We start from the raw sequence: 72,089 nt of genomic DNA, 5'->3' as shown, positions 1-72,089 counted from the left end.
ATACGCCAAGATACTCGGGCTATATATGGAGTCCTTTTCCGGTGCAAGAAGGACATGACCTTATCTCCTCTCTGTTGAATGAGAATGACACCTGGTTCCTTTCTAAAAAACTTAACTTTTCTAACAGGCCCTTGGTGCCCTGAGATTCCTTCAGCCAGCAAAAATCCATCCTCTTCCAGATGTCGGAGGCCAGGCTAGTGTAAGATAGAACAGGAAAAACAACAAGGATGTACAGAAATAGAGGAGGACTTTTGGGAGGTGGTACCACAGATAGAGGAGGAAGAAGGGGCCCTGATGAAATGATACGGTATACAGCTGCAGCACCGGCTTCCACAGCAAATTACTGTGCTTTCGAGACTATGACGTTTGCAAGGCGGCAACCACCAACGCTTCTGCTGGGGAGCAACCAAGTTATTTCAATGACACCGTCATCCCCTCGCATCTCACTTCGACAGAATTAGCAGCCGTTTGGGTTGTCATGCAAATTCGTGGTTGGATTGCACGATGGTAGCTTTAAGATCCATGCAGCTGGAAGAATGGAAATATTTAGAATGCTTTGAGAACTGTATGGGTGCGATCTAATGGATGATGTCAAAAGAACAGTCACTCTTGTGCATGAAAGATGCAACCTGAGATCTAGGTCGTCTGCTCGTAGAGTCCCAACTTTGGAGCTTTAGACAAGGTCTATATCAAAACAGAATATGTTGCTACACCTCTCCGATGACTGGTGAGGTGGCGGAACGGCTAGGGGACGTCCGTCATGCTAGAGTAGTCGGATCCGAAATCCTATAAAAAAATGTACAAGTGTCGGAAAAAAATACGGTAATTCTTCAGTGGGAGACCCTCTGATAGTTAAGTCAATAATAATCAGAGAGGAAAAATAGTACAGAAAGAAGATGAGAATGAGTAGAGTCCAAAATCCTCTCTTTTTTTCCTTATCTTTTCCTTCTATAGGAAACTCTATTAGGCAGTTAGAGCCTCTCAGAGCCGGAGTAGTGAATGTTAGCAGGTTGTTACAGGGCCAATTGTCCATGTCCGAAGGAGTAGTGGGCCATTACAACAGACTGTCAACTCATCATCCTCCACGTACTAGGAGCTCTTCGGAGGCGTTCGATCTAGGAGACGACCTGTAAAGAGCTAAGGCAGAAATAGAAATGAAATCGGCAAGCCCGACAATATGGATCTCGTTAGAGTACCGATCTTTTGCTTGTGATCGGCTGGATGCCGATGTCTGAGGTATTGTTCAGATTACACGATGTAGATTATCATGCCATAATACTAGGTGTTTGCCACGTCTTTAGAAATTGGACATGTCAATAGAAGACCAGAAATGTTATAATACTTTGCCCCCCACTTTCTAATGCGAAATGTTTCGCATTGGGAAGTAAGTCTTCTTTTGGGTTCTCGCACTAGTGTCGAGGTAATAAAAATTATGCGATGGCTTGAATTCATGACGACTTGTGAAGGGCTTCTATCGAAGTGACTCTTCTGCTGGCGTCTGCGATGGTGGAGCACTATTGGATCCAACTACTGTTCAGTGTCTGAAACAATACGAACTCTGCTGCGAAACCATCACTTGTCACTCTGACATTTATTACCAGTTGTGGCGAAAAGGTGGCACGCCACTTGATTTCGAAAAAAAGTGGCTGAGACATCCTTTCTGCCATAAATACCAGAGCGGGATTTGAAGCATCGTGACAATTTCGAAGAGTGTGGTTTCTTGTACGTCTTTTCAGTCCATCGGACAATGCCATGAGGTAGCATCTTGAGCACTGGATGAGAGCGAAAAGATCTTGGTCATTCGAAGTCTTCGTATATGTTCAAACGCTTGAGTTTCATTCTTATTTTCTACCATTGCTGCTACTTCCTCTACCTCTGAAGTTCTTGTGGTTGGAGCCTCTTTCCAAAGATTTTTGAGTGCTTTTTGATCAAGTCTTCGGTAAGAAGCCTTCAAGTCAGTTCCTCCCTCTTCCTTTTGGGTCCTTGAGCTCCTTAGGCTTCTTAGGTCTTTATTTGCACCTTCTTCTGATATCTTCTTTTCTTTCTTTGAACTCCATGGCTCGTCATAGGTTTAGGATAGATAGCAATCCAAAGTCCTCTGGTCCTTCTAAAGTAGCTTCTCCATAGGTTTTTGATGAGGCCCCTCATGATCAGAGATGGGCATCCCTGGGACCCGACCGTGAGAGGTCCCCACTCACTGAATCCGACTTGAGAAAGTTTCAGATTCAATACTTCATTCCTTCGGAGTTTAGGTTGATAGTTTCAGGTGAGGATGATAGGGTTTCAAAACCCCCAGAGAGATGTGTCACCTTTTATGAGGAGGCACTTCTTTTCGATTTTCAGTTTCTCTTACATCCTTTCATCTATAACTTGTTAGACTATTACCAAATCCTTTCCACTCAGATAACCCCAAATGGGATTAGATCTTTGATATCCTTCATTTTAATCTACAATGTCGTCAAGGTCTCCCCATGATATTTACTTTCTAAGTATCTTTTTACTTTGAAGAAACACCCATATGATAAGGATAGGTGATACTTCTCTCCCTGACCAAAGTGTAAGATCATCACCAGTCTTCCATCTTCGATATGCAGTTGGAAGCATAGATACTTTTTTGTTTCTTCAAACCAATCTTGGTGTTTCAAGACCACTTGGGGCCAACCTAGATTGGAACTAAATTCTAAGAACGAACTACTCAAGGAGGATTTTGAAGACTATCAGAAATTGGTTGGAATCCAGATCTCTCTGTTCAAGAATCTTCTGACCGAGCAGGATCTTTTTGACATAGACATCAGCCTTGTTGGCCCCAACATAGGTCTCTGCTTTTTATTCATTTTTTTTGTTTTCCTTGTTTGCAAGCTCCCAAACTTTCTTCTGACTTTGTTGTTGCAAAGATGAAGATCACTTTTGGTAACATCACCGCAGTGCCATCAAAAAATTAAGAAGAAGAAAGTGGATGCGCCTATGGAAACTGAGCTCCCAAAGAGGAGGAAGGTCTCCACTTTGGGTCAGCCCCGACGTCGATCGAAGTCTCCCGATGTGGAGGTGGTGGGGATATCGAGAACTAAAGTTTTGGAAGTCTCTGCACTCAAAGTTTCTACGCCCAAGTAGAGGTCATTGTTTCAATGATCGTGGGCCCCAGGATCTCTTCAGAGGTTAACTGTCCTTCCTCCAAAGCCACTGCTTGAAAGGGGAATATTATACTGACAAAGATGATCGATAAAGATGCGGCATTGTTCTTTGACCATCATCTTGCTAAGGAGCTGATAGACCTTCTGATTCTCCCAGTAGATCAAGAGATCATGAAGACATATTCTATGGAGGATGCACTAGATTCTTTTACCATCGGAATCATCGAGGTGAGTCCTTTCACTTTTCCTTCTTCCTCCTCTTCTTTTTAGTGTCTGCCTCTTTCCTGACTTATGCTTCCTGAATAGTTGGTGCATACCCTCACCTCTACAAGAGAGGCTTTAGCTAAAAATGAGAAGGTCAAGACTTCACTTGGAGGGAAGCTTAAGGAGGTGGAGGAAAAGTGGAAGAAGGCCGAAGAGGTGGAATCGGCCATGAGGTTGAAATTTGAGGCTACCACCAAGGAAGCCGAGAGCACCAAGATATGATTGGTGTTCGACCTCGAGAAGTCTTATGAATAGGTGAAGTCCTTGCAAGAGGATGTCAAGAACCAATGGTAGGAGAGGGACAAAGACCTGGGTGACCACCTTCTGTATAAAGTGAAGATGGAGAAGATGCTCTAGCAACTGTGGACAGAATCTTCAAGGAGAGAGTCAAGGAGGTGGAGGATTACAAGGCCTCTGGAGAATTCAGAGCCGAGGTTTCTGAAGCTACCTTCGACTCGTACCACATCGGCTACCAAGAGTGCCACGATCTTGTAAGGGAGCTCTACCCAGAGATCGATATTAGTCATCTTGTTTCAAAGGTGGCCGAGCTGGAGTATAGTGAAGATGAGGGTGGATGAGACTCCTGCATCGGAAGCAATGGTTCCTCTGGAGATGGCCGATCCTTTCAATGTCGTGGCGGCTATCGAGGATGTGATCATGAGTGTTATAACTGATCTCATTCCTGAGCAAGTGCATGAAGAGATTCATACTAATGTCGTCATTAGGTTCACTTCTGAAGTCGCTTCTGAAGTTACTGCGAAGTTGCTTCCGAAGTTATTGCCGAAGTTGATCCTGCTGAGGCTCCTCCCACTCTGACTAAAACTCCCTCTACTTCAGTTAGAATTCTTTCTGTTCTAATCGAGGACCTACAAGCCAATTCATCTGACAACTAGCTATGTTTGAAGGTCAAATCCAAGGCCTCGTCCATTGAATAGTCGTTGTAGTTTGTCTTTCTTTTGTTTTTGTCCTTATCAGTCTATGGACTTTTGTAACAAAAGACTTTATAGTGGAATGAAACATTTTTCTTTAAAAATTTCTTATCCAATGTCTCTTTTTTCTTTCTCGGTCCTCATATCTCCATATTGCCATCATGCATTTTTTATGTGTACAGCAAAAATAGAAGCCTTGCCATTACTGTGGGAACATCATTTACCTTGGAGAGGAGGGAAAGATTCCACCAATTAAGACTGTCGTGACCTAGTTCTGAGCGCTCGTCGAGAACATGGATCTTTTGTTTTGGGCATTTGAGATCGACTTCAATCATTGCACCATGAAGGCAAAGGAGTTCTTCCTGAACATTGATATGGCATTCTTGACGTTAACAAATATTGATGCCGAATAGTTGTGTTCGGAAGTCTGGGGTGCTCCTTCGGACATTTACGTCCAGGTTGTCACAACTTCTCTTAATGTGGCCATCGAAACAATTGAGAATTTGAACAGTCAGGGAAACATCAAAGAACTTATGCCCAAGGCTTCGAAAGGTCCTAAGTTGCCATCCAAACCTACCATAGATTGTCAAAGTCGAGGAAGATCATTGGAGAGATCCAAAGGATATGGGAGACAATCAAACCCGACTTCATGCCCAGACTTTACATCTCCTTGTACTTTCTCCTCTTTTTTACAAGATGTAGTCATAGAAAACTTGTAAAGATAATACTATTTAATAGAATAAAATTCTTCTTCAAATTTATCTTGTCTCTTTCATCTTCAATTTTGAATCTACTGACTCAAAACGAAGTAGCCATCTATAATGTAGATTGTAGGCCGAAGTGATTCATAACATTTAAAATGAAGTAAATATCTTGAAATAAGGACTTCATTGAGTATTCCTCTAAAAATAATACTTACTGATAATACATCCTCAGATTTTCTGAATTCTAAATCTGAGGTATAGGCACTACAACAAAATAAGTTATTAGTGATGAAAAGTTTGCGTCGCTACTAACAGATTTTCATCGCTAATAGATATTACCGACGAAAATTTTATCGCTAATTTTTCATCACCAATAATCTCGTTGTTGATAATATTTTATGATGAAAAAAAAATTCATCGCTAATAAAAGATATTTACGATGAATATTTTTTATCGTTAAAAATAAAAGATGAAAAAATTTAATTATAAAAAAAAATATTTGTGATGAATTATACTGTCGCTAATAAATAAAAAATTAATAGCAACAAAAATATTTTCATCGCTATTAATTCTAAAGTTTTAGCGACTAAAAATTTACGTCATAAAAAATATTTTTTACAACAAAAAAATTTTATCGCTATTAATTTAATAAAAAAAATTTAAAAAATAAAATTAAATAATATTAGCGATGAAAAATTATATCATAAATAATTCAATTTGCGATGAATATTTACTTTGCTAATAATTATTTGCTATGAAAAGTTTTTCATCACTGTTAATTATATATTTATGAAAAAATTAAATTATATTAGTAAAATATTTTTTACGATGAATCTTTCATCATAAAAAATTTCATCACTAATAATTTAGTCATATTTTTTAAAAAAAATTTATGAATATATATTTTTAATTTATATGTATAATATTTTTTATAAATTAAAAAAATTAAAATAAAAAATTTATATAATAAATTGATAAATAAATTTTATTATTTTATTATATTAAATTAAATTTATAAAAAATTTAAAATAAAAAAATACATCAATAAGTCATCAAATATCGGCATTTAGAGAACGAGCTGGAGATGGAGAGCGCTCGATAGAGTTCAGACCAGCCTACTGCTGCCTCATCAGCTATATCATATGCTCTATCTGTGCCATCCACTCCATCATCTAGATCTCGAGCTGTTGATACTCGTCGATGCGTGCAGCTAACTCCTGAGCTCGGTGCTCAGCCTGCTGTCGATCTATGACAGTCTGCTGTCGATCTATAATAGCCTACTGTCGATCTATGATAGCCTGTCTCTGCACCTCCGTCAGTCGAGCCTCACACACAAAATGAATGTCAATCCTAGATGAGCATGAGGATGAGGGAGCAGTGATCCCATACCCTAGATTTCTAATATAATAGGATCTCGTATCGAGCACCTGATCATAGATCTCATCATCTGTTGGTGCGGTCGAGCCCTCAGAGATAGGCTGGGATCTCATGTCTGTCATACGATTCTAAAAATTAAAATTAGTTATTTTAATTTTCTAATAAAAATCAGTCTGTGAATAAAAAAATAATTGAAAAAACTTACAAAAAGCTCCTGGCTCCCTGTCGTCCACTCTCCCGACCGTCGTTGGTGGGTCCGCTAGTAGATATCGATCCTATCAGAAAGCTCGCCACTTTTAGTATCTCTCTGTAATTTAAAAATTAATTAAAAAATTTTAAATAACTAAAAAATTATATGCTAATTAAAAATTAAAAATTATTTATCATGTGCTCCATGTGACGAGCGAACGATCTCAAACCTCTATAATACGGTACGATCTGTCTCATCTGATTCATCGTATTCTACACACATCATCTCTATAAAATTACCAATCAAATTAATAGACAATAAATTTAATTTAAGAATAAATGATTCAGTCATTAAACTCTAAAAAAAAAGTTTAGATATGTAACTTGATATGTCGGATCCTCGTACTGCCAGTATATGACAGTCCAATCATCCATGGTGATGTTATCATAGGACTGCTGTGGTGCTGCCTCCTCCTCATGATCCTGCACCACCCAGTACCAATGCTGATGTATATGATGGCGATAATCCTCAAAATGCAAGGATAGATAAGTGTCGATGGCTCGTCTCACACGATCCTCCTCAAAATCAACGATGTCGATTACACCCTGCCAATAACAAATATTAAAAGAATACTATGCAAATTAAATATTCATAATATAATTTATTTTATCTGTAAGTGGGTGTAAAAAATCTCTCTCTGAGCCGGTAGAATATGACACCAATCGAAGAGCATCATGGGGGCATAACTGCGGCATATGATGTCCAGCTCAGTCTGCCATGGCTCGCACCATCTCCTAATGGGTTTGATGTAGCCGGCTGGTATCTCGATCTGGAGATGCTATCCCGAGTGCTCACATTTCTAATGCTCTAGAGTGAAGTTCTTCGATGGACCTCGCCAGATATAAATAAATATAATATTAAATAATAATAATAATAATTAAATAATATTTTAATGAATATAATTATATCGCATACCATTATTGCAAGATAAGATTGAATGAAGAATATAGATCTACTCATCAATATTTGTATCTTCCTCGATGTGTAGATTCTCTTTCGAATAACAGTAATCGATATATGTGTCGCCAAAATTTTGATCCGGATCACTTTATACAAAACAACACATATTAAAAAATACAGACTGAACAGTAACACAGAAAATATGTTACATCAATTTAATAAAATAAAAATAGATGATCTTATCCATTTCAAATCATTACTAGCAGGTGTGGCCCTATCCCTTTCAGAAAAGTAATAATCTTATTATTATTAGTGAATATTTCATCTCATTTTTATAAAAATTTTGACAGCATCTTCCCATAGTTCTCCAAGTATACGATGTGGATAGGGTGCGTAGAGCATCTCCCCATAGTTCTCCAAGTATACGATGTGGATATGGTGTTTACGCACCCTATCCACCATATACCCGAAAAACAATGGACAGATAACTACTGAATACTATATAATAAAATAAAATATCAACTATTAATAATAATATTATTATTATTTTAAAAAGTTTAAATATGGAATATCCAAGATTCAATCTCGATGAAGATCGACTCTTGAACGAAAATCTACGGCTCAATGCAATTTAACTACCATCTTTGAATATGCATTCGAAGATGAATTTCTAATTTATCAAAAAAAATAACTTCGTATTGAAATTTTTTCATCAAAATTTTTAATAGAATTTTTTTTAAAATAAAAATATTTTTTATATTTATAATTTCAGCAGCATACAAAATAGCACATAAAACAATTAAGTTGTAACAAGTAACAGCAATGTGCATTGTGTTTGTGAAAAAAATAATTAATCAAATAATTAAATAATTTCAGTAGTAACACTAAAAAATAATATGTAACAAATATAATTAATCAAATAATATGCATCCCCTCCATACCGGCCCGACTCGGCCCAACCCGCCTGACCTGGCCCAGCCTGCCCAGTCCCCATCCCCACCAGCCCTGGCCCAGTCCACGCCGGCCCGACCCCATCCCCGCCAGCCTTGGCCCGACTCGAATCCATCCCCGTAGGCCCCGGCCCGATCCGAAACTGACCCGACCCGAACCCGACCTGGCCCAACCCGCCCCCGGCTGGCTCGACCCACCCTGTCGGACCGACCCGACCCGGCCTTATCCCCGGACCCATCCTCGGAGGCCCCGGCCCGACTCGAAACCGACCCGGCCCGGACCTGACCCGCCCCAGTCCGACCCGACCCGACCCCCTAGTCCGACCTGACCCAACCCGGCCCACCGGACTAGCTCAGCCCCATCCCCGCTAGCCCGCCCCGACCTCGTCTCTGCTGGCCTGGCCCCATCCGCACCAGCCCAGCCCCATCCGTACCGGCCTGACCCAGCCAACCCATCCACCTCGGCCTGACCCGACCCACCCGACCCCGTCCCCATCCTCGTCCCCGTGCCCGCCGGCCCCAACCCCATCCACACCGGCCCAACCAGGCCTGACCCGATCCACCAATCCACACCGGCCCGACCGAGCCCCGGCACCATCCACGCCGGCCCAGTGGCCCGACAAAAAATAAAAAAAAACAAAGATGGATTACCGACGGCGGACGCAGGCGCCGCCGGCCCGGCCCGACCTGACCCGGCCCGACCTGACCTGCCCCATCGGACTGGCGCGGCCCCATCCCCAGACCCATCCCCGGAGGCCCCGGCCCGACCCGGAACTGACCCGACTCGGACTCGACCTGATCCGCCCCCAGCCTCGGCCCCGCCGGCCCGCCCCGGCCTCATCTCCGCCGGCCCGACCCCGTCCGTGCTAGCCCGACCTAGCCCAATCGAGCCCACCCGGCCTGACCCCACCCGACCCAGCCCACCCGTCCCCGTCCCTATGCCCACCGGCCCTGGCCCCCCGTCCCTGTGCCCACTGGCCCCGGCCCCTTCCACACCGGTCCGACCAGGCCCGACTCGGCCTTGGCACCATCCACGCCGGCCCGGTGGCCCGACAAAAGAACAAAAAAAAAAAAACAAAGATGGACTCGGCCCCAGCACCTGCATCCACCACCGACCCATCCCTGTCGGCATCTCCCCCATCCCCGACGACCCACTAGTGGCCTAAGAACCCCCCCCCAAAAAAAAATAAAGAAAGCTTACCTTATCGGCGGACGTGATTGCAACGATGATGAAGATCGAGGATGGCGACGGCGGCGAACTCGACGGTCAGGAGAGGGGGCAGAGTAGAGAGGGGGACGCGGGGGGGGAGTGCACGAAAGCACAGTGAGGGGGTGGGAGGCATCGGAAAAGAAAATGGGTTTCAGATGAGACTTGACGGGAAGCGATGTATTAGCGATGAAAATTTTCGTTGCTAATAAAAATTTTCGTTGCTAATAATTTAAATAAAAAAATAATTTACGATGAAAAATTTTTTTCATCGCTAATAATATTATTGACGATATAACTATTTTTTGTCGCTAATAGTTCCCGCCAAAAAAAATTTTTTACTGAAAAAATTATTTTTCCCCCCAAAAATATTATTTGCGATGAAACCATAGGTATCGTCACTAATAAATTTTTAACGACAAAAAGTTTCTATTGCTAATAGTTTTCGCCAAAATATTTTTTGATAAAAAAATTTTTTCAACAAAAAAATTATTTACGACGATAAATTTTTATCGTTAATTACATTATTAGTGACAAAATTTCTTTTTCATCACTAATAATTACTAAAAAAAATTCTCATTTTTTTAAAAAATTTGCATTACTTTTTTTTTTCTTTTTAAAATATTGTGGCAACTTCAAAAGCTTCTAATGGTCGATAGATAGGAGAATATTTAAAAATTTCGAGGAATAATATTAAAGCATACAGCTTGAGATCCCCAAATTTTACGTTATAGATAAGATGGAGATAGATAGAATAAAGCAATTATAAATGTAAAACTCTTTTTCTAGCATCCAGCCTTGCTGTTCAAGAACGTCGGTAGCAGAAGGTAATTTTTAGATGTTGTTGTCCTTTTGGGATAATGATGCTGTCGTCTTTTATAACATAGTTCCACCTTAATCGACCATGCCTACTATTAACTAAAACCTTATCAGGGATAGTGTTGTTTAGCTTGGCTGCTGGTTCTGTTGTTTATGCTTAATGTAGGCATTTTTCTAGGCTTCGAAATCATGAATTAGATAAAGAACTAGATCATCAATTTGGAATTTTTTAGGTTAAAGTTTTGATTAGATCCCTAGAATTTTAAATTGTGTATAATCGGATGCATGTGGGTTGGATCATCTCATCTAGGCCTTAAAGTGACCAGCATGTGCTTGTGGCTTGCAACTTTGAATCCAATTAAGTATTTGTTTAGATAGTTGGGTCTAAAATTCTATGAGATGCATGAGCCAACCACCAAATATACAGAATTATATGCCGAGCTTGATCTATTTACCATTATCTAGAACTGATTTTTGAATTCTATAATATTTTGGATCCAACCATTCAAATAAATCCTAAATTGAAATCAATTAAGTCTTTGTTAAAAAAATAAAGAAATTTTTAATATTTTTTTAATTTTATTTTTTCTTATATTACTACATATTCATCTAAATATTCTACATACTTTTCTTGTGCACATATTATTTTTTTAAAAATTATCTAATATTTATTTTTATAAATATAAAAAATTTACTATAATATATCTAAACATCCTTCAATAGAAAAGTTTTTTAAAATTTTTAAAATTTTAAAAAGTTTTAAAATATTAACGATAAAATTTTTTATCTTTAAAAAAGCCATTAGCGATGGAAATCTTTAATTTCATCGCTAATAGTCTAATTTTTAAAATTTTAATTTTTTTATTTTTCAAATATTGACAATGAAAGGTATACATCGTAAATAAGCAACGATTTTATGATGGTTATTCGATTTAGCATCATAAATACTAGATTATTTATGATAAAAAAATTTTATCATAAATTATGTTATATTTTTAAATTTTTAAAATAATTTTATTAGCGATGAAAAAAATCTTCTTTTATCGTAAATACGCTTAATGATTTACGATGAAAATTTTTTACATCCTTAATACTGTCATTTTTAAAAATTAAATTTTTTTTATTTTTTACATATTAGCGATGAAAAATATTCATCATAAATAAATAGTAATTTTTCGATAAAAAATAAAATTTTCATCATAAATAGTTGATTATTTATGATGTAAATTTTTTATCATAAATATTTTATAATTTTTAATTTTTTTTAATTATTTATGATGAAGAGAGTTTGTCATAAATAATTAATTATTGACAATATAATATTTTTACTAGTCGCAAATAGCTTACCTTTTGAATTTTTAAATTTTTTTATTTTTTACATATTAGCGATAAAAATTTTTATCGTAAATGATCAATTTTTGATGATAAAAAAATTATTTTTTATCATAAATATTTATGTTATCTATGATGTATTTCTATTCATCATAAATAATCTTAAATTTTTAAAATTTTAAATTCTTTTATTTTTTTAAAATATTAACGATGAAAAGTTTCATCGTTAATAAGGCTTATTTGCGATGAAAATATTATTTTCATCATAAATAATTAAATTATTTATGATAAAAATTATGTCACAAATAATCTATAATATTTGATATTTTAAATTTTTTATTTTTCTTCAAATATTAGTGATAAAAATTTTTAGTCGTAAATAAAGGTTATTTGCAATGTAAAAGTATTTTTCATCATAAAAATTTTAATTATTTATGATAAAAATATTTTCATCATTAATATTTAGATATTTAAAATTTAAATAATATTTTATTATTTATGATGAAAAAATTATCAAAAATAAATATTTATTTATGATAAAATTCTATTTTTCATCGCTAATATTCTTTATTGGTGATGAAATAATTAAATCATTGTAAATATTTTTTTTATCGATAAAAATTATATTATATCACAAATAGTTTTATTTACAATGAAAAGATTTTCGTCACAAAAAATATCATCGCAAAAAGATCATTTTCTTGCAGTAAGGCATACCATCAAGCTCTTTGATCCGATAGGACCCAGATCATATTACTTCAGAGATTCAGTAGAAATCTTCTTAGTTTGGGACGAGCTTGCTTCATTCGATAGGTTTAGAGACTTCAGCTCAATGCAGGACAAGATCACCACAATTAAAGGTCTTCAGTTTGAATCTTGACTATAATAATGAGCCATCCTTTGTTGGTAAGAGGCCATTTTAATCCAAACTCACTCTCTGATCTCCTCGAGAAGGTTGAGTTCGAGCAAAGATGATCAAAATTTTCTTTCTCGTTGAAGCTTTCCATTGCGTGCGAAGGAAGATCGATCTCTATTGGGATGACAGCTTCTACACCAAAGATAAGTTTGAAGGGCATCTTTCCAGTTGGTGTTCGAGGTGTAGTTTGGTATGCCCAAAGGATGCTATAGAACTTATCAGCCCATAGTCCCTTAGCTTGATCTAGCCTCTTATCTTTGAAGAATTGTCCGATTTATGACTTTGACTTCTCCATTTGATTAGAGACGTCTAACCGAAATGAACCGATATTCAATATGGAGTTTGGAGCAAAAGTCCTTCAGCTTCACATTGTCAAACTATCGGCCATTATCGGTGATGATCATCCTCCGAAGATCAAATCAACAAATGATGGATTTTTAGACAATGTCTTTAGCCTTCTGTTTAATAATCTATGCCAAAGTTTCATCCTCTACCCGTTTTGTAAAGTAATCAATCATCATGATGAGAAATTTTTTTTGACCTGATGCTATTGGGAATGGACCAAGGATGTCCATACCCCACATTGTGAAAGGCCAAGAAGATGAGATCAAGGTGAGCTGAGATGTTGGTTTCTGTTGGATGTTAGCATTTCTTTGGCATCAGTCATATTTGAGGATAAAGTTCTCTGCATCTTTCTGTATTAAAGGCCAATAGTATCTTCATCGGAGTAGCTTGTGGGCCAACATTCGGCTGCCATTGTGGTTGCCACAAATACCTTTGTGAATCTCTCAAAGTGTATATTTGGCTTCGGATAGCCCCAGACATCTGAGCAATGGCGTTGAGAATAACTTCTTGTAGAGTCAGCCATTAAGAAGGACATACCAAAGGGCTTGGTGCTTAACTCTTCTGACCTCTTTCTTGTTGGCTAGGATGGTGCCGTTGCTTAGGTATCCAATCAATGGATACATCCAGCTCGGCTTATCGTCAATCTAGTTGATGCTTAGAACCTCCTCAATACTTGGGACATCTAGATGCTCATTGTAGATTTTTCATCCTAAATTGATAAAGTTGGAAGCTGCTAGATGTGATAATACATCAGCTCGAACATTCTCCAACCTAGAAATCTTTTGGATGTTCGATTTTTTGAAGCTCTAAGAGAGATCCTTTATCTTTTGAAGGTACCTGGACATCATAGGATTTTTCACCTCATATTCACCTAGTATTTGCTAACGACGAGTTGAGAATCGGAGAAAACCTTGACCTCGTCAACACCAAGCTCTTTTGTGATCTTCAAACCGGTGATGAGCACTTCACATTTAGCCACATTGTTCGTTGTATTGAAATTGGTGGCAATGAGACTTACACCGCTTCCTTGAAAATTTGAAGTCCCATCTATGTACAGTATCCACCAGTTATCTTCTATGCTGATCTCTGATTCATGAATAGTGAAGTTCAGCTGTTCTTCAGGGATCATATATTTAATGATGAAATTCATCAGTACTTGTGTTTTTATTGCCGTACGAGGCTGATACTCGATATCAAACTTTTCAAGTTTAATTGCCCACCTCGTCAAATGACTAGATGTATCCAGCCTTTGAAGTATTGCTCTTAGGGGTTGATCAATGAGTATGATATTTGTATGAGCTTGAAAGTATAGTCGAAGGTGCTTGCTAGAGATGATGATCATGTAAATCATCTTTTTGATCCTTGTATATTTGGTTTTCGCATCCCTTAGGACATTGCTAGTGTAATAGATTGGCTTTTGTACATCAATTTTATCTCTGATGAGAACTGAACTAATTACCTGAGAGGTGATTGATAAATACATAAAGAGTTTTTCACCTTTAATAGATTTTGATAGAAGTGGCATCAGCCCTATGTACTTCTTAAATTTTTCGAAAGTAGATCGACATTCCTCAGACCACTTGAAGTTGTTTGACTGTTTTATTGGTTTGAAGAATAGGAGGTACTTTTTAACCAATTTGAAAATAAATCGGCTTAGTGCTGCCATCCTTCTAGTCAAGTGTTGAATTTTTTTTTATTGGTTAGGTGCCTCATTTTCATGAGTGCTCAGATTTTTTTTTTGGTTAGTTTCAATTTCTTGTTAGGTAACCATAAAGCCAAAAAATTTTTCAGAGCTTATCCTGAAAGCACACTTGCTTAGATTCAGCTTCATTTGGTAGCATCTAAGTTCGTTGAATACTTTATTTAGATCAGCGATATAGTGATCAATCTCGATGCTTTTCATTAGCATGTCGTCCACATAGACCTCTATATTTTGATCAATCTATTCCTTAAAATTAATCTTGTTGACTAAGCATTGACAGGTTGCTCTGTATTCTTCAATCTGAATGGTATCATTTTATAACAGTACAGTCCCCATTCTGTTATAAAGGCTGTTTTTCTTTATCTTCGAGTGCCATCTAAATTTGGTTGTAATTAGAGAATGCATCCATGAAGCTTAGAAACTTGTGATCTAAAGTAGCATCAACCAACTGATCAATCATTGGTAGAGGAAAGCCATCTTTTGGATAGATTTTATTAAGATCAATATAGTCGATATAGATCTTCTACTTGCCATTAGCTTTCTTAATCATGACCACATTGGTGATCCACTCCAGATAATGAACCTTCTGAATGAATCTGGCTTTGAGTAGTTTGTCGACCTCTTCATCAATTGCCTTTTGCCTTTCTAGAGTGAAACTTTTCTTCTTTTGTCGGATGAGCCGATAATGAGAGTCAAAATTTAATTTGTGAGTGATAACATTGGGAGAGATACTTGGCATGTCAGATGCCGACCAGACAAATATGTCAGCATTTGCTCGAAAAAATTTGATTAGACACGCTTTGAGGAGTTTGGATAGCTGACTTTCGATCTTGATAGTTCGGTCAGGATCGCTTCTGAGCATCACTTCGAAAAGTTACTCTATGGGTTCGCCTCGATTTTCATCTTCCTCCTTTCTTAGGTCCGATGCTCTGATCGATAGAGTTTTCTTGGACTTGTTCCCTTGGACTATTGCCATGAAATATTGTCTCGCAAGTACTTGGTCACTTCTCATTTCTTTGATCCTGTTCTTGGTCAAAAATTAGATGAGGAGGTGGTATGTTGAGATGATGGCATCATTATGAGGAGTTTGAACTCCGACTACATCATCACTGGAAAAGGAAATAACATCATTGGAAGATGAGTTTGCTTCCCCGATTCATCAACTCTTTAGGATGGATCTTTCAGCTTCTTCTTCTTCTTCTCTTGCCCCCTGTCGCCGACCAGTCCCGAGATTATGTTGATGACACCAATGATTGGGTTCTTATCGAGATTGTCATTCACATTGGTATTCATCCGATGTGGTTCCTCTACTAGACCTTTTTCTTTACTTTGAACGTACTCCTTGAGATACCCCTGGTAGATCAGATCCTCAATCTCATCCTTCAGTTGACGACACTCCTTGATGTTGTGGCCATGATCTCGGTGGAAGTGATGGTATTTCTTTCGATCCCTCTGGCTTGGCTTCACCCTCATCTTTTCTGGCCAGTGTATGTAGTCCCGACTTTTGATCTCCATTAGGATTTGGGTGCGAGGGGTGGAGAGAGGCATGTAGTCATGGAAGCATCTTTGGGGACTCCTTGTCCTCTTTCACTTGCGAGGGCAATTTTCTCCACCTGCCTTGCAAGCTCTGCGACCATCATTGTGGGGCCTCTTATTCTCGCCATTCTTCCTCCCTTCTTCTTCTTGAAGACGGACTTCACCCTCCTTGGCCCGAGTGTATTTATGTGCTCAGGCTAAGAGGTCAGCGTAATCTTTTGGAAAGTTCTTATTAAGAGAGAAAATGAGATGTTCATCCTTAAATCTTTGTTTCATCATCGATATAGCGACAGACTTGTTGAAATTATAGACTTCAAGTGTGACGGTGTTAAAATGCACCACATAGTCCCTTATCCACTCCCATTCTCTTTGCTCGATAAAGAAGAGGCTGTGGTTGTTCTTTGGCTGTGGTCTTTGGCTGTTGAAGTGCATCACAAATTGCATTCTTAGCTACTCAAAGAAGTTGATCGATTTTTATGGTAGGCTAAAAAATCGTACTCTCACTCTCTTTTTGAAAGTCACTGGGAAGGTGAGATAGAGAAGGATATCAAACGCAACTTGCAACATTATGAGGGCTTTGTAATCCTTCAGATCATCAAGCAAATTGATCAAGCCATCATACAGCTGACCTGCAGCATCTTAAACCGATGTAGAATCGGTTCGCTCAAAATCTCTCGAGAGAATGGTGGCTAGGTGTTGAAGCTGAAATTATCGTTCCGTTGATGACCACCTATGTGAAACTTGAAATCTTTTATTCTAGATCTCAAACCTTCCTTTCGAGGCTTCTCTCACATTGGGAATAGTATCGACGTGGGGAGAGGCTTGAGGTGGGGTCCTCCTTGGAGGGCCTTGGTGATCGATCTCGTCAATTGCCTCTTTCGAAACTTTGAGGGCATCGAGGCGAGTGGCGCAGGGCCAGCTTAACTGATCACAATCGTTGGTGCGAAGTTTGGGCCATATTCAAGCACCGTTGCCCTCGTATGGACCCTTCAGCATGGGTCCAGTGGCTTCGTTGAGATAGAACTATTGGGGGAGCTTGTGTCCTCATTACACCATCCTGTTGTAGTTGTTGTCCTATAGTTGCAAGCACCTGGACTTGCTCTGCTAGTGTGGCGATCGGATATGGATGCATGGCGGTGGGCTATCGGGAAGATTGCTCTCTGGTACTCCATCCAATAGGATTGTTGTTTAGTGATGATTGTCGGTGCGGCACTGTGAGATGGTTTTGCGATCGGATTTTCACCATCTTCTTTCAGAAAAATGGGATCAAGCATGCCGCCCTTCCTCTCGCACCCATCTGTTGCTGCGCCTCTCCGCTGGCTAGTGAGGTGATGGAATGGCTGGGAGACGCTTGCGAAGCTAGAGTAGTCGGATCTGAAATCCTGCAAGAAAGTCCATACGCATTAGAGAAAAAAGTGAAGATTTTTTAATGGAGGACCCTCCGATGATTAAGTCAGTAACAGTCAGAGAGGAAGAATAGTAAAAGAAGAAGATGAGAGTGAGTAGAGTTCAGAATCCTCTCATTTTCTCCTTATCTTTTTCTTTTATAGGAAAGTCTATTTGGCGGTTAGGGTCTGTCATAGCCGGAGTGGTGGATGTCAGTAGCTTGTTACAGGATAAGTTGTCCACATTCGAGAAAGTAGTGGACTGTTACAACAGACTGCACACTCATCATCCTCCGTATACTAGGAGCTCTTTGAAGGCGTCCAATCTAGGGGACTGCCTGTAGTGAAAATGAAAATGAGATTGATCGAAGTCTGACAATGCGGACCTCGTTAGGTTATCGATCTCTTGCGGATGATCAGCTGGATGCCAATGTTTGAGATGTTTATTAGATTACATGATGTAGATTGTTATGCCACAATGCTAGGTGTCTGCTATGTCTTCGAAAATTAGATATCAGCAGAGAATCAGATATGATATAATAGAATATAATATATTATAAATTTTTATTAACTATTATTGATAATTATTTATATATTATATTATAAGAGTATGTTATTTTAGATTTTGTCTAACAAATTCTACGACCTTGATATTTTAATTTCTCTTTTCATGGATATCTACAAAAATACTATTAAGTCAAGTACATAATGCATATTCTTCTCTCTTTCCGTACCTTTATCTCTTACTTACATGATTTTGCCTAGACATCCCAAATTAATCAAATCGATGCTATTTAACAAAAAAAAAATATCTCTTATTCATATTCCCAAATCGTTGGATTCAATCATTGGATTCTTTTTCATTTTAAAAATGAGCAAAAATATCACTACTCTTTCTTTAACCTCCATAATTTATATATATTTCTGGTCTCCAATGTTCTAAAAATTTTAGTAATTTATTCTTATACTACAATATGTCTGATTGCTAGTTATACTATATATAAATATATTATTTTTGAAATCAGAGAATATTCTCTCTTGATTCTGACCGTCAATTTTTATATCATGAATGCCTCTCCTATCTATCTCTAAAAGATATTACCCATATGCTAACTTTTACATCATTTACTATCATCATGTTCTTTCTTTACTTCCTAATATCTCTTTTATAAAATTTTCAGACAAATTTTTACTTTGCCTCTTTCTCTGGTTCAATTTTCAAATATATTGTATATTTGGACCCTGTCACTCGCTTCTCCTTCTTTCTTCTTTAAATTTGTATTGCAGGTGCCTCATTGCTAGTAATAGAAAAATAAATGATAATTTTTATTTACAGTATTACTTACTAAAAATAAAATTATTTCTTAAGAGAAAATTATATTTTTATAAATATATTTTATCTAAATGAATATAAAGGGTGTGAACTTTTTTTTTTTTTTTTTTGTAATGACTATTCTAACTTATATGATCAAAAAAAAAATTATAATTGATCAATATCTAAATGATTTATTTCAAATAATGGCTAAATAATAATCATTACTTAGTATAAATTATTTATTTATGAATATAATGCAGACTTCGATGTATGGATATGATGTCTGCACATGACATGTTCAACTTCAACTTTGTGTTTTATTTTTTCTGGGTCTCACCTCTCGCATCCTTTACTACACATAAAGGGAGAAGGCAAACGGACACAAAGCACTGAAAAAAATATAAACTATAAAGATTATGTCTGTAATTTTATTTGAATTGGAGTAGAATATATTAGGTATATCTCTGCATGCATAGGCACCAAACATATTGCAAAAATCACAATTCTCGATTTGCCTCTTACATGCATGACGACCAGGATCTGTTGCTAGCATACATAGTGTAACAAATAGTATATGGGTTGTTATAGGCACCCTTTTTTCTTTTTTTTTGAGGAATTAGATCTTATCATCTAGAATTTTTATTAAGAGCATGAAATATATGCTTAAGCCCTACCTTAGGGAGAGGGAACCAGAAAACAGGTATAAAATACCGGTATTTAAAACCTTAGATTTGATACCAGGATGAACAAAACAGCGTAGAACTGCTGTGGCAGCTCATGCAGGGAACTGCCAAGCCCCGCTGTACAATGCTGTCACCAGTTCCGAAGAGAGAGACAAATCGCTGCTGTTCGTTATATGGTGGACTATAGCTCAAAAGGTTGATGTAAGAGGTGTGGCTGTGCTGTAATAGCTTTGTAACTGGTCGGTTTTTCCTTGGGCTCTTGCTCTACTTTGCACCAAAAAAAGAGAGGCGAATAGAAGTCTCCACTTGGATAAATCATATACAATTGGGTCTGGCTCATGGTGGGGCTCTGCCTGATTATTGCCACCCTAGTGCGAGATCTCAATCCCAGGCCAGTCACCAAAGGTTTAGTGGGATACCAATTTGGTTTTCAAACGGACAGAGTCTAGTGGGCCACCGTCTAGGGATCCCTTCCCTCATTTTTTGTTGGGGTCGCCCATACTTTCCCATGTTCTCACAATGGCCAAGTTAAATGAGAGGCACGCCTCTCTCTCCTTTTCTCTCTCATTCCTCACATCCAGCCGTCCAAGCTCGATCACAGAGCCCTGTTTGAAAAGGTGGTAGCAGGGATGATCAATTAATGCTCTGATTATGTTGTCATTAATGGTGTTATACTTACTGGAAATAATAAAAATATAGAAGTGCGGTTGGTGTTTATGTTCCGGAACGGACCAGCAGTAGTCTCGTGTTTGGGTTTCAAAGAAGAAAACAAAAATTTTAACGCTACCAAACGGTATTATTATAACCCCAGGACGTCGGAGTTACCGTAGCGTGTCCCAGTCTCACCAGTATTGGTCTCAGGTCTCGAGGCGCAGACCAAGACCTTCTTGTTTTCCGTTGTAACAGAGTTGATGATTTATATGTGCTTTCTTCTGTTTTGGGCTGAGTTTACTTGAGAATTCGCAGTGGTATGGTATTTTCACAACCACTGTTATTAATCAATACAATGAACACTGGGAAAATACTAGGATATTCTCGTACATGAATTTGTTGATTTCTAGAAGAATAAAATATAAATTAACGATTATATGCATGATAATACTGGATAGCTTGATAAATAACCTATAATTCATTGATCTGATGATAATAAAATCGCCTATAATAGCATCATTATTTGAAAATCAAGATATAAAAAAAATTGGTGTTCTATCAAAAAAAAAAAAAAAAAAAAAGAAGGGTGTTGTCAGTTTTACACCGCACTTAATTGTTTAACTAAAAAGAGATTTTTTGTTTTTTTTAATGTGGCTAAATAATAGACTTAATTTCAAACTACTAATTTGTAAGGACAAATAACAGAAGTGGTATATAACGGTCATTAGCGAACGTTTGTCATAAATATAATGGCATACTCAGGTCTCGGTACCGTATAAATATGACGGAACTGTAACGGGAGCCGTTATTTTGAGGCTCGGAGTAGGCCGTGAAAACATTCGCTTCAGGACAAAGCACGGCATGAATTTCGTAGTTTGGTCAGCCGTCCGGTTAGGGAGAGGGTTGTATATTTCGCCCAAAAGATGGATTCCCCGTCCTTCGAGCGAATCCACCGCTGAATCTCCCGCCACACAGATCTCAAAACTGTCCGAAATCCAATCACCTATCCGATGCCCAGTTCTCATAGAGATGATGGATGATCCAACGGTGGCTTCGCGCAAAGGAAATGGAATCCTTTTCATCACGTATTGTAGCTAATCCTTTCTATATATATAATGGGAGGGCTAGCATGGTTTTCTTTTTACCTTCTTGTTTTTTAATTCACAGAGGGTCATGCTTTGCGATTTGAGCGCATTTGAAGTCCAACGGCCTTGGATCAAGCACAAGTCCTTCGAAAGGGGCAAAAGAAAAGAAAATATTTGGTACATTTACAAGCATGGTGGACTCGCACTAGGTCGCGAGGAGGAAGGAGCCTCCATTTCTGGGACGGTTACATCGTGTAACCGGTATCTGCAAGCCCAAATCCAATCCTCTTTCTCCACTTCCCTCCACTCTTCTTCCACACCTCCATCTCTCATCATTCCTCTCCTTTCGATGGAAATGCTGACTCGTGGAAACTATCAGGTAACTTCCTATGTATTCCTGAATCCTTTCTCTCCATATTTAACTCCGTCTGCCATCCTCATTTCCCGGCTTTCGTTTTTGGCAGATCCGATAGCCATTAGAGATCTGGCAAGCGGCACCGCGCAAGTGCTTCCGGCCCCAAAATAAGGTCTCTCTCAGCAATCTGGACTCTATTTTTACAATCTTCACGAATTTTGTCCGAGAAATTACTTCTTCGTCGGATTCCGTACTGTTTGGGAAAAAAAAAAAAATCCAACATTTCGCCGTAGTAGTATTTCAGCCTCTTTTTCTGGGTTGCTTCGAATTAATCTAAAGAGAAAGACGGAGCTATTTTACGGATCCGGCTGGGGCCAACATCTATCTTCTTCGCTTTCCTCTCTCCCTCTCTGTTTTTTTTTTTTTTTTGTTTTCTTTGGGAGCAAGAAGGCTTTTGAACATTTTAATATTTTTTTTTTTGTTAGTGACCTTTTCTCTGCATCTCCTTTTTAGAAAAGCTTTGCATCTATCTCCATGACTCCATCCCCAGTACCCCAGCTTTAAAATTCAAATTTTCTTTTCTGTTGCCTTTTTTTTTTTTTTCTGACTGATGCGTGACCTGAGACTCGAATCGCTTTTTCACAGCATCTTAATTTTTAATTATTCAAACATGAGGAGACTGGTCTGCTGTCGCCGCCGAACCAAAGACTTCAGCCTGGATTTCGAGGAGCAAGAGAGTATGTCATCTCCACCCTTGATCTACTGTTTCTCCTGTGTCGACCCTATCATGACCGTCCATTTATTTTTTCAGAAAAGCCTTTAATTTTTTACGCCGCACGTTACCTCCTCCTTGCGCCTTATTTTCAGTCCGCTATTATTTATTTAAAGGGAAAATCTGAGGATGGTGATGTTGCGTCCATGGATTTGAATTGGAAAGGGCAATTTTCATTTAGAGAGACGGGGGTTGGGGGAGCGCGATGTATTTTTGAATAAGCAAGCACCCGCCACGTTTCAATCGTCGGGGATCGCCTGTCTGCTGTTCCGAGCTGCCCTCCTGCTCTGGGTGGTAGGAGTGAGGGGATCAGAGGAGCACTGAGGTCTCAATAAATGCGGCCGTGAGACACGGGATGATACGGTGTGGACTCACACCCAGCATTTAAATCCGGACTATTTAACAGCACCAAATGCTGGCACGCAAGACTGACACCTGACACGGGTTCAATACCTGGTCTGGTCCATGCGTTGGTTCAGATCCATTACCATAGGCTAAGACATAGATTAATACGTGCATGTGTGTGGGTATGTGTATATTTTTCTGACCCGTGGTTAGACTACTATAATATTTGGCTAGTCGTGAATTAAATAGTTCAGTTACTAGCTTTAGTCACGGAATCCAAATTCATGTTTTAAAGTCTACTTCTAGGTTCTTATCAGAAAAAAAAAAAAAGTCTATTTCTAGGTGGTGGCGTTCTCATTTGATGGAAGAGTCATTTCAAATGTGATTTGTGAATGAGCTCGAGATTCTTATCGTCACCCTACGGGGGTTCACGTGGATGATGCGGTGCGCATTGCAGCTGAAACGGAAAGAGTGGGGACGCGGTGGAATATATCCGTTATGGTTTTGTTTAAATAATAATGCGGATTAGAGTAGGCGGCCTGAAGGCCTTTAAAATCTTTGTATCAAAAAAAAAAAAAAAAAAAAAAAAAAAGGCCTTTAAAATCTTTAAATCTGGTTGGCACCGGATTGTGGTCAAATGGTACGTGAACATGAGTTGCTCCTGGGAAGCTCGCGGCTACACTTGTTGGCAACTAGCGCGCAGTGGCCAACAGATCATGTGATCAATCATGTCGGGCCACGCAAGTCCTCTTCAATCTAGGCTTTAGAGCACAAACATCTCTGTGCTTCATAATGGTCCACATATGAATGAAGACAATGATGGCGTCCTATTTCATTATGCATGGTGGTCCGCAATTTTTATCCCATTTTGCTTATGCATCAATATGATAGTTGCTGCACTGGAATGGCCTATTGGCTGGGTCATTAATATTCTTATCACCGTGGATTCTGATGATTCTTCTTCTTCCTCCTCCTAACTAGGTTTTTGCTATTGGAACCATATCTAATCATCATAGGTATCTTGGGATCATATGCTTTCTTTTATTATATATTTTATATTAGACACTGATCAAAGATCTACACAAAGTGATACAAATCAAATGTAATCAGTCGAGCCTGGAGTCGTATTCATTTCAATGCTGAGTGTGGTTAACCAACTGAATGTCAACAGCTCTAACTTTCAGTCTAGGAACTGGGTAGTGGGTACAGCCATAGAGCACATACGCATAAATTTTCATAAATATACCTAACTTGTCTGGACCTGACCTGACCACTGTTTACCATTCTTAACTATGACCAACACCAATGATGGATGATTATGCTGTTGCAAACTTGCACTACTGGAACTGATTTGGAATCAACAAGAAGCACTAGAATTAATTCTCGCAAAATAATGTACTAAAGAACTGCCTTTCCATGTTAGAGATCTATTCAATTGTTCCAACTCTAAAAATAAAGTAGCAATTCTCTATTCAATTACCTTTGCTTGATTTGATAAAAGATGTGGGTTTTGGTAACTAGTAACTGGACAACAGGGCTTTAGTCTGTTTGTCTGCACCCCTCTGCTCAGCACTTCAACTGGGGTGAGGTCCTGAGCTTGACTTGGAATGTTGGCGCTTCCATTGTTATTCTTGAGAAATTATTATGTAACAGGATTTCTAGAACTTGTCAAATTAGCAATAATTAGCTTTTAGCGATGATTAGCTTATGCCCAGGCTCTCCAAAAGAGCACAATTCCTGTGATTCCATTGCCTGGACTCAGTGGGCCAATTCTTATAGTGTCCTTGCAAAATCAAGAGCTAGGATTCTTGGTTAATGGGCAGCATGTGAGGCCCAACATTGATGTCCTTGGCTGCTTTAATGTTGTCTTAAGAGCTGATACCTAACAATTTTACCTGCAACAATTGAATAAGAAGAAAATGCTGACATGCAGGGGTGATGACATACAGCGGCCTTGAGAGCTGCATCATCAACAGTTGCTCCTATGATAATGAGACTGGAAGCAGCGGCATGAGTGGAGCTGATGGCTGTGCTACCATTGACTCCCTCGATGAGGATGCCTCAAGCTGCTCTTCTAGCAAAGATGCCATAGGCTCCTCCTTCTCCTCCCAATGCCTGATGTCAAGCAAGCAGGAGGAGCAAACTCTTGATGAATGGGACACCTTCCACAGCCTCCATCATCTCGGTGTCAAAGGAAAAGCCCCAGTTACTTACAATATGGATGTCTCAGACGTCAAGGTTATGAAGGAGAGGTTTGCAAAGCTATTGCTTGGTGAAGACGTGTCAGGTGGGGCCAAAGGGATTAGCACTGCTCTTGCATTGTCTAATGCCATAACAAATCTCTCAGGTATTGATAAATCCTTCATATACTACTGTCACATGTTTTATGAATTTGTTCCTCTTGAAGTATAGATTTCTTTGCAGAAAGATTCATAATATATCTGGATGATTTAAAGGTGAGCATTAAGAATGATTCCAAGCGTGAACATTAAGATTAGCAGCAGTATTAGCATTCTACTTGGAACTTTAAATAATAATAAGACTTGTGTTGATTAATACCATTGTTATTAAGTCAGTTATTTTAAGTGTGAATAGCATGAAAAGTTAGGGGCTTTGGACATGCTGCAGATTAGCAGACAATTTGTGGACCGCTGTATTTTAATAATGGTCACTCTGTAAGAAATCTAATGACATTATCTCCATGATATTAGTGTCTGTCCAATTTGTTGTAGTTACAAGATCAAGTCAGTACAACTTCAGAATTCAATAACCGTTTTCTTTGTTCAGCTCACTTATTTTGCTTGTTCATTAGAAACCAAAAGGAAATGTCTTTTTGATTTTATATAACTTGCAGTATACTCAGAAAATTTGGTCCAAGTTGTATATTTTAAATAATATAGTAAAGTTAAAAACTACAATTTTCCATGCAGTAGAAACCTATCTTATTGGCAATAAAGTTAACTTGATGGTGAAGACTTCAACTTTGTCTTCTTTGTATATGATATGCTAGCTACTTTGCTTGCTAATGACTCAACGTAGTTCTGGTTTCACTTAACATCCATCTCATCTTCAGCATCAGTTTTTGGGGAGTTGTGGAAATTGGAACCTTTATCTGAAGAAAGAAAAAGCAGGTGGCATAGGGAAATGGACTGGTTGCTCTCCCCTACCAACTACATGGTTGAGCTGGTTCCTGCAAAGCAAAATGGCACTAATGGGCAGATGTTAGAGGTACGAGATTGGTAAATGAAGTATGACTGAAGCAATTTTTGCATTCAAGATCGAGCACCTTTCATCTTATTTTTTCTATTTTATTGCAGATAATGACCCCCAAAGCCCGTTCGGATGTTCATATGACCCTTCCTGCCCTTCAAAAGCTTGATTCGATGCTAACTGTATGTTATCAATTTTACTGTTTGGAGTACAAATTAATCAAGCAACAATGAAAAATAATTGGATAGTTTTCTTTGTAACTGATGCCTTTGTTATTTTTAACATAATTTTCTTTCAATTCTAATTTGCACTAATTCATATGCTGGCCAATGAAAAATGAATTTCTGCAGGAAGTATTAGATTCAATGGTGGAAACGGAATTTTGGTATGTGGAAGATGGTAGCAGAGCTGAAGGGCGGAGCCGATGTGGTGGTATTAGGCAGAGCAAGAAATGGTGGCTCCCATCTCCTCGGGTCCCTGACAGTGGACTCTCCCCTTCTCAAAGAAGGCGGCTTGGTTTCCAGGGGAAGATTGTTCATCAAGTCCTCAAGGCTGCTAAATCAATCAATGAACAGGTCTTGCACCAAATGTCCATTCCAGATGCTATCAAAGATGCCCTTCCAAAGGCAAGCAACCACCTAGTTTTTCTAACTGTTTCATGCCAGATTCTCATCAATTCTTTCTGGTGTGACAAACCTTAATCTACATGTGAATATGATTAAGTTGTGGTTCATTTTCAGCCTTGTACATGCCTTTAAAATTGTATTTTTGCAGTCAGGGAAAACTAGTTTGGGAGAAGGTGTCTACCAAGCTATAGCTGTAGAATCCATTTCAGTCGAGGAAATCCTGCTCTCTCTCAATTTGACAAGTGAACACAAAGTCCTCGAGACTGTGAACCGATTGGAGGGTGCAGTGTTTGCATGGAAGCAGAGAATGGCTGAAGAAACAAGCAAGAGATCGCCAATGCGGTATGCATGGTACTTTGGGAGAGATTTTGGGTTGGAACTTGAAAAGACGGTAGTATGTTCGGAAAGAGCTGAAGCACTACTGCAAATTCTGAAGATCAGATTTCCAAACCTTCCTCAATCCTTCATTGATGTCACCAAGGTGCGATACAACAAGGTGAGATCATCACTTTTGCATTTTGGTTCTCTAAGGGGGACCTTTCCTATATGATTATCTATCCCAATCATAAAAGGTTATGAATATAATGTTAAGCGGATATTTTTAGCCAAGAGTACATCTACACACTCCGTTTCATTGAGGACCCTGCTCCGCATGTTGCTGCTTAAAGGGATCTAGTTTTGTATGTAAAGCTTGTCAGGCTGCATTTGGATTCTTTTGCCGTGATTAGTTTTATACCAGAATGTGTAAAATCACTTACTACTCCTTTCTGTTGTGTAGGATGTTGGTTATTCCATTGTTGAAGCTTATTCCAGGGTTCTTGTAGGCCTGGCCTTCAGCATGCTGTCCAGAATAGGAGACATCTTGCAGGAGGATGACTTGAAGAAGCCCGCTACTCCCATTGCCACTCTCAAGTTTGATTTCACTTCTGACGTATATCTTGCTGGGATCACTGAAACTCCACCAGGTCATATTAAGCGCTCTCTCATTGAACAAATGAACATGGTAGACGGGCGCTACAGCAAAGATAATGAAAGTAAGGCTATGGAGGAACCTTTCTTGGATGACAGTCGACCGAATTTTTAAGGTGATCACTGCATAGGAAGAGAGTTTTAGGTATTGCAGTGTCCGTAGAATGACACTTTTAGAAAAGTATGTACTGCAGTCAATTTCAATCGATGCTTTCGTTGGAAAATCTCTTCTGTACATTCTATATGATGAGAGCATAAAGGTTTCATGATGTCTAAAAAAACTAGGGAATCCAGAGGTTGAGGGGCATCTCAAGGATTTGAGTTTTCTGTGGCAAACAAAAATAGCATCTCCATGGATCTTGAGCGAACAAAACGAACAAAAAGTTCTCAGAAGTTACTGAATTAGAGTGGTGCTTCCACCCGATAAAAGAGGGAACTTGGGACAGCTGCATGAAAATAATTTCAGTCAGTTGATAGCGTTTTAAGGCAGTTGGCCTGGCCTGCGACAAGCCTCTTTGCATGGATACAGCTGGTCATATTATTTCTTTTCCACTTTGCACATCGCAACCTGATTGAGATGCATAGATTTGTAGCATTATCCAAATCAAAGCCGATGTGTACCACCTTCCTCAGTAAATACTTGCAGATATTATAGGGCTGCAAACGATTGAAATCTGGTGAATTATTTTTTAAGCCAGGCATACGGTGCTTAATTTTTCCATGCGATATAGAGATCACCGGCTTATCTCATTATCGTTGTCTATTTTGATTTGAGCTGGATGGAGACAAGTAGAAATCTGACAAGTTTCTGAAGGGCATTTACTGCCTGTACCGGGAACATTGGCCTTTCCATTCTGACTTGATTAAAAAAAAAAAAATCCTTGGGGTATCGATGGGCTGGGTCGACCCATATCTGGCCCATTCCCAAATTAGGCCTGGTTTAGATGTTAGGACCAAAAGTCCAAATTCCGCCTGGCTAGACGCCGGCTTCAGCCTGACCCATCTCTATCCTTTGATTGGTCTGGGTTGAACCCAAGTCACCCAACAAATCAGGAACGTAACGAAGATTTGCACTATTTTATAAACCTGCGACAATGTGGTAACCCAAGCGGCTGGGGAGGCCCAAGGAGACTCGTAGAGAGCAGTGGCGACGGAGGACAAAAGGCGGCCATTGATCCCTCAAATCCCAAATTTTCTATCAATATTGGAACTGCAGTCAAGGGTTTATTGCTTGGTACTTGAGGAATTATTCGCTCTAATTCATGAGTCTCATAATTTTTTTCTTCAACAAACTCCTTACATAGGAAGGATGATGCTTTCTTATGCAAATCAGTCTTTCTTGACTTACAATCAATGTGAAACTAATGATGTCATCTCTTCTATAAGATAATATAGTCTCCGGTCAAAGAAAAATTTGTGTATAGATGAAAGATATTTTTCTCATTTGTATCACAGCCCCTCAGTAAAGGAGGAGTCTGTGTTTGGATGGGAAATGTCCTCCTCTTTATTTTTATCACAAACTGATGTATGGGCGAGAGAAGCCTCATAGTTACAGGAATAGTTCCCTTTCTGATGCACATCACTGTTATGGTCAAGGACTTATGGCTCAATACGTGAGGTATTGTCCACTCTAGTCTATATGCTTTATGATTTTATCTTTCAGAATGTGCCTTATGTGGAAAGGATGATCCTTTCTTATATAAATTAAAGTTCTTTTTGATTCACCATGAATGTGTGACTAATAATGCCCTCAGTTCTATACGATAACAATATTTTTTTTTTCTCAATTGATTGATTTTAGGCACACCTTATAAATTTTAAAAATAATATTTTAGAAGCTAATGGCCATGAACATCCACCTTGTTTCTTCCACACCCTATTCTTATTATTACTATATCCCTCGCCATTGTAGGAGGGCTATCACGTTCACGAAAAATTATATCCTTTATAGTATGTATTATATGGCTGGTGATCATAGTTGCTCAATCCTATATGATACATCGGGTTGCTCAATCCTATATGATACATCGAGATGAGTGATGATGTTATTACATTCATGAGAAATTATATCCTATATGGTATGTATCACATGGCCAATAATCATAATCACTCGTTCCTATACGATACATCGAGATAAGTGCTTGGTGAATAGAGAATGTAAGAATGGATGGTTGTGATTGATGACGTATTTGGTCATATACAATGTAAAATATAATTTCTTTGCATCCATCCATGGGAGAGTAGAGCATCCAAAGGCGGTATTTGGAACAATTAGGTTTTGTTTGGCTAAGCTTTTAAAGTGCTCGAAAGTACTTTATGAGAATAGAAAGTACTTTGAGGTGATATAATAATGTTTGGTAAAAAATTGAAAAACTATTTTGATTTTGCCAGGAAGTTGAAAATGTCTATTTGGAGAAAGCTCTATTTTGAAAATTTTCTCAAAAATATTTTCTGACTAATATTGGAAAGCTATTTTAATATAAATAATTTTTTTTAATAACAAAAATACCCACTAACGAATGCTATAATTACATCATATTATATCATTATACTATAAATATAATATAATATAATAATAAATTAATATTATAATATATTATAAATATATAATATAATCTATTATAGTATTATTATATTACTAAAATATAATGTGATATAATAATATTTACTAATAATATAATATAATCTGTTATATTATTATTTATTATTAGATTAGATTATAATCCATTATATAATATTACATTATATATTACATCATCATTATAATAATATTATACAATAAAATAATATTTTAAAATATAATAATATTTATGTTATAGACCTATAATATATCTGTTATAATATTATTATATTATAAGAATACTATATAACATAATAATATTTATATTATATTATAAATTATATTATAATTATAATAATATTATATTATATTATATTATTATGTTATATTATATGATAATAATGTTATATAGTATAATAATATTTTAATATATAATATTATATTATATTAGTCTTGATTATATAATATTATGCAATATTTTTTTATTGTCATTTTACCATATTAAAAATATTTTTTTTATTTTAATTATCAAATATATATTAAAGTTTTAAAATATTTTATAAATATGATTATCAAAAGATAAATAAATTTTTATAAAAATTTTATTCCTAAAATCTTCAAAAACTCAATTGTCAGCGACAACAATCCCAAACAGATCTTAATCTTCAATCGCATTCACGTCTCCAGAAAGCCGGACATCCAATCAAGAGAGGAGTTTAAACGCACAACAACATTCAACAGGTATACTAACTTTCATCACGGATGGTTGAAACAGCCATATTTCTGGTTATGATATCAGGTTGCTTGAGTAGTCCGCACCGTCCCCATCCACCGAGAAAGGCTTCACGTGTTCAACACGTATACACGCTTGGTGACGGCCAAATCCATTGCCCCTGGGCCCCACACCGAAGGGGCCTACGGGGTGCCAGCTCGAAATCCACCCCTTCCCGCTGCCGCCCACGTGGAGCTCCTGATCTTAATCAGACGAGATGCGAGCAAACCGCAGCTCGCGGGTCCGCTCGTGTTTTCTGGTGGGATTAGTCGTACTTAAATAAATCTGATCTCGATCTGACGGCCCAGGTTATTCAGTACATTTAATTGGTTTCCAGAAATCAGATAATGCTGATGATTGGGATTTTTAAAAAGATTTTTTATTCTCTCCGACGACGAGCGGTAATCCGGAAGAAATCTCTCCGTGGACGAGTGGTGGATTGGCTCCATGGTACGGTCGAGTTAACCCTCTACTGCCACCCAGAACTCCACCCACTCCGTGGACTCTGAGTCCACGTGGACGTCAACGAAAATATCACGCAAATATCCACCGCTACGTCTGCTGACTTATTTATCATATAATAAAAATAAACTATATCTATTTTTTTATTATTTCCATTCTTATTGAATATTGTTTGTGAATGAACCAATTAATATATAATAATTTTTATTAACCAAACAGAGAAAAATATGAGAGCAAATGACAATTCAACTACAGACATAACTATTACTTTCTACATTTGAACCTCAAAATAGTTAAATAAATTTTTTATAAAAAAATTGATTGCACTATCATGCAAATTATCTAATTATTATTATAATAGAATAATATTAATATTAAAATTAATTCTTTTAAACATATTTATTTTATTTTTTATTGAAGGATTATTTTATTTTATTTTAAAAATATTTTACTATAAAATTTTCAAAAAAATACAATATCCATGCACTAATTTTATATCCTTATATGCTCATTAATTTTGATTTTATGATGATTTTTTTTGATATAAATAAATTTTTATATCACTCTAATGTGTGAACATCTCAAAAAATTAGAACAAAAATTTACGAATAAGTTGATTCTATTGTTTGATTCAGTTTTCAATATATTTCACAATATAAATATTTTTTATTGATATAAATAAAATAGATTAATTGATTATTTATATTCTCTTCGATAAGCTGCATTAACTAAATAAAAAAATAAAATAAATTTTATACATAGTTATTAAAAATATAATATTTATTTTTGATATATCTGTTGCGTTATTATATATATATATAGAGAGAGAGAGAGAGAGAGAATAGTTTACCTTCTTTAAACAATGAGAAGACAGGCTGAGCTCAATGCTCTGGGCCGGCGATCCGGGTCTCAAATCTGGGTCTCTTTCGTGGTGGAGGGAGCAAAACCCCGCTACTTAGCTATAATTAATAGACAAAAAAATATATACTAATCTGCCAGGAGAGAGAAAGGAGGGACAAACGGAGCTGGAGAAGAGAGAAAACGAAGCCCAATTCCCTTCCCCGACCCCGGGTTCCCGTCCTCGTTCATCCCCTCGGCCGAGAAGAACAAATTCGGCGATTCCCCATCTCCGTCCTCTTCCCCTCCTTCCCCTTAAACCGTAGCCCTAAGTCCCTCTCGGGAATCTTTATCCTCCCTTCTTCGAGCTTGGGATATCCTCCATCGCCGCCGGACTCGCGGTCGCCAGATTCGCGGCTCCGATTGATCCGATGGTGGGATAGGAGCAGCACTGACATGGGACCCGAGTCTACCGTCGGGATTCGGCACCTGAATCGGACCAGGGGCGTCGGTGCGGCGGCGATCGGCGGCCGGTTGTTTGGATAGGACTCCTGACGGGGCGATCGGATGGTGGTGAGTGGCTGATCGGGCGGCGGCGGGGCGATGGAGGAGGGCGGGAGTAGCAGGGTGGATGGATCTTGTGCTGGGGAGTCGGCTGGGGCTGCTTCGGCCGATTGCGGCAGCTCGTCGTCGTGGAAGCCGAGTGGAAAGGCTTTCCGTCCATATGTGCCGCCACCGCAGTCGTCTACCGGGGCAACGTCGGTAAAACCCGGCACGCTACGAATCATCGTGAGGAAACCTGTACGTTTTCTGCTCCAATAGCTTTAGCTTTCCCAGCTTTGAAATTTATGGAAAAAAGGAGTCTTTTCAGCGTCCTGCTTCGTGATTTGGTAATGCATTTGTGTTTGATTTTCGGAGTTGAGCTTCTTGTTCTCACAGCTGCAGAAGGAATTTTGCATCGAAAATTGAATTTTTGGCTGTGAAAGGTTTTTCATTGTCTTGAATTGCATAAAAAGAGAAGCTAAGGAAAGGCTTATGCGTGCATTGGCTGCAATATAGTCTTTTCATCTGTGGTTAGGTGTAGGAATGAACAGCCATATCGGTTGAGTGATGCATGTGCCACCACTGATGGTCATGTATTCTTGGATTTTGGTCTGCTAGAGTGGGCTCAAGTGAAGGAGTTGGGTATCAGCCTTGGACTTTTGTCAAGCTCTGTTTGATGTCCTGAAAGTCTAAGAGACTACAATGATAAACTTTCCTACGTAGAGGATTTAACATATTCGAGGCTTAAAGCTTAGTGCAAATGGGAGCTCTGATTACATCACAAGTTCCTCAGGCTGTGGGACAGATCTCTAGCATTACTTCTAGAATATTAAAGAAAGCCAATAAAGCACACGCATGCGCGCACACACAAAAACCCACCCTTCCTATGAACTTCTTCAGATACAATCCTAACCCATAGGGTAGATTACTAATATGCACTGTAAGCATGTTACTCAGAAGCCAGAATTTATTGGTTGGTTGTAGGATCATTCTTCTCCATTCATTTCGGGGGAACTGCAGATCTACTATTAAAACTAGAATTCTATATATTCTTTCTATCATCTCTAATTAAGTGATGTTAAGCCAACAACTTGTACTTTTATTGTATCTATGTTGGGCTTTATCAAACTTTTTGAATTGAGTGCAATGCAATCTACTCTGAATGGAACTTCTGAAAAGTTCCTCGATTCCTTTTTATTAACGTTTCCAATTTCAACCACAAATCTACCTCGGTGATCACAAATCTGCCTCTGTGATCACATCTGTACCACATTTCCCCTTTATATATGAATTTAAATTGTTGCATGACAATCTAAAATGTTCAATATGGATAGGTTGATTGTTTTCTTGTATTATTTGGCTGTCACTACATATATCTTTTTATCACAATAACCTGTCAGGACCTTTCCACTACATCTAGCATGTCTTCTGGAGAAATCTTTATCTTTTCCTTATTCTTCTGCCTGATAGAACTAAATCATAGGAAGGCCTTAAAAGTAGGCATGTTGAGATTTTGTTGCCCAACAACTATTGTTAGCGCTCCATGCCAGTCAATTTTCCATCAGTGATGCATATATTATAATCTATTTTGTGTTTTGGCCTATCATTATACTTGCAAATATCAAAAATTAATTGTCACGATGCATGTTTCGTATTTAGCACCCACTAGCACAAAAAGATCCACTAACTGGAGGAGGATACTTTTAGTAGTGAGAGGTCTTCTTGTTCAACGTCTCCTTGCTCAACCTCCTACTCACATAACTCTCCTAAGGCATGTTAAGCAACCTACTAAGTTTATTGCTCTTCATTGCTCTATAGCGATTTCCCTCGTTACTCTTGGGAAGCATCGAGGCAACTTGTTATACTCATATGAAACTTGAACTCGGTAGATACATTGTTAAATGCACATATATATAAATACATGCATTACGCCCATATATATTGTTGCTGAGTGAACCAATGCATATTCTAGAATAGTTTAGAAGTTTCTTTTTCTGCTTGTAAAGTTCTAAACAAAAGGTAGAAAATAAATCAATGAATAAGCTAAGAAAATGTATAGAATCTTCTACCCTCAATCCTCGTATTTATCATCCATATATGCAAATTTAATTAGGATTGAAACATGCACAATCAGGGGAAGCTATTTTGTTTATATTTTTTTAACTTAAGGTGCCTTAAATCTGAAAAGAAACCTATAGTAAGGAGATTAAAGCAAAACTATTCTCTGTGAACAATATGGGCTGAATCCCTGCACTCTCCTCCCAAAAGCTCACCTTCATCTCATGCAGATTCTTCAATGCTGATAGATGATATCTACTATGGTGTTGAGCATAAGCAAGAACCTTAGTATGGTTAACAAGAAGCCGGTTTGAGTGTCTTGAGAATTTAGATTATTCATTATAATATTATGCATGATATATTATTCTATACACAAATCCTTATGTTTAACCGAGCGATCGATGCTCTCTCTTTTGAGTACAAAGGAGGTACAGCTGGGAAGGGTAAGGGCACACTTTCCTTATTAGCCATTGGAAATGATGTGGGTGAGGAGACTTCTAGCTGATGGCACTGCTGCTGTGGAGACAGGGGTTGAGTTGTAAATTGTGAAGTGGTTCACAAACCAAAACAGAAGAGCATTGTTGCAATGAGACATGTTTCAATGAATGGGAACATGCATCAAGTGTGAGAATTTTGGCATCAATAAAACCAAGAAGGCATGGCCGCAACAAGGGCTCAGCATCATTGACATCAATGTTAATACAAAAGCTGATTTTTTGTTGCCTATCATGACATGATTGATCTACACATCTATTGAGGGAGAGGGGAAAACTGATTTGAAATGTGCAAGAAAAAATGGAGAGAGATTACAAGAAAACAAACTTATGGAAGTTACAAGGTTGGTTGATGATGGAGAATGGCTGTGGCACATCTAGACTAGTTCATTTACAGGTTGGGGGGAAACATTAATTGACCATATAAGGTCAAGAGAAAAAATGATGAATGTGCATGGATTTTGATGAGTTAAAGAGGAAGAGAAGTCTAACGCTAGGAGCCCATTATTCTATAGCAAATTGAACCATTGAAATTTTTGATACATGAACAGCAATACTAGGCAGAATCTCTCACTTATTCTTGGTGGTTACATGGTGAGACCCAGATGCAAACAATTGGATGTGGAACTGCACATTTTGGACTTTAAGGTTGGTTCTTTTTCTTTTGGGTGGGGGTGCCTGGGGGGTAACCTGTACCAAAAGAGAAAGATTATAGTAAGATGGTTAAGTGATTCAGGGTTACGAGGGAGATTTGAACTTTGGGGGATGTCATGACCTCCCCAAGCCTTTACTTGTTTCTGCCCTTGCATACACAACATGTTCCCCACAGCCAGTTATTCAAGATTTTTATATACTGCCTATTAACTCTAATTAATCTTTTAGCTTGATTGTTTTAAAATAAAACAAGGATATTGTTTTAACATATGGCTATAAAAATGTGACAATTTGCTTCTTATTTTTATCTCCATGAGCTCCACATGGAGCGCTAGTTAGTTTACTGCTTGAGACTTATTTGGTAATTTTAAAAGCCATAGGATCAAATAAATAACATGAATCAAGTTTCAAATCTTATGATCCAAGGAACCATATAATTCATAATACAGATCTAGTTCTTATGACATCACCAATGTGCTACCATCTTTTGGTGTTGAGACCATTTGCCCTTCTATTCATCTCTCTCATTGTTGATCACCCATCACCTTGCTATTGCTATCCAGCTTCTGCCCACCGATGAGGAGACTCCTCTTCTCTTCCTTTTCTTTCTTTTAGCCAGCACCCAGGTCACTGCCCACGAGTAAGAAAATTACCCTCCTTTTCTCTCTTATCTCTTCCTTTCGCTCTCTTCCGCTCCCCCAACTGTCCAGTAATGCCACTGAATCAGTGCCCACCAGTGGGAAGACCCCCTCTCCCCCTTGCTTCCTTTCCCTCTTCCTCTTCCTCTTCCTCTTCCTCTTCGTTTTCTTCCTCATTTGATCATATCATATCTGATCAATCTGTCACACCAAACATCTGATTTTTAGCAGACTTGGATTTAGTTGTTATTAAACAATTGTGTGTGTTATGGGATTAGATCAGGTCATATTTTTTAATTAATCGTCCACATTTGGATCAGTTCTGTTTGATCTGAATCCAAGCCATTTGTAGGTGTTGTTGTTACAACAGTCCTGTATATATGATTTATAATTCATTGTTACAGAAAGAGAATACTTAATGCTATAACTTAACTAGAAGTCTGCAGAAGGTTCAACATCAAAAATGTTGATTAAGTCCTTTCCATTATAGCTATGGTAATTAACATGTTTTATCACTTCTCAGGAACAATTGAATGGATTTTATGATCTGTATCTGATCTTATGAACGTTCAGTTTTTTAAACATAGAGCAAGTTACAATTTCAGGAGGTGAAGAATTTGCGCAAAATATATAAGCTTTTATGTGCAAATTGGAGGTTATGTTACTTCTTTTGTTCAGTTAAAAAGCAAAAAATTAGTGACGCATTGACATTACATATAACAGATCGCTTTGCTTGCATGAAAGAACTTGGGCGGTCACCTAACTGGTCCTTTATTATTAAAGCAGTGACAGAGGGAAATTAGGTTGGTTTAAGCAAAGTAGAATCCTTCTAAAAGGCTATCGAGCTTTTGTTAGAATATTGTATCAATAATGGAACAAATTGTGTCATCAAGATACAAGAACATACAAAACAGAGTTTTTAATGATAATCTAACTATATAATGCCATAATAACTGACCAGTCGGTAAGACCTCTTTTCTTTGTTTGAGATTAAGATAATTCTGTAGACCATATATATAATTATTAGCCCTACATTTATGAGCAAGGTTTGCTGTACCGGTCGGTACCATACCATACCAGGCATACCATATTGGTACTGAATTGGTATGCTGTCTCATACTGTACCAATATTGCAATAAGATTGTACCAGTACAGGGTTTGGTACTGAGACGGTGAACCTTGTTTGTGAGTAATTTATCTTTGTTCAATCTTAGAAGATTAAATGTTTTTTAGCATGTAACTGCATCTGTTAATATCTGCTAGCAATTGATTATCCATGTGCCCTGAAAATAAATACTAAAAGAATGCTCATATTTGAATTCATCATTTAGATGTTCTGTCCTTAGCCGCCACTAAGGCTACTTAAAGGTATTCTTAGGTGACCCTACCGATCGTTCCCTCCTGTGCCAACAAAGTTTGTTAAAATTCTCTATCACTTAATAGAACTTTTTTACCCTTGTCTGTAGGGATTCAGCATTACTTTCTGGTGGCATAACATGTCACTTTCTTGTTTTGTTTGGTTATTGCTTTTTAATAATCTCGAAAAATCACTAAATAGCTTTACAATCATTGGTATCTGCATCTCCTTGGACCATTCTTGGAGGTGATGTATAAATTTGTAAAACAGAAGTTAATAAACATGAAAGAATTAAACTAAGCACAAGACGGGCACTGCCACTGAATCATATTCTACAGAATATGAAAAGTTTATTTACTCAACCAAGTTATCTTAGATGGTGGATATCTATTTTCTAAATTCAATTAAGGATATATTTGGCATGCCCTGTAGAAGTTGTGTTTGGTGACCTCACATGTTCTTGAAAATGTAAGCTGTGACAAACGCATGCTCATGTGAGGCCAAGTTTCAGAAAAGCTGTTTATCTGAGTGTGTATGGTTTTCTCATGATGGTGCATCCAGTAGCTTTGCCTAAATTTACACATTCTTGTTGTTAGATCCATCTTTTATAAAGTGAAACTGGAAAAATAGCTGTCAGTTATTTGATGGAGCTCAACAAGGTTATTTTGTTTCAAAGAATCTAGCTTTTCATATTCTCATAGAACATTTTGATTGTTATTTCCTTTCTACATTACTATAGCATACTCTGTTGGATTGAAATTTTTAAAGAATATGGGTTTTACGAACTGACTCACAATTTTACTTGTGCAGCTGGTGGCAAAGCTAACCAAAGACATACTTGAAACTTTCCAAATATGTAACCCAAAATTCAAGTATTCAGAGGCGCTGAACCCCAAGCGATTCCTTACTAATCCATCGACTGGTGTGCTGAATGATGGCCATGATAATGCAAATTCAGACCTTATCTTACATGTAAATTTTGTGTTGGTCAATATGGAGTCAAAACAAAGGTTTGGTTCCAAAACTGAATTAACCTCTTTAACAACAAAGTTCACATATAGAGTGCTTGCTGCTTGTGCTTTCATCTTATTTTCATTTTCTTTTCCAATTGCAAAATTTGTTTCCAGACATGTACTAGAGGATGCTTTTATGATGTCCATAGGCAAGATGATGGTAGAGTGTAAGTTTTGGAGATGGATATAGAGATGTCTAGTGTTTTAAATGGTCTAAGAAGAACAATGGAGTATTTGAATAATTGAAAACAACGAAAGGGAGACAACAAGCTGTTAAAATTGAAGATTTAGCTATGATACATGATGACTTTGGAAGAGAGAATAGAAGACATGTTAAGACTTGGGGAGAATGATGAAGGGTACTGTTACTTGTATTAAAGATGAGATTTTGGAGGATCTTTGGGAAAGATGCCATGATTGAAACCTAGAGAACTACCATGAGAATTGTGTTGAAGCATGACTTTGCCTTATTTAGGAAAAGTCAGTCCTGATTCTTGGGGAACTGTGTTTCATGTGGATTTGGGGGTTGTCTAGTGACAAAATGATGTTAGATTCAAATGCAAAAGATTTTCTATGGCATATCACCCAAGTATTGGACAAATTGAAGCCTTGATGGTGAGTTTCAGAAGTTGCTTATAATGTTGTTTGGCTTGAACTTCTTTGTCTGAATGGTCTGAGGATTCTGTAGGGTATCACATGATTATGCATGTTTTCTGAGAAAAACAGCTGAGGTAGCAAGATGACGTACTTGACATGGTAAAGTGCAGCTAATACTGTCCTTTGATAGCTGTGTTGCTTGTTTCATTAAAATAGCTAACAAGCTCCTTATGAAGTTAGTATTTTTGATCTGTCATATCGCCATGGATTTGTTGATATTTGTTCTAGTAATCGGTATGAAATTTCAACTTTGCTCCTAGTTTTAACAAGTATCAACTTTACTTCTACTTGTATTTCTTGGAAACCAAGAACAAATTCAATGGCAATAGAGAAAAGCAGGGCAGGTGAATTGGTATTAGGATCCATACCAGTTTGGTATCGTACCAAAACAAAGGATGTCCTATAATTGGGTGGTATCTATTTTTTCATCCATTTTTTGCAGTGCATAAAGCATAAGTCCTTTAATATTTTCCTCCTCTAACCCACTTAATATATATCAATCTTTTAGATAAGTGATAGATTGAAATCTATCAAGTTGAATGAAAGACAAGGTTGGGGTGAGGCTAAGTGGTGGAACCTCCATGGTCTAGATGGGTGCCTAGGCCCTTAGGCGGCCGCTCGGTGATAAAATCCTTCCAGCTTTTAGTGTAAGTACCTTAGTCACTCATGCATAAATGATCATGTGCATATATCAAACATATTTTTCAACGTTGAAGCTTAGAGACCAAAGTCTGTAAGAAGAGAGTTGCACAACGTTGCTGCCATTACAGCAGCCAACAAGTTGTAGAATACAGCCAACACCTTACAAGGAGCAAGTGGAGGAGCATAGGAAGCAGTAGCCAGCAGCTTGCTAAGCCACAACCAACAATCATTAAAGAGGAGCCAAGTAGAGCCAAAGTTAGAACAAAAAAGAGAAATTAGGGAGAAAACGAAAAGAATGGCCAGATGAAGGGGTAGTAGTAGAAGAAAATGAGAGAAAAAATTACAGGGAGGAGAAGTAGAAAATGAAGATCAATCTAAGGAAGAAGGACATTGCCATTGCGCCAACAGTTCTATTGGAAGTCACCGATCAGCCCATTAGTAGATATAACATTGGTGCTAGCCTTTACTGCCCCCTTTCATTTCCCATATGGGTCTCAAAATAGGGAAAGGAAGCAGGAAAAGAAAACCTTAAACCAACAGGGTTTAAGCAGGCTTGGCCTAGGCAGGGCTGGTCAATGCTGGTAAACAAGATCTCAATTTCTTAAGTATCTAATTGCACATGATTGTTTATTCATGCATATCTTATCCTGCTTTCAGATTGCAATAGAGTTGTAAGAGGTGCTTTGGTTTGTTATAGGAATCAGGTTTAAGAACTGAGGGCTGATTTTACCTCCTGTACTCTGTTGGTAAATTCTCAGTGGTGTAGACTTTGAAAATTATAAAATAGGAGCAGCCTAGTAAAACATTACTGCCAACGACTGGTCATACGTCAATAAAGCATGTTAAAGCTTCCATAATAGTTTCTATGGCGTACAGTTACTAGAATTTTAGTGCATTTATAACCAATTTCACTCTAAAGGATTAAGGATTTAGCAATGATTTAATCTATTTATTATTATTTTTTAATTTCTAGGTATATTGTCAAAGATATCCTTGGCCATGGGACTTTTGGACAAGTGGCGAAGTGCTTGGTTTCTGAAACCAATAGTTTTGTTGCTGTCAAAATTATCAAAAACGAGCCTGCATATTATCAGCAAGCATTGGTTGAGGTCTCTATGTTGCACATGGTAATTGATGTTTGGTGCTCAGATATGCTCATGCTGAATATGTCTGCAAATTTAGTTTTATGGTGCTGATTGTGTTTTAATTGCTTTGCAGCTGAATCAGAAGTTTGACCCTGATGATAAACATCACATTGTCCGCATCCTTGATTATTTTGTCCATCAGCGCCACTTATGTATTGCATTTGAAATGCTTGGATCAAATCTGTAAGCTAGTTGTCAAATGTTTTGCTTTTATTAAATAATTTTCTTTTTCATTCAATAATGAACTAAGTTGATTAAGTAAAATCTGATTTTTATGCTGGTCTTAAAACTTTTGCTTTGTAGATATGAGCTAATTAAAATGAACAACTATAAAGGGTTGTCATTGAACATTGTCCAAATGTTTTCAAAACAGGTGAGATATCTGGATAGTGCATGACCTTTTCTAATGTGATGCCCATTTGTCTTCTTTTTACCTGATCATGCATATTTTGTCATGTTCCTAGATCCTGCATGCATTAATTGTCATGAAAGATGCTGGAATTATACATTGTGATTTGAAACCAGAAAATATACTGTTATCTACAAGGTGAGATGCTCATTATTGGCACCTTGACTGTTCATCTTGAATTCTTTTCTTTTTTTCCTGTTCATTAAACTTTACTGGGGCATTTTGAATTTCACAGAGTGAAACCACCAGAAATAAAAGTTATTGATTTTGGATCAGCATGTATGGAGGGTCGGACAATCTACTCATACATTCAGGTCTTCATATCCTTTCTCAAGTCCATGTTTGACTTGCATTTGATTGATGTCTGTATACAATATTTCCAAGCATGCAGTTAGTTGACATTATTAAGTTCTTATCATGGAAGTCTGGTCCCTTTGTGTTGCAGAGCCGTTACTACAGGTCTCCAGAAGTTCTTCTTGGCTATCCGTATCCTTTTGGACATCCTAGGATTTTATCTCACAGATCAAAATGTTTTAGGAAGAAAACTGGCATACTTATTCCATTATGTGTTTATTCTTCATGGCAGTATGTTAACTTCCTTTGCTTGTTTACATGCTGATCTCAGATCAGGGGCTTAACCTTATCTGCTACTTTAATTTGTGGTCCAAGTTTTTAGTTTGAGCAGTATGTATTGGCTAATCGTATGCTGATTTCAGAAATGTCTTGTCAGTTTTAACTTCTGTTCATTATTGAATATTATATACTTCATGGAATTTTCATAGTCATTATGATTTTCTTTGTGTTGATGCTTAACCCTTCCATCAGATATACCACTGCTATTGATATGTGGTCTTTTGGGTGTATTGTTGCTGAGTTGTTCTTAGGGTTGCCCTTATTTCCTGGAGCCTCAGAATATGATCTTCTTAAACGAATGATTGAGATACTTGGGTATGTATTGTTCTCTGCACTCGAACCTGAGTTTGCATGTCTGCAAAGCAGTAGCATTTTTCTAGTTTATATGCACGGTTTATTACAAAGCAGTGATAAAGTTGAACACAATAAGGAAATATGTTGTTTTTTTATCATCCAGAGTAAGGATACAATTGTGATGATGAAGGTTCTTGACTCAATTCACTAAAGCGAACATATTTTTTGTAATATTATTTGTGGCTTGTGTTTGGATGAAACATTAAAGGCGAGCCTTGGTGTAATGGTTGGGTTGCCCGATTGTGACTTGGATGTCATGTGTTCGAAACACAGAAACAATATCTTCACATGTGATGGTAGGGCTGTGTGCATATAGCCTCCCCAGACTCCGTGGTGGTGGGAGCCTCATGTACTCAAAATGCACTTTTGTTTAGACAAAACATTAATGATCCCCATGACTTTAAACAGGCTGGCTACTAGTTACACCTGCTCAAGTTAATGGATCATTGTCTGGATTTCTGCCAAGATTGTCACTAAACGATATTAGTGCCTTGAGGACAAATTTGTATTATCACCAAATTGTGCTAATTTTTCTAAATATTCTGGTTAGTGCAAGAATTAGACTCTAATAGTTTTTCATCGTCTTTAATCCTAAGTAAAACTGGTCAGAACAACAATCATATTGGTGACTCTAATATTGATATTTTTGTCATGTGGGTTATGTGGGTCAGCTAGAGGTTAAGACAGTCAGTTATTTGGCATGTGAATTCAACAGGTCTAATGCATGCCAGCATATTTGATCAGTTGGGGCATAGGGGGACAATTTTGGATGCCTTGTTCCTTTTTTCTCTTTGTGAGTGTGTATGTGTGGATGAGATATGAATCAATGTAGTTAAGCATTAGATGGAGGCATTTAGGTTATTTTCTTTTTTTTTTTAAAATTAGTGGAGCTGAAAGTTTGGAAGGTTCGTATATCTTGGTTTAAGTGTCTTTAATATTAAGAATTTAACTCTTGGTTAAGAAATAGTGTTAGTAGGAGAGACCAATACTGATTTTGATTGGGAGTGCTGTTTTTAGTGGATTTCAGAGTGGCTAAAAAACTGAATGTGCTTGATCATGCAAATTCGACTTTTCCATTGTTGCTCTCATTCTTATCTTTCTGCACCAATTTTCAAGCAACTAGACTTCCAACCATTCGCTCCCTCTGGCATTTCTAAAATGTATTCTCTCCCTCTGGCATTTCTTATTATATGAGGTTTTGAAAACCTCTTAATTTGTTTTTTTTTCTATATAGTTCGTGTTCTTCTGCGTCTTACTTTTGTTTGGCAAATTTCATTGGAAATAAGAAACTAGGATTTAGATAATACCTGAACATGAATTTGTATATTGATTGCCTTATTATCAAGACAAATGCAGCCCTCCTACATGTACTGCAGATTATGAACGAACCACTCTTAATGTTGGGCAAACATTTGATTTATGTAAGGGTCATTACTTAAGGGGGGAATATTGTAGTTCATTCAACATGTAGGAATCTCTACATATGCATGCATCTAATTTATTCCATTCTCAATATCCTTTCTTTGGTTTGGTGGATCTAAGATAACATTTTTCTAGTGTTCCTGTCAGCAATAAATGTGAATAAATCTTAGATTCAAGGGTTTTTTGTTTTTCGTTTTAATCTTAAATCTATCTACATGATTATTTGTATGATCCAACTAAACATTTCAACTCAAACATTTTGAGTATTTTATTTTCCAAAAGCAAGCTTAAAGATGATTACATACTTCTTTCCACCTCATGTTTGCTTGTTCAAAACAAAACCTTCCTAGTTTCATCTTGCATGCTTATTTCGATAAAGCCAAGGCATATCATATTGAATCCATACTACACGACATATTGATTATAATTTGACAAGTTTCTTAGCAGTCATCAAGCTTCTTAGGTCATCAATAATTTTCAATTCCTTTTACTTTCTAAATTTGTATTAGAAATCAAGACATCGGTTTTACAGTTTCATATAAATTCCTAATGGTCAATATCTACAGTGCTAACTTGTCATGATTTCAAGATCTGAAGTGTTAGCATGTGTCGGTACATGTTGGCTCCAATAGTAGGCTACTAGCATGGTACCATGTAAACGTTAGGTGTAATTTTTGATTAAAAACACATTTTTTTTCTTTTTTTGTTTTAGGATGGCTTGGCACATGCCATGCTTGCCACTAGCCATCATGCCCTATGCTAGTAGCACATGAATTCTTCCAATAATATATGCCGTTAATATACTTAAATGGAAAGATTACTTGCGTATGTCTTACATTTAGGCATGATATTACCTAATCGTTTTGTCAACCATTTTTCTTATTTTAACCACATTGGGATGAAAATGAAACAAAATGGTTAAATTGTTTTACATGAGCCAAAATGTTTGTGGAAATCAAGATGTTATACCTTGTTTCAAGTGTGAGGAAGGTCAATTGTGCTTAGATTCAAAGTCTTGAAATTGGCTTGCAGGAAGCTACAAGAAGTTCATTAAGGGTTAAGACAGTAATTTAGAAAGGATGGAGAGTGATGATTAGTGAATTAGTAAATATCATGAGCAAGGTCCGTTGAACCTGTATTGGGATTTGTGCTGGTTGGTCAGCAGTACGAATCTGTATGGGTCCGTATCGGATTGGACCGGTATGAACTGACACAGAAGCAAAGAAAGAAATCGGGGATGAGGAAAAGAGAGAGGGGAAGGGGGGTGGAGGGAGAGGATGGTCGGAGGAGACGCTAGCGGTGGCCACAGGCGGGCCGCAGGCGCATTCAAAGGGCCACTAAGGCCTCCGCTTTCTTTGCCAAATCACGGCCAAGAGAGAGATAGAGAGGGGGAAGGGAAAGAAAAGGAGAGGAGAAACTGATGGAGAGGCTGTTGGAGGGACTCTGATTGGTTGCCATGGCCGTCGGATAGTGAAATTGGGCCCGCTTCTCCATGGATGTGAAACAGAGACGATTGTTCCTGTTTCATGGAGTTTTTTCAAAAAATTTCGACCACAGTGAAGTCAGCAATGAGTTTGTTAGCTTTACTATTTATCATCATTTTAAAAAAAATGCGATGAACTGGGGCGGTCATCCCTATTCCACAGCTATGGCTCCTCCCGTGTCTTTTTCGCTGCTCGATGGCCATGGCGGCCACCTGGCACCCTCTGGCAGTCTCTCTGTCGGCTGCACCTCCTTTTGGTACCCTCGTTCTCCTCCTCTCTCACTCTCTTTCGATTAAACATCCTATTGAGCGATACGAAGCCACGGAGGCATCCGCGGCCCTCCGGCGGCCTCGGCAGGCCACCGTCGGCCCTTAGGCGGTATTGTCCCCTTTCTCTCCTTTCTTTCTCTTTTCCTCTCTTTTCCTCTCCCCCGTCCGGTGTTCCGATTCAAAAGGCCAAACCATCCCGGTTTGCAACCAGTATAGCTCAGAATGCCTCGAACCGTCCGGTTCGAGACGATTCGACGAACCATGATCATGAGCGTATGGAATATGGTGGACGTCATGGCATCACACATATGCATCATTTACATCTAGGCGCTTATATTGGATCTAAAGGAAATCAATAAGAATAAGTAGGATGTAGAGGAATATTATATTCTAGGTGTCTAAGAGTTTCTTAACCATGGAAGGTGTCGAGGATCTTCTATTTTTATGGTTGCTTATGAGTGTTATGGAAAAAACTACTAAACTCTATCTTGGTTTTCTGGCCTAATCAAGCAACCCCAATGGCATTTAGCCATTGACAGTTTTAAATTAAATGGCTTATCGTTGATTTTGGAATTATTAAATCTTTTATGAATGATTTAGTAATTCAAAACCAATGTTGGACCACCCAAATTGAAGATTCACACTGTTGGTTTCAAATTCAACAAAAAAAAAATGTTCAGAAACTGAAAATCATGTGTTTGATGGTGCTAATTATTCACTTGATTCTAGGTTAGAGATCTTTGAAATATATGATGTTTGTGTTTTATGCATTTTCGAGGTGTAAATGAAAAACAATGGTGTGGGGATCTTCAGTTTGGACTGTCCATAATTGATTTTGAAAAATCCATAAAGTCTTTCATCAAAGATTTGACATTCAGGCCTGTTTGGCAATATCCTGTGGTTCTGGCAAGATGCAGGGAGAAAAGTGTGGGTGGGGAGGTCGAGGAGGTGCAGAAGGGAGAGGGAGCATGCTGGGAGGCTGCAGGTTCCAATCCCTGTGGGAAGAAAAAAAAAGACCTTGCAAGGTCTCAAGGTCTTTTTTCCCCTTCCCACTGCCATCAGGAACCACGGCCCCCTTGCTTTCCTCCCTGTGTCGCACTCTCTTCCTTTCCTCCCTCTCTCTGGCCTGGCATGGTGGATCCCACCATATCAAGCAGGATGTTCCCAAACAGGCCCCTAGTCTGTAGTCTAACCTGCACGCATGTATATTGTACACGTATGCATGTCATTATCTTATTGACATGCTATGTACATAAATCATTTGAAAAGACATTTTATGGTATGTGACTGATGGCAAGGGACATTTGTGATTTGGGGCCTATCCCCTAAGCAATGAAATTCAGCTGATAGGTAGGCTCTCTATGCAGCCTGTGAATTTGAGTGGCCTACTACTAGAGCACAAGATAATCATTTAGTCTCTCTCTCTCCCCCCCCCCTTCCTCATGCAACACCCTGCGCCCCGCCCCACACCACCTGTTTTCCCCCTTCTACCCCACACACAAATTTTTGGTGTAATCCTGGTATGCAAAACTACTTTATTATCTTCCGAGTTTTGTTCTGGTCATTCTTATGATGCTTGTTAATAGTGTTTCTCATACCATCAAAACTCTACAGCGGACAACCCCCTGATGATCTGCTTAGGGATGCAAAAAACACAAGCAAGTTCTTTAAGCATGTTGGAAGTATTTATAGGTTGGAAGATGATGAGGCCCACAATGGAGTTACTAGTGCTTATCGTGTCTTAACTGAGGAGGAATATGAAGCTGTGAGTATTGGGATTGTTCTAATAAGTATATTTTTCGCTGCATCCCTCTTGTTTGTCTAAGTTGACATTTTGGTTGCTGAACTCTATTCAGAGGGAGTCAAAAAGACCAAAAATTGGGAAACGTTATTTTAATTTTGTAAAGCTTGAAGACATCATTGCAAATTATCCTTACAGAAAGAACTTACCTGAAGAAGAAATCGATAAAGGTTAGTCTGGTACTTTTGGTTGATTCTGAAGATAAACATATCATGGCATAAGATAATTTTTAAATTTCGATCAGTATTTGCTTCACTATGCCTACCTAACATCGTGATCTTGTTACAGAAAATTTGACCCGCTTAGCATTGGTTGATTTCTTAAGAGGCCTTGTTGAGTTTGATCCAGGGAAACGGTGGTCACCATTACAGGTTGCAACAAATAACTATTTGTTATTTTCAGTAGTTTCGAGATTTTTCATCAAAAAGTAGGGTAAAGAGATGGATGTCTACTCTAATTTATTGAGCATTATATTGGTTTGAAAAACTGTTTCTCAGGCTTCACACCATCCATTTGTCACTGGTGAGCCCTTTACATGTCCATATAAGCCTCCAGTGGAGACCCCACGAATTGTAAGTGCACCCTAACAATATTTTTGGTTTCATTGTCTTCCCTTTTGTCCACATTTGATGGATCAGCAATTTGTAAATTCAAAATATATGCTTGAGATTGTTCTAATTATGCTCTACCATCCTGATTGCTGAAAAAGGCTATATTTAGCACACTTGATTCTGTGAATGATAAAGCTTGTGCATGTGCTTTCCATCATATCCACTGCTGTTCCCATTATCCAGTGATGCACTTAAGAAATGTAACTGCTTTACAATTAAAAGATGAGCCTTTGCTGGCTTGTATTATCTCTTGAATACTGCATTAGATAAATTGGATGTCATGACTAACTTTATTGTATTTCAGCCTGTTATTCATACTGTTACAGTGGATCACAACCCAGGAGGGGGTCATTGGCTAGCTGCTGGTCTCTCTCCTCAGGTTGGTCTGCAACCTTTCTATGATTTGTCAAGTTTTATGGAGCACGATATCCTTTAAAATATCTTTCTGCTAGAGTTCATGATCATAATACAGGCATGTCTTTTTGATCTATCTTTATTATTATTATTATTATTATTATTATTATTATTATTTTAAATTTTAATTTCTTTGTTTAGCTGAATTTTTTTTATGGGATTTAAAATTATTTGGCCTTTATAGGTTTCAAATTCAAGCAGATGCCCTCCGCAGTACAGCGCACATTTTCAGAAGGTGCCTTTCTCTTATGGCAGTAGTTATGGTAGCTTGGGAAGCCACAGTAGCTATAATGATAATGTTGGTCTGGGAAGCAGCTATGGAAGCTATGGTGATGTGAACAATATGCACACGTATTATTCACCAATCGGTCCATGCGGTGTCAACATACACACGCAAGTTGGGGGATCATTTCTTGGAGCTAGTCCAGATGTTAGGCGTAGGCCTCAACTGTCTCATGGAAATGGATTCAGTCTAAGTCCTGGAAGTTTGGGACCAATGTCTCTGGGAGCCAGTCCATCACAATATACTCCTCCAAGCTCCCAAATGCAGATTTCAACTGCTTCTTCTGGAAAGTATGGTCCTACTTCTCCTGTGAGAAGTGGAATACATGTTCCTTCATTGGGCAAAGCAGTAGCTGTTAGCCATTACAACAGAAGAAGAAATTGGGGACATCCAACTATGTGTATGCAACCATATGAAAGTGCATCTCAGCATGGACCAGGACACCATGGTGATGGCATCAGTTGTTGTCACCCTGATGCCTACTCTCGAGGACATGGTGGTTCTCCTCGCAGTACACTTTCAACTTCCAATCATTCTAGTTGGAAGCAACAGATGGGTGTTGGGACTGGCTTGTCTTCAAGCCTCTCTTCAACCAACCACCAGTCTTCTGCAGCATCCCATGCACATAATTCCAACACAATCTCCTTACATTCCTTGGAGGTTTCGTTTGATAAGCCTGAACCCAGTTCATCAGTACCGGATCCTGCAGATTGGGACCCAAATTATAGGTGAAATGGAAGCCCCTTAAACTCTCTGATTCTGGCAACTTATACTGTAGCTTGCAATTCTACCGTCTTCTGGTTTTTGTGCTAAGCCTCAAGAATCAGAAATCGAAAATTTCTGCCTTTTTTATCATTTAGAGAAATTTCAGATTATAGTCTATCATTTAGGAAGTACTATTGTGCAGTGCCCGTCATTTTTTTCTTTCCTTTTTTTTTTTTTTCCAATTTGACCTTGAAATGTTGATACGTCTGTGTCTTGCATGGTGAATAGTTCATTGTTGCTTGTCTTGCATGGAAACTTCATTGTCTTTATACTTACAGAACAATCACATTTGTGGTTCTAGAATACTGGTCATTGTGTCTTGATGAGGTTAATTGTCTACGAACTTGTCAATTATTTTCTCCAAAAAATTACTTATGAAGGTAATTTTATTGGCATGCTGAATTTGAATGACCAAAAGTGTAAATAGAAGAGTTTTTCATAGTTTTGAATGAATTTGTCAGTTATTGTATGCCTTGAGGTGTTACAAATTTAGTAACAAGTTTAATAAATGTAGTTATCTTCTTGCCTAATCATTATCTAATTACCTCCAAATGGTGCGTTCCTGATAGTACTCTAAAAAAATTGGATTCTTTTTTTATTTAAATATTGTATCTTTCTAAAATACAATGCTGATTAACAGATTGTTTTCTTGTTGAGATGTGCATCCGTATTTTACCTGCTTTTTTACAATTCAGTTAGGCAGTATTATATTAATTTTGATGTTTGTATCCTTGATCATTTCTCTTTTCAGTGATGAATCCCTTTTGCAAGAGGATAGTTCCGACACCCTAGCCTTTGAATTTAATGGTATTCGCGTTGGTAATTCAATGGATGCCATGAGTATAACTAGTGGGGTTGGCAGATTTGGTCACAGCCGTAATCAGGCTCAGAAGAATTTTATATCAACAAATCATAGGTATGCAGCATCCTTTTCATAAGGATCCGTATTGAGTAATACACGGTTTTCAATTTATATTATGCCTTAATTGCTAACATTCTCTGTAGCTGGTAAAAAAAAAAAATCCTGGTTGGCTGATGGTTGTCCATCATTTTTTCCAATTCACATTGGAACTTGGAAGATTCAAATGCCTTTGTGCATCTTTTCTGTACATATTTTCTGCCACAGCATGCTGAAAGTTAGATTTACTTAATGCTGGAACTGGATGGATATACTCTACATCAGATTATTTGACATCAACTAGCAATACATCCTAATAAAGTAGTGCAGACTATTTTTTTGGCCCAGTGTTTTTATGTCATAAGGCCAGTGCTTGCTGGTATATCACTTAAGCATCTATTAGAATAAACTAGTTTATATGTTGTTTTAGATAATTGTTGACAACTTGACATGGTAAACCTATTTTCTCTGTGCATATGGATGTCGGTAGGTGTAGAGGACTTCAGTTACGAGGTGTTGTTCTATGGCTTGACCACATGCGGAAAAATAAAAAAAGACAACTATCTAAACACCAGTTTGATGCAAGGGGCATGCAATAACAAAAGTTTAATCATATCAAAAGAATTAAATGGGAACTAAATGAAAAAAATAGCTGGAATTATAACTCTTGTAATAATCACATGTTTGATTAATTTGACCATGAACTTGTATTCATAAATTTTATCTTCATATATTTCATGCTAATCTAGTACATGATATCCAATCCTCTGAAAAATGGTATGTTTGTTCACACCCCAAGATCTGAAGTTTTCAAATCTGAAGATGTGATCATCATAGCCAATCAAAACACCTCTAATATCTAACATCCTTGAAAGAAACCGTAAGTTTAAATATAGCAATTATGTAACTGTATTATTATCCAATTTTTTTAAATAAAAATCCTGTGCAAACTTAAACATAGGGTATTACACCCAATAATATAGCTCCAAAAATACAAGCGATTAAACACAAACCCAGACATTGTCAATGCCACATTCATGTTCACTAAGTCCAAAAAGGCAATTTCAAAATATCGACTCTACTTTAATAAGTCAACCAGATCTTTCACTGATCACTTTGAAAAATTGTATAATAAATGAAAAGAGCGACAAAGCTGAGTAAGTAAACTTCTACCATGATCAAAGAAATTTAGGGTCCAAGGGAAAACACGACTTTAAAATGAACACATGACTATATTATCAATATAAAACTTGAGTGGAAATTCACTGAAATCATTTTGCTATGAAATTCCAAAACCAAAGGTTAATAAGAAATATGATGTTCAAACTCAAGTTTAGAACGGAGCCCAGATGATTTACATGAAAGCACAAGTCAAGTACCTGTTCAAAACTCAAATGGCCCAAAAATTTATATTTCAAAAGCTTTTGTATTTCATAAGTCATAGTTTCATATTTTCTTACAAAGTTTCAGTTGTACCTTGAGGCAACATAAAATGCTCATCATTAACTGGTGAGGCTTTGTAAATCCTGACTGAAAAGTGAATCAGTAAACCAGACAAGGCCCCATGAGTCCTTCATGTTATTGCAGATGAGGCCAAACAAAATTCTCAAGGTCTACATGTACTACTTGGCCAAGGGTCCATATAAATCGGCATAGATAATTTGAATAAGGCCACATATGCCACCTAGCTAAAAGTCCGAAAAAATTTTCATTAGTAATTTGAGTGAGCCCGATACCACCTTGCTTGGGGCTACATCTTTCACTTTTGTTATATTCATAATTTATCATTATACATGCATTTCATAATGCTTAGATGTTCTTATGGTTACAAATTAATGTTGGGGTTCAAAAACAGGCTAAAGTTTCATGCTATGACTCATGCAACATTCAAAAATAACAATCTGAAATCTCGTGTAAATTTATAATTGACATATTCAAACCAAAACACAACTCCCACTAGAATAATACCAAATCTCTGGTAAATTGAAATGAAAAGGATTTTGTATTGTCAACAAAATGCATGAGAAAATAATAATTACAAAGAGGATGATATAGAGGTTCACTAGTTCCGCCCATTATGTGGTTCTTTTGTATTAGATTTTTAGAAAATAGTTGTTTGCTTCTGATGTAGTGAATTAAGGAAGAAGTAAAGAATAAATGTTTCTCAACTCAAGTTAATTCATTTTCTGTAAGTAAATTATTATTGTTTGTTGATTGAAGGCACAAGAAAGATAAGGACATAACTTGAAAATTACACAATTTTTGAGAAACTTGGTGGGAATGCCACCACTTGGCCTCGAAGCTAGGATCGGTCCCATCTGGAGGGGATGCCAACCTGCTGAGACTAAAGCTACAGATAGATGGCACGATAACAAGTGCCTCACCTCTCAGATGCAACATCTCAATCATGAGTTTCCCCATCTGAAGCAATCCATAGATTGGATTTAGTAGTTTACTTTCATTGTGTCTTGAGCTTCTCTCACCTTCATCTGAAAGAAATTATAGTTTGGTTCTTGTTAAATGCTTATATTGTGTTTCCTTGTGTAAATTCCAATCAGCTTCAAGTGGGTGGATGTAAGAGACAAAAGGCTGGGGAAGGTATTGCGGCTATTGCCTTGGAAAGAGATTGTGGGGAATAATAAAGAAACGTTGAAGGAGAAAAAAGAAAAATGCCAACATACCACAGAGGAGAAGAGAAACTGGTGACAACTATTTCTACATTGAGATAAATAATAGTGAGACTACTATTGAGTTGACCTCAAGTATATAGAAAAATAAAAAGATAAAAATGATGAAGAAAGAAGGAAACCATACTAGAGGATAAAAGAAGTATATTAGGCTTGTGGACAGTGAATAACGAAGATAGGGGTTGTGCTTCTTGGTGGCGATGTATAAGAAAGTTACTGAAGGGAGAGAGTCTTGACGTGCAATGAGTTTTAATGCCCTCAATGTGGAGAGAGGGGAGTGAAGAGAGGGTTGAGATGTTGGAATGCTGTTTTTTTTCTCATAAGAGTGAAAATAGAGTTTTTAAGAGAGGGAAAATATTGCTTGGGCTGAGCTCTAGTGTCATTAGTAAGGGATGGGTTGTAGACAATGGACCATTTTTGTGTCGGATAAAAAGTGTTCTAGCTCCTCGAAGATGATCTTTTCTACAGGGATCAGATGGACTAGAAGGCCAGGAAGTATCTTGGATAGGGTTGAGAGAGGAATAAGTGGCCCTTTTGCAGTTATCAATCCTATCTCCTCATACATAGTGAAATTGTCATTTATCATGGGGGTTGGATGGCTGCAAGGAAATGGAGAGAACCTAGATGGGATTAGAGAGGAAGAGGATGCATGTGTCACGTCAAGTTAGAGTGTTCATTCATGCATGGGGGAATGGATGGATTGTAAAGGTAAAAGAGATTAATTGGGAATGGTATATGGAGAGAATGTTCTTATGATAAAGAGAAAGGGAGAGACACTTGTATGTTGAACAAGACTCCTCATATGTCAGTAGACGGGTGGGTCCTGTAGATGAACTAATATCCTGGAAGTCAGGAAGAGTGAAATTCAACAGGATGTTTTTAAACATTTTTCAAAGATTCTATATACACCTTATATCTTTAGATCTCTCTCTCTCTCTCTCTCTCACATACACACACAGACACTCACACACACACACAGATATCCTGGAAGTCAGGAAGAGTGAAATTCAACAGGATGTGCTTAAATGTTTTTCAGAGATGCTATATACACCTTATATCTTTAGTTCTCTCTCTCTCTCTCTCACATGCACACACACACAAGGATGACCTTTATGCAGTTGATGATGAATCCTTGCCACTGAATCTGCTGACAACCATAGTAGAAAGTACAATGTTTGACCTAAATAGTGAAATTCAATGCTATGGACTTGACCTTTATCCGATGCAAGAATGTCTCTTTCTGGATGCCGCCCTCAGACCAAGATGACCTTAATATATTTGACACCAAAAACCTTGTTATTTACTGTGCTGACATACGGAGGACAGTGAATTGTTCATCTTTTCACACTAGCATATACTTGTATAATTATATGTATGTATATATGCATTGTTAATCAATGTCGATGTGACAGAAGTCTATTCTAATTTCTTATACTGATGGTGGAGGTTATGAATAATTCACCATCTATGCTGAAGTTATGGTAATTGTGTGATGGTCTGGTCCATTGGACTGGTCCAACTCTAAAGTAGCCCACACCCACATGGAAAAAAAAGGCCTGAAGATGACTTCTGATGGGAGTCTTCTTCCTTAACGACTCCCAATCGGAGTTGGATTCATTAGTTGGAGGCTTGCCTCCATCTATAAAAGCCCCCCCATCCTCCCTCAAAGATCTTGCCTCTAGACCACGACCAACCGTTGGCAAATAGCATTGAGTTCTCCTAATTTTTGTTTGGATTTTTCAACAAATTGTTGTCGATTTGTCTTGCCAAAGCAAGGTAGTCATTACCCAGCTCTCGCCTATATTGATTCCCAAGTACCTCGGCCGCCTTCAATAGCTTTATTGGCCAGTTTGCCACTGACAAATTGCCGGATTTTGGTTGAAAATTGGATGCTCTGCTTTGCTCCCTATTCTGTTTATGTTTTCTTTTTCTTTCTTTTTCCAACCATCGATGTTGCCGTCCCTTAACACTGGACCCATGGTTGAGTTGTCCAGTCTTCTTATGAGCTTCCACGGTGGAGCCATGGCCGTCGGCTAGCGGCTAATGACCAAAAGACCCAAGTCAAGGGTCGGATCAAGGAGTGTCGAACTGGAACCGGACCCAGACCCCATGTTGGCCAACTGGCGGTACGGTTCGGTGTGGGTCCTTATTGATCCATGCAGGGCCGAACCGACAAGGCAGAGAAGGGAGAGGGAGAAGAAAGAGAGGAAGAGAGGGGGCAGAGAAGGAGAGGGAGAGGAAGAGAGGGTCTGAAGGCTATCGGAGGCCATGCGAGCTCTTATCGAGCTCGGTAAGGGTGGAGGGAGGGAATGAGAGAGAGGGTAAGGTCCTTACTGAGTGTCTGGAGGCCTCTGAGGGAGGGAATGAGAGAGGTTGAGGTTCTTACCGAGTGTCCGGAGGCCTTTGAGAGACAGGATGAGGTCCTTACCGAGTGTCCGAAGGCTGTCGGAGGCCTGTGAACAGATGGTGATGCCACTGCGACGTCTTCGATGGCCGATGAGCCTGCATTGAGGGATCTGAGGGTGACTAAGGTCGAAGGAGGGCCTCCACCCTCTAGTGCGAAATAGGGGTTCACCCTTATTTCGTCTTTTTTTTTTGTTTTATCATGCAACGTTGGCAATCGGGTTGCGGACTTCGCCTATTTTGGTTTTTTTTATCATTTCAGTTGAAGTCACAACCGAAATGATAAAAAAACAAAATAGGCGAAGTCGGCAATCTTGCCGAATTCGCTTGATAAAATCCAAAAAAAAAAGATGAAACAAAGACGAATCTCTATTTTGCACTGGAGGAGGGCGGAGGCCCTCCTCTGGCCTCGGTCACCCTCAGGCCCCTCGACGTGGCTCGGATGGCCTCTGATAGCCGTCGAAGGTCCTCTTTCTCTCTCCTTTTCTTCCACCCCCTCTTCCTCTCTTCTCTCTCTCTTCAAGACGGCCGTTGCGCCATTTTGTACGTCGGAATTGGATTGATTTTCCATCGATACGGTGCAGCATGGCCTGAACTGTTTGGTTCAGGATGGTTCAGCGAATAGTGGGTCATATCCTTTGTTTTTCGAACCATTTTTCTTTGTTTTCTCATCGGATGGTTAACGCCATTGGTTGTTCCCTGCTACCCACTTTCGCTCACGTATCACTGCCTATTGCTGGACCTTCAACTGTGCTATGGGACTATGATCACAGCCAAAAAAAAAAAATGAAAGCGCCTTCCCCTATTTTCCAAGATAGAAAAAATAAAGAAAGAAAAAAGGAAAAAAAAGAAGAGAAGAGAGAGAGAAAGAGATAGCTCTCTTGGGTTTCTCTCTTTACTCTCTCTCTCTAAGAGCACCCAGGGATTCGAGTCTGAAGTTCTATCTTCCTATCTTATAGACCCATGTTGACCCTACCAAGGAGGCCCTGGACCACCCTAGTGCTTGGGCAGTTTGCCGAATCGACCATCTGATCAGCGATCTCTTCTTTATATTATTTAATTTCATTACATTCATCAAAAAAAAATTAATTATACTTTTAATATTTTAAATAGGATTAGTCGATTCTCCTAACGAAGTTTGAAGGTCTAAGACAGATGAGGTGATGTGGATCATACACTCCTTATTTATTTTCAAATTACCATATTTTTTATGCATATGATCTGTTGTTGATGAAACAATATTTTTCATAAAATAAATGATCAGCATATGTGAAATGAAAAGATATGTTTTATTATGATAAGTATTTCATGAATGTATTTTATGAAAATAGCATATTCATGAAACATGAATCTTATCATGTCTTTTATTGTTTTTCTCACCTATCTATATGTATGTTTTAAGAAAAGGATATAAAGTTCTAAAAGGCTTTTAGATAGTTATGTATGAATCTCTAAAATTCAGAAAAATCGACATTCAAAGCTAGCATCCATACGAACATAGGCCTTGCCGACGGATATAAAGTTGGCATATGAAATAAGAACTGTCAATTAAAAACATGGATTCTGTCATAGGTATAAAGTAATCGTAACATAAATATTTGAGAACAATGCTTTGAACTATGATATAACTGTGGTAAAGAAGGATTTTTTATTTTATTTACATAATGGGAATCATGTTTATGAACTATTGATGATTTGAGCATGCATGATATGCTTTGTAACTTGTTTTATCATACAATACTATGAAATGCTCTATTTTTGTAGTACTTGTTATTTTCTCTGATTGATGCATTGTTCACGTGAAAAACTTATACTTAATCCAGTAAGGAAGTATAGGTTTTATTTACCGAGTTGGTGTAGCTCGTACCTCTTTATTCTTTTACAAAAGAATAAAATGAGGAACGATAGATGATTCAGGCTTAGGGTTCTGCGCTAGCAAGCTTGAAAATTTTATAGCTGAATTTTAGTTTATTGGGTGACTCTGGACTTATAATCAATTATTTTATGAATTTGAGATATGGGTTTTGGTATTTGATTTTGGATTTAGATGCTTTGAAGCAGTCTTGATTTAATTATTTAATTAATGATTTGAATTGAGCCTTGTTATTATATTTTATCTGTGATTGATCTTTTATTTTATTGAAGTTTATAAATGTTGGCTTTTGTTATCATGGGTGGTATCCCTCTGTAGCATAGCCATATTATGTCTCAAATTTGGGGCGTAACAAATTAAATTATGGTTTATAAATTCTTGTAAAGTTAAACTGATTTTTCTAGGATCCTGTGTCCTCCATTCTATTATTTTGTCTCTCAAAAAAAAATCTAATTCTTTTTCATTTTCCCCCTTTTGATTGTTTGATTACAGAACAGATGGAGTGTTTCCGACATATTCGCTTGGTGAGAGTAGCCACACTTCTTTGCATGATACGCATGCTGGCTATGGCCATTGGCCCCATTTTTCACAAAACTTTCCTAGCCGCTTTGGACAGCAACCAGTTCATCGGTATAGTCATATGAACTCAACTTTTATGCACGGTGAAAGAAATCATCAAAATAGTCAACCAACCCATTCAAACTACAGTATGGCAGATTCTCATTCTTCTACCAATGCTATGTTCAGCAATGTAACACCCTGGGGTAATTTACATAGCCAAGTCATTTTGCTTAATTCTGGACACACATTTTTGAATGAAATTGCTTATTATTGTATTAGTTCTTCTAAGCAATATTGTTTTTAGTTTTTATTCTGGTGCAATGACATGAAATTCAGTGTTATTGATTTAGGAGTACTGTTGTGTTTGGCCTGGTCATAACTGTATGTAGATCAGGTCAGCCTACTATGCATATGAACATATGCTAGACATGAACCAGACCCAGACTTTGTGCAGAGTTTATGCCATATGGACATGGGTGGTGTCCAGTGTATGCCTTTTAGTCTTTAAGAATATCATTTTATGGAGTCCTAGACATGTCTGAAGGGGGGTACCATAGGTGATAGGAAGGATTTGCTAAAGATGCAGCTGCTAATTATATGACCTTGATTCCTTCTACTTTAGCCTTTGACAATTATAAACCCAAAAAAAATAAAAATCTAGATGTAAGATAAATAGATAAGACCCTAGCTTCCAACCATCTTGATACAACTTTGAGGTGGAGAAGGGGAGTTCAATTAATCCAAATATTTTGTCCATTTCTTTTGTGACTGTAAGAAGCAAAGGGCATACTGGCTTCTAGCCTTCTTGTCTGGAAATTCTTCCATAAATTATATAATGGGAGCTGGATTGTGCCTAGTTATCGTAATCATGGCCTCAATTTCCTCCATCTTATCTTTACACCACGAGGCACCTATCATACGGCAAAATATGTTAGTGCATTTAAACAAACCCAAAGTTGAGATCCATACTAAGTTAAAGCTCGTATCCAAGCCTGATTCAATAAAAGTTTAGGTAAGGTCAACGTTATCAAATCTTGGCTTATCCCAAACCTAGCCTTTTGTCAATTAGGTAAAACAATTCTGTCATAGTTTATCATTTGGAAATGGAGCTGGGATAGACCAAGTTTCTGGAGTAATGCCACATGACTGCTATGTTACATCATCTAAAAGTCTTGCTCAAATACTCCTTTGAAATATTGATATATGTTTTAGAATTGCCGAGATATAGGGTAAAGCAATTGGATGCTTAGGCAAGATGTAGGTGCAAACTCATTGACTTTGATTGTGTAATCAAATGTTCTAGGAAATATGATAGAAGCGTATGAAAATTAAGGTAAATAAATGTAAGTGTTGTGTTTGGATTTTGTTTTTTTCCTCCATGAGTTGGTAAGCATGTAACAACACATAATACTAATATGTACTTAATATAGTAATATATATATATATATATATATATATATATATATATATAGAGAGAGAGAGAGACTAGAATAAGATCGATCAGATTTGGACTCTGATCTGATCAAGTTAAAACTCTCTAATGGGGATTTTACATCAACGATCCAAGCCGTTGGATGTAATCTACTGCCTTAAAATTGTTTGTACATAAAAAATTATATGATTTGGAGACCTCCAGCTTATACATCAAGTAGTCAAAAATTAGATAATCTAAACAAAATTAAATTAGATATATTTTTTTTATCACTTGGACCATTGTCTAGTTTTGACTTGACTAGATCTGAGTCCAAATCTGATCGACCTCGTATATATGTATGTATGTATGTATGTATATATGTGTATGTATATATGTATATATGTATGTATATATATATATATATATGTATGTATGAATGTATGTATGTATATGTATGTATATATCTATATATGTATGTATATATGTATATATAGATATATGTATGTATATATGGACTTCGCTACTCTTGCGTGGATCTTCATTCAGATCTGGTTAGATCACTTGGAGACCCATAACTTATGGATCAAGTGATCAAAAAATCATATATAATTTAATATTTTTTTAGACTATCCAATTTTGACTATTTGATGTGTAGGCTTGGAGCCTCTAGATCACATAATTTTTGGTATGTAAGCAAACTAGAGGTGGTAGATCACATTTAATGGCTCGGATCATCGATGTGGAGCCCCCATCATCCAATCTGGACCTAACCAATTCTGAATGGAGATCCACTTGAGTGTAGCTAGTTTGGCTATATGTAAGATAAAACTATCATGGTCAAATATACCAATATTTTATCGAAGTGCAGTATGTAATATGTTGTTCTGGTATGTATAAATCTTGATGTATTTGGCTTCTTATAAAGTTTCAACTAGCAAGTAACCTGCACTATGCAGCGGGCTCTACTTAAATGATGGTTAAAAAATAATAAAATATAATAATCAAAAAATTAATTTTTTTGGAATATATAATTTTTTTCTCAAAAATTATCTTGGTCTTATTTCTACCCTCTAGAAACATACAATTATTCAATGCAAAGTAGTTGGTACTTAACAATGGCACAACAAACAGCTATATATATCATGTATAAGATACTAAGTATCATCCCTATCTAGAACTTCATTTTTTATTTTAAAATTATATTTTAAATTAACATCAAGGCAATAATAAATTTTTTGAACTACCAAATAGCAATAAAAAATAATCTATGAAAATAACATATTTCAATAAATTTCATTGAGAGAGGGAGAGAGTTATCTCGGCCACTTCAAGTTTCTCATCCGATTGAGATGGATCTAAATTTTGCTATTTAGCTGCTCTGAGCCTCCCACCCAATTGAGACTCCTGCGGATGGATAAAGTAAAAGAAAAATCAGGAAAAAATATAGAAAAAATCAATGAAAACAAAGAAAAGGCAGAAAAATTAAAAGGCAAGACCTTTTTCTGTATAGATTTAAAATTCATTTTCCTACAAATCGAAAGCTATAAAAATAGTAACGTATTCTTGAAACATAATAAAGAGTTAATAACAAAAAAAATGACAATGAGATTCACAGTCTTATTTGCTGAGTGCGGCCGATAACTTTATTACGTTGTATTGAATCTCCAGTTCATTTATTGATTTAAGCAATTCTAGTTTTTTGATAATTTCTTCCAAATTTCTTTCTTGACGAAATTTCAATAATATCCATTTATGCAATTATAATTAAGAAAAAAATCAAATATTTACATAAAAATTTTTAAACAACTAATTAAAAATAAATTTTAAATATATTTTAAACTATTTATATGATAGATGCCTATAGTTAGGGCTATGAAGCTTGAATCACTAAAATATCTTGCTAAAAATTCTAAACTTTGATATATTTTTTCTTAAACCTACCTAACATCATACACACCATATCTCTTTAGAATAATATTTTTATCTTGGCCTAAAAATCTATTTTAATTGACTTAAAAAGCTAAATATAATAGGAGAAAAAGAACTGTCTAAATGATCAAATACTCCACAGTTAAGTGGTACGAGCAAACATAACTAAATCAACAAATCACATAAAAATATAAAAAAAAAAATCACTCGATTAACTTACTCTAATAATAAATAATATAATATAATAAATTTTAATAATAAAAATTAAAAATCTTGTAATTTTTTTGTTTATCAATAAACTAATATGAGCGAAATGTAACGAATACCTTATTAAAGATACCTACTCAATAGATAAATCCGAAACTATAAAATGATTCACAAAAAATAGACAGCTATAACCCACTTCTTTTTTTAACAAAAAAAATATATCTACACCATAAATATTATTTTCATTATTGGAAAGTCCATTAAGATAGTAAAAAAATCTATAATTTTTAAATTAAATTTATATTAATAAATTTTTTGTATCATCATTTAATTACCTTCAAGCTGTCCAATCTTGAAATTAAATTAACATCAAGGCAATAATCATCAGTTAATTACCTTCAAGCTATCTAATCTTGAAATCAAATTAATATCAAGGCAATAATAAATTTTTTAAACTACTAAATAATAGTTAAAAAATAATCTATAAAAATAATAGATTTCAATAAATTTCATTGAGAGGGGGTAAGAGAGTTACCTCGTCCATTCCAAGCCTCCCACCCGATTGAGATGGATCTAAACTTCTCAATTCGACTGTTTCGAGCCTCCCACCCGATTGAGACTCTTGTGAATGGAAAAAATAAAGGAAAAATCAGGGAAGAACATAGGAAAAATTAATGAAAAAAAAGGAAAGGTGGAAAAATTAAAAGGCCAGACCTTTTCCTATATAGATTGATCAATTTCTTTCTCTTTTTCAGAGATATGTAGGAAGGAAAGCACCTGAGGGAGATTAGAGGGGAAGGCCGATGCCGGTGACAATGTGGGGAAGGCGACGGTGAAGATTGGTGGGAGGTAGCGATGGGGAGAATAGGAAGGAGGTCGATGTACATCTGTGGGAAGGAAAGCACCTAAGGGAGATTAAAGAGTGAAGGCGACACTGGAGACTAGCATCGGCCTTTTTCCTCTCCACTATTTGGAGCCACCCACTCGATTGAGACTCCTGAGATCGGAAAAAGCAGGGGAAAAATTCAGAGAAAACATAGGAAAAATTAAAGACAACAAAAGAAAGGTGGAAAAATTAAAAGGCAAGACCTTTTCCCGCATAGAATGTTCAATTTTTTCCTTTTTCCTTCTCTTTTTTTTTCATTTCTCTCTCTTTTTCGAAGATCTGTGGGAAGGAAAGCACCTGAGGGAGATCAAAGGGGAAGGACGACGCTAGTGATGATGGAGAGGAAGGCAACGGTGGAGACCAGTGGGAGGTGGCGATGAGGAGAGGAGGAAGGAGGTCGGCATTGTGAGGGAGATTGGAGGGGGAAGGCCGATGCTGGTGACGATGGAGAAGAAGGCGACGACAGAGAGCGGCGGGAGGTGGCGACGAGGAGAGCGGGGAGGAGATGGGCGTTTGTGAGGGTTCGAAAAGGTTTGAAGAAAACGAAAATGAAACTCATCGTGAGAGTCCAAGCTTGGCATATCAGATGAACCACGTGGTGTATTTGATATGCAACACTTCTCATATTAGGAGGGCACTGGCTTCCCCTTTAATGTATTGTATAGATTGTTCTTTGGACAATATGGAGATGTGCCTCCTTTTCAGGACCAAATAAGAAAATGAGCTGAATTCTTGTATATTTTGAATAATATTTATACAATTATGTTCCATGAGGACAACTGCCTATTTATTTTTCTAAGATAGTGGATTAGGCCAGAAAGTGTGACAACAAAATTGTGCAGCTGCAACACTTCCAATACTCAGCACAATTCTTCGTCTGCAACACTTCCAATGCTCAGCACAATTCTTCGGCATGTAAATTTATATTGCAACAATACATGCGTATTACTGTTAAAATTAAGGAATATCTTGAAACCAAATTGTCTAAGTCCTAGTTGAACTACATGCATAATCTACATATGTGTATTGAGCATGCTTCATTGTTAAGCATCTGAAGTAGCGAACTTTGCTAAGATACTTAAGTATGCTAAATGATGCTGTACCTTGGTGGAATTTGTCATGAAAGTATTCATGGGATTTCACTTATTGGATCTAGGCAAATTTTTGTTACTTTCATGATGCAATATATGATGCATCTCCTTGAAGGTGCTTTCTTTTTTTTTTTTTCCTGTTTCAAATAATGCAAGTTTTTTCTTTTTGGGTGATTATGAGTGGCAAGGTATCCTTATTTGCCAAGGGTATTTCACCATGCCTGTATGACCTGGCAAGTGGCAACCGCTTGATGATTTAAATGCTAGGTTACCAGAGAACATACTGCCATGTTGCAAAGCATCTTTTGGGCATCTGTTGGTGGGATTAATTTGATCCTTTTGATCCTGTTTCACTAGACATGGGAAATGTTAGGAAAAACATGTGTCAAATGAAATTACCTGGAAGAAAATTAAGTATCCCTATGGTCGTGGACGTGTGTTTTGCAAATGTTCCTGTTTCCTAGATTACATGCATTTATCACAGTTAATCTCCTTGCCCTGCATTTCATGTATTGCTCTTATGGTCATTTCACAATCTGGCATCTTCATTTAAATGTCACACTAGATAATAGAAATTATCTTGCCTTTATGATCACAAATTATTATCTCCTCAACACTGTGACAAAATGTTATCTCCTCAACACTGTGACAGGCTGAATTTTGTTGTAGGACGGAGGGCTGGGCATTACATTGCAACCACTGTACCATCGTCCCATGCAAGAAAGGACTATGGAAGGATCTCATGATCTGGAAAGGCTGACCGATAGGAATGTCATATTTATTGCAGGCACTGAAATTTGTGCTTGAAAATTCAGTTGCCTTGTGCTGTTTCTGACACTCCTCATTTGGGTCTTGATAAAACATTGTGCTCCAAAGTTATAATCTATAGCTATGGCAATTTCACATTCTTTGTTCCATGTGATCTTTGATCTTCCAACTCTCAAGCCCAATATAGGCTTTTCTATCTCTCGTTTTTGACACTACAGCAAGCAAATATATTGGTAGATATTTCTATGGATGTTTCTAACATGCTTTCTTAGGTCCATACTGCAGCTGGAAAAGAAAAATAGGGAAAGATGGTTTTGACATGGGTCACGATCTGCTGGAATTATTTAAAAGGTAATGACCAGCCATTTATTCTTATAATATACTGACAGATGATTAAAGAAAACTTGTAAAGGTTTAGCAACCATGCGTTTCTGCAAATAAGTTTGACCGTGATGGTGCTTACTTTTGCAGCTATGGTATCTGATGGTTCCCTTTTTCCCTTGTTTGGCCCCAATGTCAGGGGCACTTGAGGAAACAAATGAGTGTTACATTCTGTTAGAACTGAAGAATTTGAACTTCCAAGGTTTACTGGCTGCTTTGAAAGTTTTCTTGGTGTGTATGACTCTTTTTCGGTTAGGTAGCAAAACTCTGTATGAACACTTATCTTCCATATAGGTGAAGTTATTTGTTCCATTTTCCAAATTTCCACTTATTTGCTTGTAACCTCATGTGCCTATTTCCATGCTTACCAATGTTGTCAGTATTACGGACCACCTTAGCAGATTCTTTGTTACCTACAATGCAACTAGCCTTGTCGCTTGTTCTTGCATGCCTACCCTAAACAGTAGGAATTGGCATCTTTCCTACACCAGCATATATTGTAATCTTCTATAAACAGAATGTAATTCTCTTTGGCTAAAAAATTGTTCAAAATGCTTGAGTAATAGATTTCGAGCTGTGTGTAGAATGTGACCTTTTTTTCTACTTTGTATGACAGTCTTTCATTTATACAAAGGAAGACTGTCATACAAAGAATAATGTGGAGGTTAATCTGCAAAAAATATATATTTTTTTTATGCTGGAAATTCTGTCGGCATTTCGTTTGTTATACTCACGAGGGGCGGCAATGGAACCAGAATGTGGTTCGTTACTTAGAATTGTTGTGCTGCTAGATCCAAAATAATAATGAAATTCATGCCAATGGCTACGGTTCTTTATTCTCTTCTAATTATTTCTAATATCTGAGAACCTTTGGTGGATATCCTGATGTGAACCCTTGCAGTTTGTTGCATTATTATTCTTGAAACAGGGTATGAGAGAATTTGTATATTAAATGTCGTTAACATCTTTATTCTCAGACTTGCGAGCTCATCCCGTTTAATGCATTGATCTCCACAGGTAACTCTCATCCCTTCTTAATCCCTTTTTTTTCAGAAAAAAAAAATAGAACAAAATTGATGTCCATGATGCAAGGGAAAAAGGTTGTCATCAAACTGAACACATCAAGCGTCAGAACCAATGGAGCAAGTTATACTTGATTGATCCAACTTTTGGCTGGATGGGCTTGTTACCAGTTTATGATTGGGTTGCAATTTGTCAAAAAGTTTTGTAGCTTCTATATTGAAGGATGGTCATGATCATTTTGTGATGAAAGTAAGACATCAGCAGTTGGTGGAATCATCAATCTTCAGATTAATAATCATTCTAATACGGGTGATCACCTTATGGATTTGCTGTAAAACAATCTCCCAAATGAGGTTCTACAGGTCTATTTGGTCTTTTTTTTTTTTTATGCAGCATTTTTGGGTTTTCACAATTTTGTGGTAAGTTAATCCTTTCAGATAAAAACATTAGTGTTATTCTCTTCACAAATAAAAATAATGTTACTGGGAGAGATAGCATATAGATATCGAAAAATTGGTGTTATTTGCTCAAGCCATATTTTTTATTGAATAAAAGATCATTGCTTTCAATCAATACAAAGAAGTTTAAAATACATTACTTTCTTTATATTAATGATGAAAACATGAGATAATGATCATTGTTTTCACGATATGGTTACCATAATATAGTTGCCATTATATAACAAAATAATTGCTTCGTAGCCATTGTTATGTAGATTGCACTGTGCACTCACATAAAGAGATTGGGGTAGATTAGCATTTGGTTGAGTGGATTTCCACAAAACTCCAATCAGGTCATAATCGGAGGATGGAGGTCGAACATCAATGATCTAGAACAATTTGAGTGATACACTATTTGTACATTGCTTACATCCAAAAAATTATATAATTTAAAAATCCTAACTTATGCATTAAATGAGTGAAAAATAGATATTTAATTAATATAAACAAATGTTTATCTAAACTTAATAGAAAAGAGAAAGTTTTCTCACCTGTAAGGATATGGCTAAAATCGGATCGGATATCAGTATATTTATATCTATATTTACTTTAAACGGATAATAATATAGTTCGGATATTAGATGTATAGATATAATTATGGATATAGATTGGATAATTAAATTTTATGATCACAGAATAAAAGATATTATTAAATAAGTGATAAATCAAGTAAATAGTATATTTATATGGTTGTATAATTTTTTTAAAAATTAATAAGTACTATATAAAATTATATAGGATTATTGATAGATTTGGATATGAATCGGATAGTTTCCTATCTATAATTCATACTCATTTGATTTTGATGGATATTGATACGAACATAAATATTAGTCGGATTCTTAAATTTTTATCTATATTCGGATTGATTTGGATATAAGAACGGATCTAAATGGTTGTTATCCATGTTACTTTCAGGCAATCTCTCTTTCTGACTATTTATGTACTGTTCATGAAACGCGGGAAGAGTTGGATAGGACTACTACCGTGTCTTTGGAGCTTGCGTTGTAACGAGCATGTGGGCACATGATAAAACAGAATTTTATCTTAGAACCACTGGCTACCGATTAAAGTTCTAAGCTTGATTGGATGCAGTATTAGGGTAAACAAATCTATTACTTAAACCAAGCGACAGAGTACATATATGCATGCTCGTTGGAGAGGTAAAGATTTTTCTCGGAAATCAGAGGACTCTAGACTAGTACTTGCGTACTAGTAAGTAGGTGCGGGAGCATGCTTGGGTGTGGGTGCAGGGAAGTGGATCACTTAAAAAGTATTCAAGTAAAGAAGCCGTTGCATGACCAGTTTCTAGGGACTCCAATTTGCTAATAGAATTGCTATTTATTGATGATTACCGTGCTGGTTTTATTGGACACTTCTAATCGGCCACAGCATTTAGTTCATCAAGCTGTTTATCATTCGTTTGAAAGGACGACAGTAGAGCCTCTTATCATCTTCTTGTTTAGTTGGGGACACACTTGTTCCTTGTATCTTCATTGCTTCTGCAGCTTGTGTTTTCTTGTTGTAGTTGATTGATATATATGTCACTCCAAATTCACGAAATTGTGTTCCATGGTAGCAAACATAAGAGCAGTGCAAGTGCTTTGATGTTGCAACATGTCGAGGATGTTTGTTCTTTTAAATCTCTTACTTACCTATCATCAGTGCAATATATATTCGAGTACAACGTGCAATTTGTTTTGAGTAACAAGAAGCAAAGAGGTTGCCAAGTCCTGTCCAGTGCCTGACCTTTGTAAAACCAGCAACAGATCTCCTTCAGAACCTCTCGGGTTCGAGAACACACCGATGGGGTGGAATCAGATGGTAAAGGAAGGTCGTAGGCAGGAGACGGGGGAGAGATGACACAGCATACAATATATATATATATGTGTGTGTGCGCGTGCGCGCGCGCGTTTTAGTAACTCCTCTCTACCGAGAGACATCCTGGTGGAGTTGGAGGGTAGAAGCTGTAGGCAGGAGATGGGAAAGTAACAGCACAACATACATAGTATATTATTCTATTAATGACTTCTCTCTACCGAGTTACAGTTGGAACTAACCATATATGTATGAGCTTTGATGGCCACGAGTTAAAAGCTAGAGCCAGACTCTTATGCAACTTCCACCATGTTAGAAACTCCATCTCGGCATCTTCTCTGTGTGGCCTATTCTATGACTCATTCAAAGCTACACCATCCGACAAATATCATATTTTTCTCATGTTGGAACCAGCGAAGTACAAGCTTTTCATACTTCGCTCTCATCTAAACCATGGAACGTATCCTATATATCCAAAATGTTACAACCAAACTCTAATAAAACATGAATTCTATAGCTAAATTCGGATTACATTTCCAACATTTTGAAACATGAAGATGGAGAAAGAAAGAAGAGGGGAGGGGGGGAGAGAAATTATATCCTGAACAACTTGCACATATGGCCATGCACCCATCGGCTAATCATAGCCGCTCATTCTTGTAGCTGTCAACTGAGATGAGCGCTTGATAAATGAGACCCACAGAAATGAGCGGCTGTGATTGATGGCATGTAAGGCCAGGTGATGCACATATAGGATATAATTGAGAGAGAGAGCGAGCTGGGTTGTGCATTAGAAGATGCAAAGAAACGCAAGCTTCCACTGTTGATCCTTCGCCTTCCCTAAGTATTAGCAAGTGGTAGCTAGCATCCTGTTCTCCCATAGGTCTCGGCCCCTTAGAGGATGAAGCATAGGTGATCATATACTGTTTTTAAAGAAAGAGATTTACTTCTATTCCCTTATTGCTTTATGATGATGACGTGACACGCAATTAATTATTTGTGGTGGTTAGGGTTTGGGGGGTCATAGTTGCAGATTCACTTTGATGACCAAGCTTAAGCTATTCTCATGGTAAATCTTCTGGTTGTATGAAGCTTACACACTCAGGCAAAAGTTATTTGTGGTTGCAAAGCATGTGAGCGAATTGAGATGGATAAACCCCTAGAGATGGGTAACTTCATGGTTGTACCAAAAAGCTGCATCTTTCGGCACACTAAACCCAAGTTTTGTACAGTACTAGCAATTAACACTCAAAGCTTTCAGGTTTTCTTTTAAAATTTACCTTTTGTCGAGTTTACTTGGTAAAATGATATGATAATTTGACTATTTTGGTCATTGAAGAGGACCTCGTTGCTGTGAAAATAAGCAATATTATGATTCTCACAGAAGCTATAAATGCTGTTAGAGCAATGTTTGCAACTGCAAAAAATCAAGCAACACTCATCTGGTCATATCATCGCTCCTAACAGGTGAAATGAATTTGAGCTGATAGAAACTAATGGGTGACTTGGATGAATTCAGTTGATTAGGATCAGGTACACTTTTCATATTTGTGGCAATTTCGTGAATATATGGGCAGCTAATTTGACAACATTGCATTTATCAGCATGAGTGTTCGAAGTATTTTTGTACTAGCCGAAGATATGGGATAGACTTCTGAACCATGCTAACCATCGTGCATATGCCCTAGGTCACTTAGATTTGACGAGAGGCATTAATGCCTCTCCCCCACTTGTTCTATCCCCCATAAGTAGTACAACAAGACCAAAAAAAAAGAAAAAAAGAGATGGAGGACATAGAAAAGGTGACAGGAGAGGAAGAGAAAAATAAGGATGCAGCCACACGTCTGGCTTTCGCCTGCGGATGCCCGTACTCTCTGCGTGCGTCCGACCCCATCTCAGCCTTTGATCCTAGCATCGGCCTGACATCAGCCTCCACTCCCAGCTTTGGCCATTAGCCCCCAAGAGGCTTCATTATAGTGTCGTCACATCACTTTATTAAAAAATGAGAGCAATAATGAGTAAGGCAAGCCCTCCATACTCTCAACTTCTTATTGTCACATCTCAGCAATAGAAATTTAGCTAAGGCCGAAGTCAAATGGAGGCCTGTACCGAAGTCATATCTTGACCAATCCAAAATCAGACCGCTGAACCTCAGATGCTGATCCAAGGGATACCACGACTCAAGCTTCTTCCTCGAAGATCTTTAGCCGATCCTTACTCCTAATTGGCCTCGGAGCCATTTACTATTACAACTCATTACTTTGGGGAGGTCGGCTCTCATGCAATCCCATCACCCTACGTGGGACTAAGCCACTTCGACATCCGATCTGGACCAATGGGTCTCGAACTTCGGCCGTCGGCTCCGACTCCAGCATTCACCAATCTCGCTGCCTTCTGACATATGATCAGCCTAATGCCATCTCTCCCGATCCAGAGTTCGGTTGCCATCCAGCCAAACCCTCCATACCCTCCATGTGACTGTCAAGTCAAGCCATGAAAGTCATGATGACCTTGAAAGATCTCCTATGGTCCTGTCACATCATCCCTGAGAAGCCCACACCACTCTAAGGGCTCTGTCCGATGGCTCTTGCCCTTAACTACGACGGCTCCCCACATGTTATGAAGTGACAATACTCAAAAAAGTCAAAAAGCCAGGCACAGCACCGCTCAAAGACATAATTAAGGGTAAAAAGATCTTTCATGGCCTCCCTCTTCTCCTCAAGGCTCCAACTTCACCTATAAAAGATAATTCGGAGACCTAAAAAAAAGTATACCTTCTTTTCCTCTCATAAACGTTTGCTCTTTTTCACCTATTGCGAAAAATTTGATTTGAGCATTAAAGGGTCCCCACCAGAGCCATCTTCGATAAAGACTTTTTTTGCAAGTCCGATCACTGCCGACCCACTGGATGTCGCTTCGCTCTAGCATCTTCGACCCAAGACGGGTTCCAGCCATAACAGATGTTAGATTTGTGCCCTAGAAGTCAATTGTTGGCTGATACATTATGTATTTTCAGGACTTAAATTTATACTTGTAATCTTTTTATTATCGATAAAGGATTTTTTTATTCCAATCATATATATGTATCCATGATTTATCCTAAAAATTAATAAAGATAATTTTTATATATTCTTAAAGAGTTAAGAAATTAAGATATATATTAATTAGTGATTAATTTCTAAATACTCCCGATCAACGGATCGTCACAAAGGACAGTGATCAATCCATTTGAGATCGGTGCATGGTTCACCTTTCTTGTGGGCAGATGAGTCTTAGGTCTGCAGTGTAGAGACACTGGGGTGAAGGTGCGGATGGTTGTTAGAAAATAACTTGCACTGAGCGTGATCAACACGAGAATCACATGAATGTTTACTCACTCGTCAGTAATTTTTTCGATGCTGCAGTGGTGTGAGTGGTCCTTTGACCTATGATGTTATTGGCTATTCATAGCGAGGCTACTAGATTTGACTGCACGTTCTCTTGATCTCTAACCATTCGGATCCTTGCTGTGTATGTTAGCTTCAGTAGGTTCAGGTTCGCTGTTTGGAGTAGGATGCACCTAGATGAAATCTATCAACTTTGGTAAAAAAGAAAGTTTTATGCGATTTGTGAAAC

At 37.5% G+C, this 72,089-nt stretch overlaps 2 protein-coding genes across 6 annotated transcripts; both read left to right on the top strand.

Annotated features, from left to right (window-relative positions):
• Window positions 1-21,582: 21,582 nt before the first annotated feature.
• LOC105060836 (rop guanine nucleotide exchange factor 14) lies at window positions 21,583-28,445 on the top strand. Of its 2 annotated transcripts, none has more exons than XM_010944685.4 (9): window positions 21,583-21,860; window positions 21,946-22,008; window positions 22,482-22,573; window positions 24,887-25,300; window positions 26,027-26,181; window positions 26,271-26,345; window positions 26,514-26,789; window positions 26,938-27,285; window positions 27,568-28,445. In XM_010944685.4, the coding sequence occupies exons 3-9, from the start codon at window positions 22,507-22,509 to the stop codon at window positions 27,871-27,873; spliced, it is 1,641 nt and encodes a 546-aa protein (XP_010942987.1). In that variant the 5' UTR covers window positions 21,583-21,860; window positions 21,946-22,008; window positions 22,482-22,506; the 3' UTR covers window positions 27,874-28,445. The 2 variants fall into 2 exon arrangements, with proteins under 2 accessions (XP_010942987.1, XP_073113009.1); XM_073256908.1 differs by having other exon boundaries at window positions 27,614-27,837.
• A 4,097-nt stretch (window positions 28,446-32,542) lies between these two features.
• LOC105060834 (dual specificity protein kinase YAK1 homolog) lies at window positions 32,543-64,899 on the top strand. 4 transcript variants are annotated; one of them, XR_012141087.1, is made up of 19 exons: window positions 32,543-33,190; window positions 38,944-39,143; window positions 41,419-41,572; window positions 41,664-41,773; window positions 41,894-41,963; window positions 42,055-42,137; window positions 42,235-42,313; window positions 42,445-42,485; window positions 42,825-42,947; window positions 47,776-47,926; window positions 48,018-48,132; window positions 48,251-48,333; window positions 48,460-48,534; window positions 48,878-48,952; window positions 49,172-49,998; window positions 50,787-50,951; window positions 58,389-58,660; window positions 62,763-63,089; window positions 63,171-63,672. XR_012141087.1 is itself a non-coding variant. In XM_029260639.2 (18 exons), the coding sequence occupies exons 1-18, from the start codon at window positions 32,993-32,995 to the stop codon at window positions 64,639-64,641; spliced, it is 2,826 nt and encodes a 941-aa protein (XP_029116472.1). In that variant the 5' UTR covers window positions 32,543-32,992; the 3' UTR covers window positions 64,642-64,899. The 4 variants fall into 4 exon arrangements, 3 of the variants coding, with proteins under 3 accessions (XP_029116472.1, XP_010942985.1, XP_029116471.1); XM_029260639.2 differs by lacking the exons at window positions 62,763-63,089; window positions 63,171-63,672 and adding an exon at window positions 64,637-64,899; XM_010944683.4 differs by having other exon boundaries at window positions 62,763-63,672.
• The last annotated feature ends 7,190 nt before the right edge of the window (window positions 64,900-72,089 follow it).

This window comes from Elaeis guineensis, chromosome 4 (genome assembly GCF_000442705.2).
Source record: "Elaeis guineensis isolate ETL-2024a chromosome 4, EG11, whole genome shotgun sequence".
NCBI lineage: Eukaryota > Viridiplantae > Streptophyta > Magnoliopsida > Arecales > Arecaceae > Elaeis > Elaeis guineensis.
The sequence above is the reverse complement of the archived record's forward strand: the minus strand, read 5'-3'. Positions and strand labels throughout refer to the sequence as shown.

What these genes read in the sequence shown, in the direction of transcription:
- LOC105060836 (XM_010944685.4), top strand. Translation starts at nt 22,507, where the DNA reads ATGAGGAGACTGGTCTGCTGTCGCCGCCGAACCAAAGACTTCAGCCTG. An exon ending in TGCCATAACAAATCTCTCAG is followed by an intron (nt 25,301 to 26,026) that starts GTATTGATAAAT and finishes TCTCATCTTCAG; the next exon opens with CATCAGTTTTTGGGGAGTTG. An exon ending in TCAAAGATGCCCTTCCAAAG is followed by an intron (nt 26,790 to 26,937) that starts GCAAGCAACCAC and finishes GTATTTTTGCAG; the next exon opens with TCAGGGAAAACTAGTTTGGG.
- LOC105060834 (XM_029260638.2), top strand. Translation starts at nt 32,993, where the DNA reads ATGGAGGAGGGCGGGAGTAGCAGGGTGGATGGATCTTGTGCTGGGGAG. An exon ending in GAATCATCGTGAGGAAACCT is followed by an intron (nt 33,191 to 38,943) that starts GTACGTTTTCTG and finishes TTACTTGTGCAG; the next exon opens with CTGGTGGCAAAGCTAACCAA. An exon ending in GAAATGCTTGGATCAAATCT is followed by an intron (nt 41,774 to 41,893) that starts GTAAGCTAGTTG and finishes TTTGCTTTGTAG; the next exon opens with ATATGAGCTAATTAAAATGA.